Raw genomic sequence first — 52,740 nt, 5'->3', positions numbered from 1 at the left:
AAACTGACATGATATGACAGAAATATTACTTTTCAGCTTATCAATTATAAATGTTATGAAATTACATAACACTAATTGTACAATTGAAGTATAGGTTCTATGATATATAACTGTTTTATGTGGCAATTGTACATATGTATATTATATTTTGTGAAAACAGTCTTGAAAATTTTATGAGGGCACAAACAATTCAAAACAATGATGTTTTTCCTTCATTCAATCGGTATCGCAATTCCTCGGCTTTTATTTGCCACATTGAATTTGATAGTAAGACAAAAACTGCTCACGTCAGAAAAAAAAAGAAAAAGGATAGAAACAAACAAAGAACAATGCATATCACTGGCACTTCATTTACTTTCGATAAACACTGAACGGTATCTATTGACTATATCAATTTATTTGCTGACTTCACTTGTCAGTGAGGTGTGGTATATTGGTTCCGAGCGTGCACGTATATATAAAATATGTATACGTGTTATAAAAGCATATTAATTAACGGAAAAATTATTTTTATTTGAACTAAAAATAATTATATCATTTATATTTTACACTGATTTATGTGAACTATTCATTATTGCCAACGTAAACACGGTCATTAATCATTTTATATTTACTTAGTTTCCACTTTCTGTTTATTATTTGCTTGCACACATGTTAAAGAATTATTTTATGATTACTTAGACTATATATCATAAACATACAAATCGTACAGAAGGCAAATCCCTATTCAGTTTAAGTCACCCTTCCCTTTTCCACTACTATCATAAAAATAAATGTCTTTCGAACTTATAGTCGTATTTCTGGCGAAATACGAACTTGAAATGCGCTAAAATAAGGGAAATATGCGACGAGCCAAGGGATCTGACATAAACTCATAGGTCCGTCTGATTTACTACTACTCGGCAGATGATGATTTCCAAGTACGAAATAATATTTCGTGAAAACGAATTAATTTTTTATAGGGTTTCAATCCTGTACGTTTCTTAGAAAGGGCGACAACCAAGATTTGCGGCGATGTCTTAACGCCGTATTTACGTAAAAACTTGGTTGTTGCTCGCCATTATGGACTCGGCCCGGTGAATTTGCGTACTATTTGTTCTATAGTAAATCAGTCACATTTGAGGCTTAATTCTGGATTTCACTGTTCTTGATGAATTATATACTGTCTTCAACTTTAAACATTGACACTATCTAAGTCCAATGAGGCCCAAAATATTATAGGTTAGCCATCTACTTTTTTCAGAAATCTTCATTCTGTTGTAACACTGTTTAAATTCACCACTTTAAAAACTCCTGACAGCTGGTGGGTAGTACATGTTTAATTTTCACGCCAACAAATGAGTTCCTGGGGAATACACAAAAAAACAACTTTTAAAGTCATCATATAACACACAAAAACTACACACATGCAATAAATACACTTTAATTATGACCAATCTTACTAGAGATGACTTAAATACGGCCACTTCAAAATTTTAAAGAACTACTTTCTACAACGGGTTGGGTCTAATTCCGTACCGGGTTGAGACCTTATGCGATAATGGCCCTCGAGTTTATAATGTCCATCGGGCCTGCGAGCCATTATGCACATATTCGGGCCATTATCGCATAATGGCGAGCAAAACCAAGTATTAACCTCTAAAAAAATTGAGACCCATTCGACTTATAATCGCAAGGTTGTTCCACGCTTGTAAATTACCCCTTTGTGAGATAAGAAGGATTTATGGCAAACTCACAATGACAATAAATAAGATTTCGTAAAAACGAATTAATATTTCGTAATTACGAATCAATATTTCGTAAAAACGAATAATTTATTCGTATAAAACGAAGTAATATTTCGTAATTGCGAATTAATATTTTGTAATTACGAAATAATTTTTCGTAATTACGAATTAATATTTCGTAAAAACGAATTAATAATTTAACAGAGCATTTGACATACACTCGCAGATTTCCAAGTCATTTTTGTTACTGTATGGCAAATGTATCCGGAATTCCCACGTACATATTGTTTTATTTAAAACACTATTATTTTAGCCTACCTATCTTTTTTATAAGGTTCTCTTGAAACACATTCTGGGCTGGAGGTGCTTTACTTTTAAAGGTGACCTATAGGTATCCCTCATGTAACGACTCAATCAAACCGAGTCTGCAATTCTTATGTTATTTTGTTGTGATTGATGCTTCCGAGGGATCACTTTGTTTCCAGAATTATTGTACTTCACAACAGCAGGTGTCAAGTGCCGTGTGGCAGCCGTAAACAGTTGCCCCGTACTTCACTTCAGTGTTGTTATATTTTCTGGTCCTTCGGGATCATTGATGCCAACACTATAAAGTGTTGAGAATTGAGTACCGCTCAAGCCGGTGCTAGGGGGCGTGAGGGATGTTGCACTTATTCATTATCCCTCATGTACAGACTCAATCAAACCGAGTCTGCAATTCTTATGTTATTTTGTTGTGATTGATTATTTTAAAGTTATTTCCCCTGCTAAGATGATTTGATGAATAGGCTACGTCATTTTGTTTTAGCTTTAAAATGTGTGTTATTGGAGTTATGCAACATTATTTAGTTGTGTGTAATTATCAAAATAAATGCGCTGAATGAGTCCAGTAAGTACATTCTATATAGGTTCATCATATAAAGGAAAGTTATAACAACAACCTGATCCTTAACGCCAGTGACGTGTCCCTCAATCCATGGATGATGACAATGACGTCATATCATAGATGTTTTAGGTGACGTCGTATATTTATTACATTTCTTGCCAGTGGTAACATTTTGTATCTATTCAGAGTGTTAAAAATTCTGTATTGTTCTAAAAAGTAGCCATGCTGCTTCTTGGTTGATGTTATTTCAAGCAAAACATCGATATTTGGTTCTTTTTAGAATGAATATGCTATATAAATTACACCGAGAAGCTTTGTGCAAGCACGCTGTGAAAATATGACGCATTTAGATGTGATCTATTGAAATGTTCTCTTATCTATTGATTGCTTTATAAAAAAATAACGATTTTTGCAACTGTTATCACCGAAACGCAGGAATAATATGCAATTAAAAACAAAATGAATTACTTCAGACGCTTTACAACTTCAAGAAGGTTGCCCGAATAATAACTGAGTTAAGATGTAACCGTTTACATGAATAATTATGTAAGCATTTTATTACCAGAAATATGTCACGGAGAACATAACCGCAAAAATTAGTCTTAACTTAAATCTATTCAAAGATATACTATGCTCAAGTTTGATATTAGAAAATATTGGTATTTACAACGCAGTCTCTTTTTATAAATGTAAAATAAACATGTTTTGACTTCACATACAGAAGATATGTTATGTTTAAAACTCTACACATTATGACGATCGCAATATAAAAATACAGTGTCATTAAAAAACAAGCATTTTTTTTTTAAGAAAAACACCAACTTTACTTGACCAGTAATAGGGAACGCAGCTTTCCATACATAATTTATTCTTTCTTTTTTATTCAAATTAGAAATATTCAGTAAGAATTTCATAGATTTAAATAAATTTCCGTGATTAGAATATTCTATTCAAGGATGAGCATAGTATATCCAAACTAACAGTAGCATAAAATATGTTATTTTTTCTGAATATATTTCTTCATCACTATGAGTATATCCGTTGCCAACAGAGCTAAAGGAGCAAACGACAGTTCCTGTGTTTGGCAAATTAGTATTGTTTTGGAACTTAAACAATATACAAAAAAAAAAGTGTTTGAGAAGTAAAAATGATAGCATTTCTGAGGCATAACGAGCATTTATTTGCAATTATAAATAATCTACGTAAGGAATTCAAATTTCTTGTTTTTAAGCTTCTTTAACTTTGTGGAGTTCATTTTATGGTGTATTTAACAATTATGATAAATATGATTGAATAATACATAATTAATTGTAGTGTACATTACGAAAATTCGTGATTTAGAAATACTGCCTGAAATGATATAAAAGATCCTGTATGATTTAAATTACCATATCATGACCAAAATATATGTATGGAGTCCTATTGTCGCCTCCATATTATGGTATTTTATATAGTTCATGTCATCTTCCCAAATGTATCGTGTGAAGATTTAATCTGGTATTAATTAAAATAAACATCAGAGAAATTGAAAATTTTAATGCACATTGTCTGTTATTTGTACGGGCTAGGGACGGCACGTGCCTGTCATTAAGACCTTCCTATCATTTCTGTAGCAAAAAAAAATACATTAAAAATAATTGAAAATAGTTGCAAATGTTGTTATTAATAATTCATATTTCAATATGGTACCAGCTAAAGGCAATTAAATTTATCAAAAGAATATTCACAACACTTCTTTTACGTCACATGTTTTACGACATCAATTTAAAACAGTGTAAATATTAATACACATATTTATTTCAGTAAAAATAACCCGTTTTTGATGACTTGGAATGTCAATATAAATAATTCAAGTTTAAATGTATTTTATTTTCGTACCAGATAATTAATTAGATATCAAAGCATATCTTGGTACGCATTATTTTGCCAATTACGTCGGAAGGCTAAAAGCGTCCATTGGAAACGTTATAAAAATTAAAAATTAATATTATACTTTACAATAAATATACATTTATTTTAATTGAAATGTTTTACCGTAAAAATTGAAACCTTTTTGAGGGTAGGAAGCTAAATGATATACTTTATCATCAAGAAAAAAAGTTTGTTTTGTTTTGTTGGAGTTCAAAGCCGACTGACACTGTCATTCCTGGAATCACGGGTTTTCCTTTGTGCATTATTTAAACACTTGTGGACTAGCTGAGTTAAGCCATCAACTTTCAATCAGCTTGCTAAAGAGCTCCTGCGCATGAAAAAAAAACAACATCAAAACTCCCTGGCGGGCAATAACTGAAAAATAATGCAGGGTAGGTTATCATTCTTGTTAGCATTAAGATCTATCCACCTATGAAGTTTCAAGTTGATACCTCAAATACTTTTGAGATAAGCTCCGGACAAAATAGTATGAAAAATAACAAAGGGCAATAACTCAAAAAATAAATAAAGAAGAGTTATAATTCTTGCGCACAGCATTCCTCCTTAACAAGATCTATCCACCTATGACGTTTCATGTTGACCTTTCAAACACTTTTTGAGTTATGCTCCACTCAGGGGAAAAATTAAGTATGAAAAATAACAAGGGGCAATAACTTTAAAAAATATGAAAGGTAGAGTTATCATTCCTGAGCACTACACACCTCCTGAGTGAGATCTATCCACCTATGAAGTTTCATGTTGATTTTTCTAAGGCTTCTTGAGTTATGCTCTGGACAAAAATTATTTTTGAAAAATAACAAAGGGCAATAACTCAAAAATTATGCAGGATAGAGTTATCATTCTTGTGCACTTGACTACTCCTCAAAAAGATCTGTCCACCTAAGAAGTTTCAAGTTGATACCTCAAATACTTTTGCGATATGCTCCGGACAAAAATGTCGGAAGGATGGACGGACAGACGGACGGACGGAAGGACGGACGAAGACTTCTTCTATATCCCCCGCCGCCTTTGGGCGGGGGATAATAAAGGGTTTAGAGCATTAAAAATGCTTCAAAGCTGACAAAAGTAGCGCTGAAAATGCACATGTCCCAGAATTACGTGGACTTTTGCTGTAACTCAAAAACTACTGAAAATATAAACAAACAAAATTAACATGAACAAAATGCAACTTTATTGCATTAGTACAAAAAATTTCAAAGTTGTCCGGCAACTGGATCAGTGTCTGTGGACAGGGTAATGAGACAAGGGGTAGCGGGTGCGGGGCAGTCCATTCCGACGTTACGACGTCATTCCGGTGGCGTCGCTAGTTGTTAATAAATGCGTGGCATCGAATGTCAGTTTTTCTCAACATAGTCGCCGCCTAACTCAATACACCTATGGTGTCGATATATCCACTGGTCGTTCACCGCCCTGTACCACTCCTGGTCGAAATCAGCCACCACTTTCTGCGTTGCGAACGAGAGTTCCTGGAAGGAATCGAACTTCCGTCCCTTAAGTAAGCGATATTGTACATATACTTAATCCGCAAATAATAATAATAATAATAATAATTAAAAAAAGCATACTATTAACTTTTGTTACGATAATAGTGTTAAAGACGACGGTGATAATGTTGACGCCGTATTATTATCATTATTATTATTATTATTGTGGAGTTTATTTTGTACGCAAAGACAATGTGCGTTAACAAGGGAAATACCCTATCATGCGCACTATCATCTATGACGTCCTTGACTTCCTTAATAGACGCCACAGTCAACGTTGACTTTCTTCCACGACCCTTGTCGTCTTCAATGTCCTCCCGGCCGTACAAGATACAAGATACAAGAAACTTTATTTTAAGTCGGTTTACATATTACAAGAAACATTTGCTAATAAGCTATTTACCGACAATAACAAAGGCATAAAACATATTTACTAACATATAAAAGTTCTGAAAATAAAAACATATAAAACTATTAGCAGCTTTAAGCATGAAATAAGAGTATCAAGGTTAAGAAGAACTTTACAATAAGATGGTAAATTAAGGCATAGATTGATGACATGCACAGTACATATTGTATTAAAGGTAATAACAGTTTCTAAAAGTAATAAATGACTGTAATCTAGAAATTTAAGTATGATACATATAGCAATGTGAAATAAATAAAAATAATAATAAAATATAAAAAATTAATAAAATAGTAATAGTTATAAGTTAACATCTACAATTTATAAATACGTAATTGAAGGTTTCCTAAAAATATATAAATAAATAAATAAATAGATAAATTAAACTTACTTATAAAAGCGCATAAAATTTATGATAGAACCAGTTAATAAGTATTTTACTTTTATTTTCTAATGTGTTTTTCAATATGTCTATTTTAGAGTTGGAGAAGGCTAGAGTATTGTCATCTGCATAATTGTAGAGGATGGATTTATCTATAAAGTAAAAAGTATCATTCATGAAGATGTTGAAGATTATAGGTCCAAGAATAGAGCCTTGTGGCACCCCCTTAATTGTTTCAAGCCAAGTGCTATGATACTCTCCTATTTTAACTGTTTGTTTCCTGTTTGAAAGATAGTTTAAGACTAGAGAACATGCATTTTCAGACAACCCATATGCCTCTAGCTTTTGGACTGTAAGATCATGCGGTAGACAGTCAAAAGCCTTGGACAGGTCCATTAGGATTGCTGCCACATGCTCATTTCTGTCTAACGCCATCTTCCAGTCCTCAACTAGACGCAAAAGAGTTGTCTGACATCCGTAGCCTGGTCTGAAAGCGGCTAGATAATTATGAAATATATTTTCAAAATGGTTGCTTAATTGTTCATTTATAATTTTCTCAAATACTTTTGACATTGATGGTAATATACTAACAGGCCTATAATTTTTCATAATAAAAGGATCATCTTTCTTAAAAACTGGAGTGACTTGAGCCATTTTTAAACTGTTTGGAAATAAATTTGTGTTGATCATATTATTTACTATCTTGGATATAGGTTTACAAATTATATTTGCTGAGCATTTCAGTATTTTGGTTGTTATATTGTCATATCCTGTTGCTTTCTTTGGGTTTACTGATTTAAGATGTTTTTCAATTGTCTCTGATGTTACAGTAGAAAAATTGAACATTTGTACATTGTTATTGTTTTGTTTAATTAATTTAATACTAGGATGTTCATTTTGAGTAATAGTCTGATTATCTATCCCAATATTTTTGGCTATATTTAAATGAAAGTCATTTAACATATCACACACTTTAGTTTGATCGGCTATCAGTGACTCATTTTCCTTAAGAATAAATATTTACATAAAAGTCATTTAACATATCACACACTTTAGTTTGATCGGCTATCAGTGACTCATTTTCCTTAAGAATAATGTTACTTCAATTTTTCAAAATGGATTTTTGACTTAAAAAAGGGTTTGATTGTGGGCCAGAAATCTTTAGACTTTGGGCCCCCGCTACATCTTTCCATGAAATAGGTGGTAATAGATTCACGTTTTATTTTTGTTTTGAAGTTTCTGAGTTTTCTATACTTTTCCCAATTATTTTTTGTTTTATATTTCAGATATGTGTTATGTGCCTGTCTTGTTTGGTAGATTATTTTTCTGTATTTAGAGTTCATATAAAGTGGTGAAGACTTTTTAGGATATTTTTGTTTTATAGGTGCATGTTCGTCTCTTCATTAAAAGTTTTAAAAAGTCTCGAAAACGCTTATGCCACTTGAAAACGAGTGATCTAAAATTTTTCTGCGTCTGTGTTGGCGTCTTCCCAAGATTAACACAAAACTTGATGATAGTCCGATGTTCCGCGTAATCCGTGGACGTCATTTTTTGTTAAATATCCATGAGCAACGGTTGTCAGTTGTCCGCTGGTAAACAATAACGGAAACAGCTATGACGTCAAAATTTCAAACGAACGTCCATATGACGTCACTGCATATGCTTACGACGTCGCGCCATAAATGATATTTATTAATTATATTTTAAAAGTCATAACTTATTAATAAGTATTTTCACTTCATTTTTAATATTTATAGTTACGTAGTTATTTCCACTTGTGTGCTAGACAGACATTGCTCCTTTGGAACTGTGGGTGTCCGTCAGTGCCATTATTAATACCCAAAGGGGCACTAGTAAAACTAGAAAAACATGATAGATTTAAGCAACGGGAACTTAATTTTCAATTAAACATGAACGTGATATCGAAATATAGTTTAACGACATGGAGCTTTTAAAACATCAATAACTTTTAATTTAGGAAATGCAGGTCATTTTTGGTTAGGTTTCACGTCGTACCAAAACTGTCATGGTCATATATTGACTTTCCAGTTTTATAAGTAAGAATGTGCTCAGTATCCCTACCTTAAGTATATGGGTTCCGTATCCCTTTTAAAAGCACTGTGTTCCGTAGCATTTCAACTTGATGAATTAATGTTTAAGTGCATTAATGTAAAACAGTAGCAAGAGTAAATCATAAAAAGATATATTTATCTATAAAACAGTGAGAAAAACAGGTCCAAGTGTTCTCGAATAAATAAATAAAATACATAAATTTGAAGAAGAAAAAACACTTGAATTATAAGTTATAGCAAATTTGTATGATTCTTTTTTCAGATCTCATTCAAAATGACAGAAAATTTGTGTGTACCGTATCCTTTAAGTAACATTGTGTTCCGTACCATTTTAGCATAACTTTATGCAAATATGCGAAACATCACTGCATTCACTAGATACACTGGATTTGGTAAATCTATAAGAAATTAGCATTCATTTTTTTTCTACAAAACAGTCAAGAAAAAGCAGACGACTAACTAGAAGTCGCTTGTTGTGATATGTCCCTTCGAACCGGCTATGAAAGAAAACTGAACTCGAATGCTCTCAAAAACCATTCAGGGTTTTTCAGAATTTTGATTTACCGTGGCAATCTGATATAATTACGAGTACTCTGTGCCTTATCTGATCAAAATCGATTGAGTACCGTAAAGTTGCTAGTAAAAAATCTGCATGTACCGTTCCCGAAAAGTCGCGTGGAATGGCCAAATTGAAAATATGTTTTGACTTCACACACAGTAGATATGTAATATTTAAAACTATTCACACTATGATGATCGCTATATAAAAATACAGTGTCATTAAAAAACAAGCAGTTTTTTTTTTAAAGAAAAACACCAACTTTACTTGACCAGTAATAGGGAACGCAGCTTTCCATACATAATTTATTCTTTCTTTTTTATTCAAATTAGAAATATTCAGTAAGAATTTCAGAGATTTCAATAAATTTCCGTGATTAGAATATTCTATTCAAGGATGAACATAGTATATCCGAACTAACAGTAGCATAAAATATGTTTTTTTTTCTGAATATATTTCTTCATCACTATGAGTATATCCGTTGCCAACAGAGCTAAAGGAGCAAACGACAGTTCCTGTGTTTGGCAAATTAGTATTGTTTTGAAACTTAAACAATATACCAAAAAGAAGTGTTTGAGAAGTAAAAATGATAGCATTTCTGAGGCATAACGAGCATTTATTTGCAATTATAAATAATCTACGTAAGAAATTATTCAAATTTCATGTTTTTCAGCTTCTTTAACTTTGTGGAGTTCATTTTATGGTGTATTTAACGATTATGATAAATATGATTGAATAATACATAATTAATTGTAGTGTACATTACGAAAATTCGTGATTTAGAAATACTGCCTGAAATGATATAAAAGATCCTGTATGATTTAAATTACCATATCATGACCAAAATATATGTATGGAGTCTTTGTGTTGCCTCCATATTATTTTATTTTATATAGTTCATTGTATCGTGTGAAGATTTCATCTGGTATTAATTAAAATAAGCATCAGAGAAATAGAAAATTTCAATGCACTTTGTTTGTTATTTGTACGGGCTAGAAACGGCACGTGCCTGCCATTAAGACCTTCCTATCATTTCTGTAGCAAAAAAAAAAAAACATTAAAAATAATTGAAAATAGTTGCAAATGTTGTTATTAATAATTCATATTTCAATATGGTACCAGCTAAAGGCAATTAAATTTATCAAAAGAATATTCACAACACTTCTTTTACGTCACATGTTTTACGACATCAATTTAAAACAGTGTAAATATTAATACACATATCCATTTTAGTAAAAGATAACCCGTTTTTGATGTTTTAGAATGTCAATATAAATAATTCAAGTTTAAATGTATTTCATTTTCGTACCAGATAATTAATTAGATATCAAAGCATATCATGGTACGCATTATTTTGCCAATTACGTCGGAAGGGTAATAACGTCCATTATAAACGTTATTAAAATTAAAAATTAATATTATACTTTACAATGAATATACATTTATTTTAATTGAAATGTTTTTATGTAAAAGTTAAAACCATTTTGAGTGTAGGAAGCTGAATGATATATTTTATCATCATCAAGAAATAAAAAAATGTTTTGTTTTGTTAGAGTTCAAAGCCATCATTCTGCCACCTGTCAAATAGCGTCATTCCTGGAATCTCAGGTACTCTTTTGTGCTTTATTTCAAGCACTTGTGGGCTGGCTGAGTTAAGTCATCAACTTTCAATAATCTTGCTAAATAGCTTACTTGCATGAAAAAAATATCAAATTTCCCTGGCGGGATTCAAACCTACAACGATACAGGACACGTGATTTGAAGTAGGCCATGGAAAACTCATCTAGAAAAATATTGTGACAAAATGTGTGTGAAAACAAAATCGAAGACTACTTTCATTATTTTCACTAAACTGAAAGCGAGCACAGTGTACAACACGGAAGTTTCACGTGTTCTTTAAAGTATTAACTCATAACGTAACATTGTTATTGTAACTGTGCAGGCATGCTTTATGTAATAGTTATAGTATATGAAACTCGTTACTTACATTTTTTGTAATAGAAATCAGAAAAGAAATAAACAAACGCACACGCACACGCACGCACACGCACACGCACGCGCACACGCACACGCACACACACACACACACGCACGCACACGCGCACACACACACACACACAAACACACACACACACACATAGAAAGGGGAAAAACAACAACAAAAAACGTGCATTTCTCTCTCTTGTGCCCTTTCACTTTTTCACCTTCTCACTCCCAGATAATGTAAACCAATACCAGCTAATGATGTCGTAAGCTACTTTACAGCTATATATAATATTTAAAACACTGTCCAAAAATTGAGACGGACTGTAAACTGAAAAAAAAATATTCGGATTCAAGATTTCAGAGCTTTTTCAGTGGAAATAATTCATTCAGCGGATGTACTTTATGATTTCAGCAGTTGCATAATTATCAATATTATATATCAATACAGTTTTCAAAAGCTCATTGAAAGTGTACTGAGTATAATGGGATAGTTTAACACAGAAAAAGTTCCAAACTATGCGATAACAAATAAATGTTGTCGAATCTTTCTTTTACATCTTTCGACAGATATTCCATTTCACATATTTTTTCTTATGCCACGTATCCATTGTTATACATGTATACTAAAAGTGATATACGTAACAATAAAAATCTTAAAAGGTGTTGCTTACTCAACAACGTACGGACATGATGTGAAAAGTACTTAACCTACGGAAATTAACCGTAACGAAATATATTAACGGAAACATACTAAAATACAAAAAAAAATGACTAGATGCATATTAAGCTTTAAAAATCTTTATTTACCTTTTAATTCTTTTGAGAGGCCAAACATATGTTGAATAATGTTTTAATTAAGGGTTTAGTTTGAACAATATTTTATTTATTATTCACACATTTACATAATAAAGTGCATAAAAAAAAATTTACGGATTGAGTAAACTCTTCTAAATTTAATGTTTGTTTTTATATGAAAACTTTTAGGCATTTAACCATAAAGTATGTAGAACGTATACACATGAAATTTTGTAAAAGAATTTTAAATGTTAGACAAAATAAACTTCTTCTTTACGCTGATGATATTGTCTTTACGGCACAAAATAGTGACGACTTGCAAACTATGTTAAATACTTTACACTCTTGGTGTAAAAAGTGGAGGGTACTTATCAACTCGTCGAAATCTAAATGTATTCATTTTCGTAAAGGTAGACGTACAAGGTCAGATTTTAGTTTCCATATAGGCAATAACACCTTGGAAACTGTTAGTGAATATAAATACCTAGGTGTAATCTTTAGTGAAAATACAGACTATATCGCACACAGTCAAACACTGAGTAAGGCGGCAGGCAGGGCTTTAGGGAGAGTTATTAACAAAATACATTCGAAAGGTATTGGTTTTAAATCATTCGAAAAATTGTTCTACAATTGTGTGGTGCCAGTGCTAGATTATTGTTCAAGTGTATGGGGATACAAAGAATATCAAACATTAGACAGTGTGCAAAATAGAGCTGTAAGATACTTTTTAGGATTACACAGATTCGCACCCGTAGCGGCCATTACAGGGGATATCGGGTGGTTACCAAGCAAATTCAGAAGGTGGATAAATATGCTACGCTATTGGAATAAATTAATGAACATGGACGACCAAAGACTACCTAAAAAAGTTTTCACTGCAGACTATAATATATGCCAAAGTAATTGGTCTAACGATATTAAACAAATAATGGTATCGCTGGGTCTTAGTACCTATTTTACAGAAAAGAGACCAGTTGATTTAAACTAGCAAATGAAAAAATATTAAGTCTGTTTAACGAACAATGGTATACCTCTGTACAAAATAGCCCAAAACTACGAACATATAAATTATTTAAAACAAATTTTAAAACCGAACAATACATAGTATTAAATTTAGAGAAGAATGAGCGCTCGATGTTAGCACAGTTTCGGTGTGGGATTTTACCCTTAAGAGTAGAAACAGGACGTTTTATTGGTGAAAATGTAAACCAGAGAATATGTACATTCTGTGACCAAGAACAAATAGAAAATGAAACTCATTTTCTCGTAGAATGCACAAAATATGATAATATAAGACAGCAAGTGTTCGAAGATTTATTGTCAGATCCATCCTATATTAATAAAAATAAAGAAGATAGACTGACCTTTTTAGTAAATGAAAATGCTAGAAAAACAGCAAAATATATTGTGAAAGCTTTTATGTTTAGACGAAGCCTTATATACTCATAGCGATTTGCACAGAACATATATATGTGTATCACTTATATTTAATTCCATCAATTACTCATATATCTACAGTTAAACTTCGTTCGCTCGAACTCGGATCGCTCGAATACCTCCCTTCGCTCGAACTCATCGCCCAGTCCCGGCAAAATTCCTATATAATATATATTGTTCTACCTCGGATCGCTCGAACACCCATCGCTCGAACTCTCGAACCTGATCTCTGGTCCCTTCGGAAGAAATATAGTGTAAATCACACCTTTTTGGTTGAACACAAAAAGACTAACAAAAGTTGCGGGTCGACATGTTCTAAATAATTGACAGCCGGCAACACATGTTTTTAACACCTCATGATGGTGACAAGGGCAATTAAGGTTAATTGATACAAATTAAAAGGTGTTGAAACCGATTTGTTTGTTATGATAAAATTGTATATTTGCCGTCTGTATTAATAATAAAAAGAAAATAACCCCTGAAATGCGCAAAAGTCAATAAATAAATGACCTTTACCTGGACGGCTTTAATTACAACCATGGTTCATGTAATATGAATTGTAACAGTGTAATCTATTTATAGAATGATACTTGTACGTGTGTTTATTTTAGTAAATGACTACAAAAATATGCTGCTGTAAAATGTTCTTTTGTTAATATTTCATTAATGCATTGTTTAAAATAAAATTCATCCCATAATAAACATATAAATATATTTTGAACATTGTTCACAGTTTGGATAATGATCGCCCAATCGAACCCAACCAATTACAATATGCATGACAGTGACCGTTAAACCTGTTTTCAATAGGATAATAATTCTTACTAGGATGTATTCAACAAATGAATGTACTAGCAAACAATTATATTGACGTATTTATCATTTGACCGATGTAAGTTTGAAAACCTTGAGGCCTTTGTTCTATGTAATAATAGTTCAACCTCGGTTGGCTCGAACTACCGATCTCTCGAACAAATTTGTACAGGCCCTCCGAATTCGAGCGAACGAAGTTCGACTGTAGTTGCTTAATTTACTTGATAATTATGAAAGTGAAAATATACTATTCTATGTACATCGTCCATATATTTGAAATTGAACTTGTACTATTATGTTTAATATTTGAGAACTATACATAGATACTGTATTAAATGTCAACAGTGACTAATAGGCCCATGAGGCCGGGCGTTTTAAATACCTTTATTAAAATATTTGTATATGATTATATTGTAAATAACACATGTCACTTTAATAAACAATTTACTTACTTACTTATATGTAACGCAAGCGTATACGGAGATTTAGGTAGATATCCGCTTTTCATTAATAGATATGTTAGAATTATAAAATTTTGGTGTAAATTATTAGTTACAGATATTATCTTGCAGAAGGTTTATGAACAAAGTTTATACGATTGTCATAAAGGTTGTAATAATTGGGTTACTGATGTTAAGAATATGCTTGATATGTATGGGTTTTCCGATTATTTTGTTAATATTAATAAAGTTGATTGTTAAATTTTTCCAAGATTGTTTAAACAAAGACTGTTGGATAATTATAGACAAGAATGGAATACAGCGATTGAAAACAGTTTAGTATTGGATCTTTATAAAAGTTGTAAAACAACACTATTATATGAAAATTATTTAGATATTTTACCAAAACACTATAGATTTTTTATTACAAGAATGAGAATGTCATCTCATTCACTGAGAATTCAAACTGGAAGGTATGGTCAAAATAGATTGCCACGTAATGAAAGATATTGTCTTTGCTGTAACAATGTTGAAATAGAGGACGAATACCATTTCATATTGATATGCCCATGTTTCTTAGAAATTACAAAAAAGTTTATTAAAAAATACTACTATAAAAGGCCTTCCATGATAAAGTTTATTGAACTACTATGTAGCAATCGAAAGAATATATTATATAATCTGGCAAAATATATAAAAGAGTCTTTAAATTACAGAAATACTATTGTTAATTCTGTCAGATAAATTTGATTTATGAATATATATATATGTCTTTATTAAAGAATATATAAATTCCATTCAACATTTTTATGTATAGAATTTTTCTGAAGATATGTCTGCTATGTAAACATATATATTTAATTATGTTTAAAACAGTTTATCCTCAACACTATAATATTAATTTTTGTTAATTTGAAATAACATTCTAAAATAATAACTAAAGTAACGTGACATTGTCTTTAAAGTTTGTTTTAATGCATTGGAAATTAGTATTGAAAATGTATTGTAATGTATAATAATGTATATATTATTATGGTCACGTGATGTAGTGGCAAGACATGAAATTTGAACTCTCCATATTTCGGAGTAAAAACTGGAAATTTCGCAAAAAGTGGATTAATTTTTTCATTAATTTGTTGGTGAAAAGATACTAATACTTTATCTACATGCCTGCTAAGAATAATTTGTCACAAAAAGACTCAACAAAGAAAAATAAACGTGGTAAACGAAAGGTTATCTCGCCACTTTACACGGATACGAACACGGACAATACACGGGATATTGATCAACACGCACAAAGTGGACAAACAGGTTATTGTGTCGGACAGTCATGTGTATCTGATGTGAGTATTCAAAACAAACGTTTGCATACTTCTTCTCCTGAACATTTCATATTTGATATCAACAAAATGCAAAATGAAAATTTTACTGGACAAAATGTGGCTACAAATGTTGCGACATTTACCAATCCACAATACGGAAGTCAATTTTCGCCATCTCCAACTTATAGTTACACTCAGTTACAGCCGATGCAGCAGCAGTTTTCCCCAACACCGCCGACATGGGCCACTGAACTCATTGAGAACATAAAAGTAATAAATACGGACATAAAAATGATCAAAAAATCCGTAGAAAAGATCGATGGAATTGAAAAAACAGTAAATAGAATTTGCCTGAAAGTAGATGAACTCGAAAACAAATATAGAACTATGGACATTCGTGTAAATGAAACAGAATCAGCAGCCGCATTTCTCAGTAACGAGTTTGAAGAAACAAAGAAAAAATTAGCCAATTCAAAATCTGACATTAAAAAATTCGGAGACATGTGCATATCATTTGAGAAACAAGTTAGCTCTCTAGAAACGGACAATATGCAACTGAACAACAAAGTCAATGACTTGGAAGCCCGTAGTTTAAGGGACAATCTGTTGTTTCATGGATTTAACGAATCACCAGACGAAAACTGCGAAGCACTCATACAAAATTTCATTAAACATGACCTAGGCATCGACCAAAAGGAAATAAATATTGAAAGAGCCCATCGAATCGGTACCAACAAAGGTAAAGGAATACGACCTGTTGTCGTTAAATTTTTGGAATGGAAAGATAGAGAATTGGTACGTAAAACTGCAAATGACAAGTTCGCGGAATTAAAAATGAAAAAGAAAGGCGTCGGCGTTCAACAAACTAGAGCTGTGCTGGCCAAAAGAAAAGAACTCTATTCCATTATGGATCGTGAAAAGAAAAATGGCAGATTCGTCAAATGGGCTGGAGCAAAACTTTTAGTCAGTGATCATGCCGAGGGACCATTCCACGAGATTACAAGCTAGGAAGAGCAAGAGGAACTACGAATTCTTGTGTGGAATTTAAACGGGTTATCAAGAAAATTAAATGATGAGGAATTTTTAGACTATATAAGCAGCTACGATATCTTGTTATTTTGTGAGACTTGGATTAGTGAAAAATACATGTTTAATTTAGAAATAAACGGTTATCAAAGTTTTCATTTATATGGAAATAAATCAAGTGGCACCAAGAAAGGACGCTATAGCGGAGGAATATCTGTTTATTTTAAAGATGAATTTAGTTCAAATATTTCTATTGTAGAGACTCACAAGTATGGTATTATTTGGCTAAAAATTAACAAAGATTTACTCGACCTTGAAGAAAATGTATACATATGTAATGCTTATATTCCACCACCTGGTTCTAAATTTTTGTATGATAAAGATTTTGATTTTTTTGACGAAATAGAAAAGGGAATAGAAAAATATAATAATTTAGGTAAAACCTTCATTACTGGAGATCTTAATTCTAGGACTGGGAACTTATCTGATATTTTAGAATATGATAAATATCTTGACGATGAAGATAATATTTTTTTAATGATCAATGTATTATTTATGACCGCACCAATAGCGATCACCATATTGATTCTTATGGGCGGAGATTAACCTTACTATGTAAATCAACTAATCATGTCATAGCCAATGGCCGAATGCACAGCGACCGTGGATTAGGCAATTTTACCTTTAGCTCCTCACGTGGTTTAAGCGTAACAGATTATTTTATTGTTGATAAAAATGCATTTAACATTGTTTTGAATTTTATTATCAAAGAATGGACAGTCTTTTCTGATCATGCAGGTTTATATTTTTCTCTAAAATTGAAAAATCATAGATTTTATAACATAAATGAAGGAAACAGTTCAAAGTGTGATAATGCAACAAAAATAGTGTGGGATGAAAGTAAAGTTGATTTATTTCGTTCATCTATTTTAAATGATATTTGTAAAACGTATTCAGGAAATTATTGTGATTTATCTATTGACAATCAAGTTACAAGTTTAACAGAATTATTGCACACAAATGCATTATCGACGTTTGGCAAACATTCTCGTCACAATGGAAAACACACACAAAATCATGCACGTCCAAAATGGTTTAATGAAAATTGCTATATAATGCAAAAAAGATTTTAAAAAAGCAAGAAATGCATTTTTAAAGAATAATACTTTAGAAAATAGAATGAACTTCAATAAATTCCGTAATAAATATAATAAGGTCAAGCAAAAAACAAAATATCGCTTTAAATTACAAGAAGGGCAAAAATTAGAAAGCATAGCCTTAAAGGAACCCAGAAAATTCTGGAAATCTATAAAACAGTCCAATAAAAAGTCAAATTCTAATAATGCTGAAATAAGTATTGAAGAATTACATGACCATTTCAACAATCTTTTAGGTGAAAATACAACACAAAACATAATAGATGAAGATCTATATACAGAAAATGTCGAAGATGAAGAGTTAAATTTACCAATTACTGAATCGGAGATAAAAAAGGCTGTATTTAAACAAAATAGTTTTAAATCACCCGGTCCGGATAATATTTCAGCAGAAATTATTAAAACGTCATACGATATTATTTCACAATACCTGGTTGTTCTTTTCAATAAAATATTTGACACAGCAGAATATCCTGAATCATGGGGGTTAGGTTATATTGTGCCTATATTTAAAGGTGGGGATCAGAAGGAAGCGAAGAATTATCGAGGTATTACACTAAATAACATCTTGTCAAAAATCTACTCGCAAATACTCCTAAATAGATTAACCGCATGGAGTGAAAAGTATGAAAAATTATCAAATTGTCAATTTGGTTTTCAAAAGGGAAAAAGTACGGTAGACTGTATATTTATTTTACATTCTATCATATCAAAAGTATTAAATAGCGGTAAAAAACTTTATACAATATTTATTGATTACGAAAAATGTTTCGATAAGATTAACCGATCTATACTATGGCAAAAATTGATAAATCAAAACATAAGTACAAAAATGATTAATGCTATAAAATCTATGTATTCTGTTGTTCGCTCTGCATTGAAACATAATGGAAAAATCCATTCCAGTTTCATCAACTCACATCAAGGGGTCAAACAGGGAGACCCGAGTTCTTCTCTTATGTTCATGATGTTCGTGAATGACATAATGGAACATATAAATACGGACATTGACGGTATATTTTCATTTAACGAACTTAAATTTTTCTTAATATTATATGCTGATGACCAAGTATTATTTACTACCACACCTGAATCTTTACAGTATTTATTAAACGATGTAGAAAATTATTGCAATACATTTTGTTTAAAAATAAACACAAGTAAAACGAAAGTCATGATTTTTGAAAAAGGGAGACCGACAAATCACGATTTCTATCTTTATGGCGAAAAACTAGAGGTGGTTTCATCCTTTAAATACTTGGGTGTTTATTTTTTTAAAAACGGTAATTGGTATAGAACGCAAAAATGTATTGCAGAGCATGCGTCAAAAGCTTTATATCGTTTATTTTCTGTGTTTAATCAATTCGAATTTAAGGTTTCTGAAAAATGTAAATTATTTGATACAATGATTTCATCTATATTAAACTACTGCTCGGAAATATGGGGTGGAAACGAAGGTAAAGATATTGAGCTGATTCACACTAAATTCTGTCGAAAAATACTTGTCGTAAATAATTCTACAAACTTAATCGGACTATATGGTGAACTCGGTAGATTTCCAATGAAAATAGTAAGAAAGGTTAATATGATTACAGTAGGTATTGGTGTAGAATACAAAACTTGAATGGCAATTCTGCTGTTAAACACATGTATAACATGATAGTTAGTGATTTAGATAGAAATATTACATATAACGGTTCTAATTGGGCATTTCAAATAAAAACAATGTTAGATAATTTAGGGATGTCAGATATATGGCGAAATCAAGGAAATCAGGAATATATATATTAAATGCTATTAAACAAAGAATTTTTGATCAATACACCCAGTTTTGGTACAGTGAAATTAATAACTCACAGAGACTTCTAACTTATAGTAGATTTAAACATTCATTTGAACTTGAATCATATCTTGATAATTATTCGATAGACAAAAAATTCAAAATAGCACTAACTAGGTTTCGTCTGTCATCACATAACCTAGAAATTGAACGAGGAAGGTATAATAATGTAATAAGAAGTGAAAGAATATGTCAATTTTGTAATCTAAATGTGGTTGAAAACGAATATCACTTCCTATTAACTTGTCCATTATACTCAAATATTAGAAAGAAATATCTGCGACGTAATTATTATACATGGCCATCTTTAAATAAATTTGATCATTTGATGATGACAAAAAATAAAAAAGAAATAGCAAATCTCTCGAAATACTTATACTTTGCAAATAAACTTCGAAAAGAACTTGAATAACTAATTATCAGCTTTCATCTAGTTTTTATTGAAAAAATAAAATTATTTCATATATTTTATTTTTCCTTTTTTACATTTTGTACTTAATAATTTATTCCAATTCTGACTAAACAAAACAGTTTCTCTCTTAAATTACTGTTCTTGTTTATTTGTGACTTTTCTCTTGTCTTATGGTAGTGTTTATATTTCATGTGTAACTACTACAGATGTTAATATGTAGGCTAGAAGTGATGTTAGATATCGCTTTATGCTGAATAAATGTTGTTGTTGTTGTTGTTGTTGTTGTATTGCAATGTATTATCACACTATGTATGATTATGATTATGTACTATGTACAAGTCGAAATAAAATAATGTTCTGTTCTGTTCTGTTCTGTTCTGTTCTATGTTTCATTTTGCCGCGTGTCAGATGTTATGTTGAAAAAGATTTAACCAACCGAAAATTGTTAATCCGTAGCAAAAGGAATTCAGTTGTTTGAAATCAGTAAAATAATTGTGCACCTTCTGTGGAAAGCATGAAACTTGACATGGTGGTAGGTAACAGTATTTCAATTCATTTCAGCCTGTGATCCACTTTTTAAAAATCCAAGATGGCCGCCAAAATGTACAATGGACATGGGACATGTCAAAATGGAGTTATTTATGAAATCAAAATGGTATAAATTGGCATTGTAGGTTACAAAATAGAAATTTCTTGCAAAAATGCTTAAGTAGCATCGGTAGACAATTTAATATGGCTTCAAAATTCAAGATGGTCGCCATTAAATGATGATTTTTGGACAAAATTCCATGATAAAGATAATTCATATGATTAACAATATAAAACTGGCATTCTTGCATAAACTCGGTCAAAAAGGTCACTGTTAAAAGGTAAATAACTTTATCATGGATTTTGACAGAATTATGGCCCTTTTAAGTATAGAGAATTCTTCATTATCTAGGTTCTTCTTTAGCACTGAGCACTGAGAACAGTCGGGTACTTTTGATATCCTACCGAAAGTTCTTGTTAATGTGTGTGATTCTGACACCATGCAAAAAGGCTAATTGCAATAACGGCCCAAGTTACCTTTTTATCAAAACATAACACATAAGCAAGGTAAAATCAATACGAAACCGGATTCTATAAGCGGAAAACAACATATCGTAGAATCACCAAATTAGTCATATACTTTTAAATAAGAATGAATCTAATACACGATTTTTGTGCATCAACATTTACAGAAGTTAAATCCTGAGTCTGTAAGAGATGGGCTTTAAATGCGTCCTCGTGCTTATGTAGATGTTAATGCACAAAAGGTATAGAAGATCACACAATTTCTTAGCTTATCTTAACCTAATGTTCAGTATGAATTATACAAGTATTTGTTATGCGAAGTAAGGGTACTTTGAAATCCTGTCTCTCATTTTTTTTTTAATTAATTTATTTTGTAGCATCCTTGTGATCGTCTTACCACAGCTGCAAGCTCTTTATGCATACGTTATTTAGGCAGCATATTTTGTGTCAAAGATAACGGAATAAGGCTCGGTATGTCATTATTTTGGCAAGGTCTTGTGAATAAATTAGAAAATCTGAAAAAATATTGAACAAAAAGAATATCTTGCCTTTAACATAAGTCAATCGTGACTTATTGTGAGATCAAATTTAGACTTTACAGCTCTTTATATTTGATAATTAGATTTTGATATGAAATTCCGACTGTAAGATTGAACTACTGACTTACTAACTTTCCGACTACTGCGAATTTCGGGGCTACGTTCCATTTTCCGATGGTTGTACGGAAGCCTGGGAGTATCATTTATTACTTATTAATAATAAATAATATTTATTAATTACATTTTAAAAGTTATAACTTATTAATTAGTACTTTAACTTCATTTTTAATATTTATAGTTACGTAGTTATTTCCAGTTGTGTGCTAGACAGACATTGCTCCTTTGGAACTGTGGGTGTCCGTCAGTGCCATTATTAATACCCAAAGGGGCACTAGTAAAACTAGAAAAACATGATAGATTTAAGCAACGGGAACTTAATTTTCAATTAAACATGAACGTGATATTGAAATATAGTTTAACGACATGGAGCTTTTAAAACATCAATAACTTTTAATTTAGGAATTGCAGGTCATTTTTGGTTAGGTTTCACGTCGTACCAAAACTGTCATGGTCATATAGTGACTTTCCAGTTTTATAAGTAAGAATGTGCTCAGTATCCCTACCTTAAGTATATGGGTTCCGTATCCCTTTTAAAAGCACTGTGTTCCGTAGCATTTCAACTTGATGAATTAATGTTTAAGTGCATTAATGTAAAACAGTAGCAAGAGTAAATCATAAAAAGATATATTTATCTATAAAACAGTGAGAAAAACAGGTCCAAGTGTTCTCGAATAAATAAATAAAATACATAAATTTGAAGAAGAAAAAAACACTTGAATTATAAGTTATAGCAAATTTGTATGATTCTTTTTTCAGATCTCATTCAAAATGACAGAAAATTTGTGTGTACCGTATCCTTTAAGTAACATTGTGTTCCGTACCATTTTAGCATAACTTTATGCAAATATGCTAAACATCACTGCATTCACTAGATACACTGGACTTGGTAAATCTATAAGAAATTAGCATTCTTTTTTTTTTTTCTACAAAACAGTCAAGAAAAAGCAGACGACTAACTAGAAGTCGCTTGTTGTGATATGTCCCTTCGAACCGGCTATGAAAGAAAACTGAACTCGAATGCTCTCAAAAACCATTCAGGGTTTTTCAGAATTTTGATTTACCGTGGCAATCTGATATAATTACGAGTACTCTGTGCCTTATCTGATCAAAATCGATTGAGTAAAGTTGTTAGTAAAAAATCTGCATGTACCGTTCCCGAAAAGTCGCGTGGAATGGCCAAATTGAAAATAGTCGAATTTAGCGTTTAGCTTTCTAGCTTTTAATATTTACACTGTTTCATGAATCAAACCTTATCAAGCAAGATTAATGCAAATAGCTTTTAAATTAAATATGGATCCAGTTTAAAACATGACTGACTGACTGTAATAATTAAGTGCCAATGGTGTAAATAAGGGTACTAATAAACATATATATATATAGGAAATTGATATTTCGACTTTGGTATTTACTGTATGGTAACAGTACCAACAACCCCTGTCTGAATTCATGGAAAACAAAGATCCTAAATACACCATTTTCACACTAATGCTATTTTGTAAGGTCTATATTTTCACAAATCATGAATTTTTTAAACATAACAATGATTTTACCATTAAATGGTCTTAACTTTTCATGGAGATTTGCTCATAAAACAAAAGGATGAAACAAAAAAGTTTCTTACGAGATAATTATTTTAGCTTTAGCTGAAACAAAGTAAGATTTATAAATAAATTAGAAATACTTCAAAATAACATTCAACATATAAAGCACTAAACCAAGAGGTTCATAATGCCCTTGATACGCTCACCTAAGTTAACATGGAAGTTTGATTTCAACAATTTCATAGACAATCATAAGTCGATGCTTCATGCAAAATATCTAAGCTCTAGTCCTTTTGGTCTCAGAGAAGAATTTGTTTAACATTTCTATATAAAATATTAGACCCCTTGGGTGGGGCCAATTTCGACCCAGGCACATAATTTGAAAATTTTCATAGACTACCATGACATGATCCTTAATGCAAAATATCAAAGCCCTTGGCCTCTTGATTTCAAAGAAGAATAGTTTTAAAGTTTTCACTATACAGTCTATATACTTAGAATAAGACAACCCTAGGGCTGGTCAAATTTTGACCCCAGGGACACAAAGTGAACAATCTTTACATAAAAATACCATATGACGATGCTAAATGCAGAATATCTATGTTCTTTCTTTTGTGGTTTCAGAGAAGAAAATTTTCAAAAATATTTCTTTTGGTTGCCATGGTTACAAGCTATAAATCAAAATCAATATGTGCGTAATACATGGTTAAAAATAAGTAATAAATATTTATGAAAAAGTTATAACTTATAAATTATAATTAATTAATACTAAGTTTTAATTAATAAATGATACTCCCAGGCTTCCGTATGGTTGTTCAAATTCAATTTAGACATAAGATAAAACATGAGAGTAAAAGCTAGTGTTGCGTAAATGGTGAGGCCGAATGAGTGAAGTTTTAAGTTCGTAGAGTCTCTAGTATTGTGTCCGCTGATGGATCTTAATAAATATGGTCATGATAGTGAAATGTAAAATAAAAGCTGTCAAAGAGCTTGTCTTGAGCCCTTGCCTTATTCATATTATCGATTTATGTTCAAGTAATTGCTGAAGTTGCATTTCATCAATTCTTATAAATGTTTGTTTGTTTTTGTTATAATTGTCGTCGTCGTCGCCGCCATCGTTTGTGTTGTTTTTGTCGTCGTCGTCACTGTTGTTGTTGTGTATTTATCATAGATAGCTCTAGATTCAAATTTAACAATAAGGCATGCATTCTGTTGAGCAATCTTAAGATATTTTTGCCCGATTTATTTTTTAAAACAAATTCTTAAATGACATCTCGTTAACGTACCTAATAGCTACCATGGTGGGGTCATTCATTGTGTGGGGAGGTCATACTATTTTAAAATGTTAGTCAACGGGGATTCAATATTGTTTTAAATGTAATGAGCGATTGTCATAATTTGGCGTCACACAACTTCGTTACACCGGTTTTTAGTTTTTATTCACATCCATATATCAATGCATCAAGATAGATTAGTTTGCGAAAGTTCCGAGTATGTAAACCAAACAAAATACTTAGTTGTTATGCATTTGCAGAATTAGAGACAGACAAAACACGTGACTGTTTTCTAATTGGACGATTCACCAAAGATCAATAACAAGGGCATGTTTTATACATTTGCTGTTAACCAGCTTTACTCGTATATAGAGCACACATGTACCATACCATAGAGACGGGACATATATGTGTTTAAGGTACGGTCGTTGTTTGATTTCATTTTATGTAGCTGTGGCAAATAACAAAAAATATTTTACTTTAAAAACAATGGCTTTGACTGCTGGAATTATGATAATTAACGCTGTCCTATTTGGAACAGTTAACTCAAACAAATGTAGTTCATTTGAAGCAAGCAAGGACAATCTTAATAAAGCCTTGATCGGTCATTCCGTGTTAGAAGTTAATGATAAAAACCATCACGATTGTGCGCGAACCTGTATATCAATGTCCGTCTGTAAATCGTTCGACTTTGACAGAAACGAGCATGTGTGTAAATTAAATGATGTTGACAAGTCGTCCGTTGATCCATCAGAGTTTAAAACAAAAAGAGGCGCTATTTTCTCTGATATCAGCGAATGGCCTAGCGTAAGTATCTCAATTTATTCACTGGTATAATACATGTATGTGAAACTTTTGGAGACAGAAATGAAAAAAAAAATAATTAGAGGGAAATAGTTATTCTTACATTTGAATTTTATTTGAAAAATATCGTTATCGTAACATATGAATATTATTTACAGGTTTTCATGTCCAACATTTTATTGTGCAAAGAATATTATTTCGAAAAATTATCTTAGAAGTTTCTCTTTCACTCATTGCCAATAATATAAAATCATAGCGCTTACAGAAGTGTGTTTCTTTTAGAAAATATGCATTTTAATAGTTCTTGTAATTAAACAAAGCAATTTATTAATGTTACTTATATTTTTTATATTGTTTCTTCTGTTTACAGGCAATGGTTGGAAGTTGTAGCTCAAGGCCGTGTAAAGCGAACCAAAGATGTTTCCAAAATGGTGTTTCACATGTGTGCAAAGACATAAGTATGTAAAAACTTCTATTTTAACATTATTTTTACACTTTTAATTGTTATTGAATTTAATGTTGAATAATATTTCAAGAAATATTTTTTTAAATCCGACTTACTTATACGTTTGCGTATTGTAGGAACTGTACTGATGTCCAAAAGTCTAAAAACACCATAAAATTTGAATTTCTTATGCAGATCAACCAGAAAGACATACAAATGATAGTTAACAAATTAAAATCAGAAATTAAGTCATTCGTATTTTTGTGCTATTCTTAGCCTTATTTGAGTGAAAAGCATTGCAACGCTTTTCAGTTTTGGGTCGTTTTCGCAATTGCAATAATCATTTTAGAAAATTGAAGTAAGCGAATGTTCTGAAATTTTGCACACAAGTTATAAATCTAGACCTAGATCAAACAGAAAATTAATCTCGAAAAAATATTATCAGTCCGGTTATGTCATTAAACTTCAGTGAAGTCTCTTTAATATAACTAATAAGATAAAAAACGAAGCAATTACAAAATAATAGAAAAAATAAAAAGCATTATTCACTTAGCATAGGATACTTTATCACAATTTGCACGTGAATCGATGATCATTCAGAAATGGGTCTTTTTTATTTGTAAAGTATTAACTATTGTTTAGACAATACATTATTATCATTATTGTTATTATTATTATTATTATTATTATTTTGTTTCCAGCCTGTGCTTTTGATCAGAAAATTGAAAATGGTAAAGTACAGATTAGTGCGCCTGGCGAAAACAAGTTCCTCGACGTAGCTCTAGTAAAATGTGATACTGGTTATGTTCCTAGTCAACAAGAGGTGAAATGTGAGGCTTCGGAAAAATGGCAGCCTGCAACGTGTAAATGTGACGTATTTAAATATTACTTTTTTTCTTGTCTTAATACCTCATCTAAATGTAGCCATGATGGTAGTATAGAAATTGCTATACTGGCGAGATGGTGCTTCAGAACATTTACTTTGGCACGTAAAATGCTTATGCAAATAAATGCACTTTTTATTATCTTAATGTTATTGTATATAGACAGAAAAATAGAGGATATAGTGGATGATGTCTTTTAGACGATATACATTTTTGTATATTTATCAAGCTATTAATTTTTTTTTCAATAGTTGATAATGAATGATGATATTTCAAAACAGCAGGTATATTTGCACTATAATTGGTTTAGAATTAATACAGTAACTTTCAAATGGCATATTATTTTATTTTAAATATTATTATTATTTTATTAACATAAAATAAAATTATAAGATGATAAATGTCTTTACGTTTTGCATATTTATGTATGTATTTTTATGAGCATTGTATTTCATACAATAATACATGTAAAAAATTAAATAATAGTCTTTGAAGACATTTTTCTTGTCGGTTCTCTTCATTCAGTGGTCAGTTAAGGAAAATGTTTAACAAGACCTTCAGTACTACAAAGGAAGAAGACGAAGTTTTGCCCACTACTCCATTACCTTACCTTTACAATACATCTTTTTTATGATTTACATTGATTTACATGTATGTATATTTTAAGAGCAAAATTGCACAATGCGTTGCACATTTACTAAATACTCAAAGTGCATTTGGTTAATATTCTTGAAAGGAAAATGTCATGAAAAATAAGGAAGTTTATGCGCTATATTACGTCATAAAATACCTTAGACATGGAAAGATTTACCAACTATGTATAAACATTTTGACAAAAGTATATAATAGATAAACGTCTCTTTTGTCCTTGTTATTTACACAATTTATGCAGTGAGTTGGTGAAAACACATCGTTTGACACAAATACTTTTTTGTTCTTTGCGTAGTACCAAGTGATTGTAAAGAACTCCTTGATAAGGTTCCTGAGGCGAAAAGTGGACAATATGAGATAAAACTTTGGACATCTGGGAAGATTCTGACTGTGAACTGTGACATGCAAACAGATGGCGGTGGTTGGACGGTATGTATAGATTCTTTTATTCCAATGTTTGATAAGCAAATTGTTCTTTCCGGTTCACATACTCACGTGATAAAATTGTTGAAATATATTTACTTTAAAGACATCTCCATTTTTACATTTATTTAAATCATGATGTGCTGTTCTTTGTTCAGTACGAACAACCAGTCAAATGGTAGCAAATAGACGCCAATATTGAATTTCATTTTATTCCAATTTTCAGGCATACTTTCGATGTGAAATTACACAGAGTAAATTTTGCTTGTTTTAATCCTTACGACAGAGTATATTTCGGCCTATATTTCCAATAACGTATGATAGGATCTACATTCTTTTCATTCGCATACAAATATAGTCCGGTGTCGGGTAAATTATATTTTATCATCTCATTGCGGAATTGTCAAAATATGATTTCACTGTCTACATTAAAGCGTGTAATAAAGTGTACAGTCAATGAGACAATTGTAATTGGTCAGGTAAATGAAAAGAAATACATAAGGTATGTTCCTAACAGCAAATTAAAGACTTAGGACTTTTGTCCACCTTTCCATTTAAAGTGACATATAACCCTTAGCTATATAAAACTGACGTTAAACAGACACACAGTATAATTTTCAAGTAATTATTAGATACATACGTAAGCGCTCAACCTGTTTACTTTTCTTCTAGATATTTCATAGGCGAATGGACGGGTCAGTGGACTTTTATCGCAACTATGCAGAATATGAGAATGGCTTTGGGAACGTTGATGGAGAGTTGTGGCTAGGTATGAAATTCCTTGTAGCATTGGCATTTTAAAACATATATAGTACAGTTATTGCGTAGTCACCTAAGGTAAACATCACCGCAATGAATTAAAACACCTTTTGTTGCAAGTGTAACATGAAGGTAGATTTTTTTAACATGGAACAAATAGTTTGCTTACAGTAAACAAATAGTTTAATAAGATGATACACTAAGAATATTTCTTGTTGACCGTAATGCATTGCTTATATAAATTGTTGAAGTGTATTGATAAACATAAGTTGTTGAAGTGTATTAATACACAAATTAAGTTGTTAAAGTGTATTGATATTTTAGGTTGTTAAAGTGTATTGATATTTTAACAATAAGTTGTTAAAGTGCTTTGATATTTTAAAACATAAGTTGCAGTGTATTGATTAACATATTAAGTTGTTGAAGTATGTCGATAAGCATAAGTTGTTGAAGTGTATTAATACACATATTTAGTTGTTGAAGTGTATTGATGTTTTAAAACATTAGTTGTTGTAGTGTATTAATACACATATTAAGTTGTTAAAGTGTATTGATATTTAAAAACATAAGTTGTTACAGTGTTTTGATATTTTAAAACATAAGTTGTTGAAGTGTATTGATAAACATATTAAGTTGTTGAAGTGTATCATTGATAAACATATAAAGTTGTTAAAGTGTATGTCGATAAGCATAAGTTGTTGAAGTGTATTAATACACATATTAAGTTGTTGAAGTGTATTGATAAACATATTAAGTTGTTAAAGTGTTTTATGGATAAACATATTAAGTTGTTAAAGTGTCGTATCATTGACAAACATATTAAGTTTTTAAAAGTATTTATAAAAAACATTAAGTTGTTGTATTGATAAGCATAAGTTGTTGAAGTATATTGATAAACATAAACTGTTGAAGTTTAATGCATAAGGCAACCCAGCGGGTTTAAATGTCTATAAATAGAACCCAATGTTATTATGATTGTTACGGTTTGTAATTTTGTGGTATGAAGTGTTGAATGAATATCTTGGTATATTTCTAAAATTTATATTTTACATTATATATATTTTCGCAGGATTACAGTATATACAAGAGCTAGCTGGACAAGGTTCTACAGAGATTCGTCTTGACATGACAAGAAATGATAGTACAACAGGACATGAAATTTGCCCAGACTTTAAGTTGACAGAAGGAACAAAATATAAACTAAACATTGGGTCATGCACACGTGTTGACTTGCTCAGTAATTTATGCCGACAGTTTTTGCATTCTTTTCTTTTATATTTTGTTCATTTACTTTTTATTTACTTATCTAAATGAAAGCACATCAGCTTTAAAACCAATAAAAAGTAAGCAACTGACACCAGTTACAGTATGAGGCAAAAACAAATCCAATTTTTCACAGAAAAATTTAGACTAGTAACAGAATTTCTAACGACTTTTTGATTTGAGATCTTATATAGATTACACAGTTATAAAGGCACATTTTGCCCCAAAAAGGTTTTTATTTTTATTTCTCAAAAGCGTTTTTATTTTTGTTTCTAAGACACGAGTCATTGGCTGAAAACCTGAACCCTCTGTTTCATCTGTTGGTTTTGGTAATTAGTAAAGATATATTGGTTTATTAATTTTTATTGAAACCAGAATACTACATTGTTTTCATTTTGCGTCTACTTTTATGACAAAAATAATTTCACATTGATCGCTACTTTCTTCAAGTCACAATCATCTATCATGCTTTAAAACCATCATTTTAAACGTTATAAAATTCTTATTTATCTTTTTAATTTTATTCGTATCTTAAGCATACTTTGCCTGTAAAAGGATACATGTACATGTTTTGAACAAATAAAAGAAATGTTATTTATGTTCTATATCACAATAACAAACGAATAGTATAATAAATCATTTTTTTCTTAAATACAGTAGATCCAATTCATGGCTGAAATTTAATGTTGTTATATTTTGTCTGTTATAAAATATTATGTTTTGCTATCGTCTGATTAGAGATCGTCTTTGAGTGTTTGTTTATACATATATAAAACGTTCAATGCATTTATGAAGAAAGCAGTAAATATGCACAATTTAATACTCATTCAGTCTTATAAACGTTCAATGCATTTATGAAGAAAGCAGTAAATATGCACAATTTAATACTCATTCAGTCGCCGACAAATTATCCTGGTCTCTTAGGGAGCAAAAATTTACCCCCTTAAAAAACTTACACGCTAAATGTCAATACTTGTGGTTCTCATGACGTTATTGGACCTGTTTTGCCATTAACACGAATTATTATAATTGTTAAGTATCCATGATAAATAGGATGAGGTGCACTGTATCATAATAGAGACAGTACGTTGTTAATGAAATTTGGGCTCGTCAACATGTAAACTATCATGACGTAATATAATAATGACAGTGTCAAAACTAATTAATATTGTCTTTTTATTACTATGCAGGTATTGGATTTGATCACAACAATCAAATGCCTTTTTCAACTTACGACCGTGATCTTGACACGAGCTCAATTAACTGCGCAGTATTTTTACGTGGGGCCTGGTGGTATAGCAAGTGTGCTCGTGTCAATCTAAATGGATTATATGTGACGCCAGGCACCTCTACAAAGACCGGACACTGGCATTATGGGTTTGATTACCATAATTCATTGAGAGCGTCATCAGTGATGATAAGAAGGAAATAATATCAGTAATCGAGGGAAGATTAATTTTCATAAATTCAGAGAATAGCATGATCGTACTCAAAAGAACATTTTCATAATTATCAGTTATAGTTTTGTATCAGACATGGTTTAAAAGTCTTATTTATGATTGACTTATGCTGTAGGACATTGACATTTTCACTTATCGGATTGGTGACAGCATATTATCACGTGACAGTATATTATCACGTGACAGCATATTATCACGTTTCAACATTAAACCACGTCACGGAATATAACTATGTTACATCATAAAATAACGTGACATCATATAATCTGGTGAAATATGATTATCACCAGACAATATTTAACTCTTTGTCAGCAAATAATCACGTGGCAACACGAAAATGAAAAAATGACGTTTAATTGTTTTATTATTTTTCCAACTTTTTTGTTTTTTGTCTAAATGTATGTCTCGAGCTGTAAGAATGTGTTTAAGTCGAAATTATATCCAATAAAAAATAGGAGGCATTGTCATATTTTATATTTAATACCATTTTGTCATTGTGTTTTCCAAACTAAATGTGTTTCATTAATAAATAAGATATAAGCTCTTGTACGTGTAAAGAGGTTTTGAAAAAGAAAAGACAATTAAATAGTAAATTGTTCTGTAGGGAAATCTGATATGTCTGTTTTCATGAGGGTAATCACTACTTACCATAAGTCCTTCCTTAATCTTTAAACATTAGATTGGATAAGTAAGTGAATATGTACAGAAAATACTATTAAAACCTTTATTTTTTACTTTGTATTTTAAAGTATTTTACATACTTTGTAATATATAATTTATATCAGTCTATATGGTGCAGCCGGAACTGTGAAGATTCTTTATAAGATTTCCTTTTGATATATTAAGTTCGAGTCATACGATATAGCGTAACATGATTGTTTCCAATAGAATTTTTAACAAAAATGCTCTGTGTCAGCTATAAATTTACCATTATAATAAAAGTAAGTGAATCAAATAATTCTTATATTGTAAGTGTTGTCATCCTAATAAACCTGCATATTACTAAAGATACCTTTAATTATTTCCAGTGAAAAGTATGCCTAACAAGCCTTGTATCTAAGCTGCACGTGTCGCGATTGTATTATGAATAAAGTTCAAACAACGTAATACGTGTACCCTTCTATAGTGGAAATTAATTAACTGATCAATTGACCAAAAAGTGTTTAACCAAACACGATTATATTTTTTTCAGTCTAAGGCCCATTATAAAGCAAGTGTCGGACAGTAGAAAAAATGTTTGGTAGCCTAAGGGAAACCTGGAATGGAAGAAAAAAAGTAAGCTAATCCTTCCTCCAGATTTTATAATATATTTCATTTGAAATTAAAAATTTGATAAATAGTTGTCCAATCACTGATACAAGCAGTTTTAAAAAATATGAATTATTATTCATCAGTCCATTACACGTATTTTGTTGCATATTTTCACACATTTTTATTGTATTTTGTATGGTAATATTGTTTATATTTTATATATATTTTCATCGTTTATGATTGATTTGTGCAAATTGTAAAAACAATTGTATATTGTATGGTTCTACGTTAATCGCCTAGACAATTACATGAGTGACTGGTTGTTGTGTAAAAAATTGCAAAAGAATTGTATTATGAATCGTTCTGCATCTGATGTGCTGACAAATATAAAACTTCATCGTTCATCATGTATAAGTATTGTGTAAAACAAACTGTAAAACAATTGTAACTATATTTTATGCTTCTACATTAAATGCCTGGATAAATACTAACTTGCATGGTGAACAATTGTATATGATATGCTTCTACATTATTTGCATAGAAAAATATATACTTTCATAGTATATGGTTAGTATGTAAAACAATAGTATTTTTTGTATGGTTCTATATCAAATATATTGACAAATACATGCTTTCGTCGTTCATGTTGTACAATTACTGTGTGAAAACTGTAAATATATTGTATATTATATGCTTCTTCATTAAACATACAGAAAAATATATACTGTTGGTGTATGTGTATGATTGTTGTGCGGTAACTAATAACGACTATGATCTATGACTTCTAGAAAAAAAGCTGTTGAAAAGGCATTGTCTGAGTATACGTATTGCCAAATGTTATTTGTCGAACTTGGGATAGCAATATCCCGTTAATTTAGATGCGGTAAATATTAACTTACCGCATATAGCACCTTTTCATCTGCAAAAGACAACGGAATGTTTTGTATACTAGTGTATTAAGATGAGATAACAAGATTTAAGTTAAGCACTGAAATTTCTTCCCCAGACGTCAAGCTTCCACTGGACAGATAACAGGCGAAGAAATGCAGTTAATGATTTTACATATTCTATATTCATGTATATTCATCGTAAGGTATCAATCGATCTAATAAAAAAATCTGGAAACAAAGTGATCCCTCGGAAGCATTAATCACAACAAAATTACATGAAAATTGCAGACTCGGTTTGATTCAGTCTGTACATAAAGGATAATGAATGAATGAATGAATGCATCATCCCTTACGCCCCCTAGCATAATGTCTTTAAATTAATTAAACTGATCTAATAAAGACTGTGATATCAACTTGAAATACCAACCGATTTTATAAAAACTGTGATATCGTACTTGATTATATTACGAGGCTTGTCCAATATATTAGTGCACTGGTGGAATATGTTATATGTAGGTTGCATAAGAAAATAAAAACTACAAAATACTTTGCATCAATCATTACTCTATTGACAGTAAAAAAATTTTGACAAAAAGTGCCAGTTTATAAGCAATAATAAAAAACACTTATGCAATCACAGCTGCAAGGGTGCACGGTAAACGTTTTCACAACTTTTCGGAGTATTCCCCATTACATTCGATGCATCGCCTGTGGCGGTCAACCAACTTCCTAAAAGTGGCCCTGTTAAAGTCGAATGATTCTGAACACTGCATTCTGAAGATCATGAAGTGTTTCGAACTTTCGTCCCTTCAACCATCTTATTTTATACTGTAATATTGTATTTGAATAGTAATCGATCCAATTAAGACCGTGATATAATATATAAATATCAAACAATCTTACATAAACTGCGATATTATCTTTAAGTATCAGACAATTTATTGGTAAATCGTACTTTCTTTAAATATAAAGTTATTACTAAAAGACATATGTCAATAAATAAAGGATGTCCTTGCAAAAACTTCACTCAAACATAGGAGACTATATACTTAAATATTATACCCACAAAATATTAAAAGACATATGTCAATAAATGAAGGATGTTCATGCAAAAATAAAAAGTATGTACACTTTGTGTTCGTGTTTGCTATAAAATCGTTAGATAACTCAAAATTACTTTCTTGTTATTCCATAATTGTATTTTATAAATTAAATGTAAATTTGTATGTATATCGATTTTAATTAACCATAATGGTCGCTTATATTTTCTTCGGATTCAAAAATTTTCGTATCGTAGTAATATACATTGTCAGATATACTATATTTATAATAAAGTACATGACGTTAAATCATTACACATGGGGCAACATGTCCGGATGATATGACGCCATACGGCCATTAAATCATTCAACGATATATGTGTTGGTTGCACAAGCCGCGAACTATACAACAAAGACCAGAAAGTAAACCACGGTGTACAAAACTGCTCTAACAAAATCCAAGAAAGGATAACTATTAATAACTTAATAATTTTATAACTTTAAGAAGCTCGTTTAATATGACCTGACTTTTGAGAAAGAGTTACAACGCTCGGGAAAAAATCAAACAAAGCAGAAAAAAAACACACCAACATAATTATAGAATTTAAATGCAATTTTTCTCAAAAGATGCTTTAGTTGGAATATTAATATAAGGTATGTCACAAATCCATAATACATTCATAAGAACATTATACATCCAAATGTCCAATATACTGACTAGAAAATTAAACACCATACAATATTGAAGAGAAAATAAATATAATTTATTACATTAATTAAATTCTTTGTCTACATCGAACCACTCATTTTTTTGGTATTATCAAATTACTATCATGATTACGTCTTCAATCACATATCAAACCTTGTGACAAGAGGTAACTTTTACAAATAAAACAGGAATATTATGATCACTTAAAACCCGTGCATCCAACTTGAATCTCATTCCATGCTATCACATTTTCATTTAAAATACGATAAAAATTACCATAACAGTTTGAAACACAGCGAAAACAATGATAACAATTCTTTGTTGCATGGTCAAATGACATTGAATTAAAGGCATTACTAACATTTTCTTGGTATAAAAAGATAAAAACGTTTATTTTCTATAAAGAAATTTTAGTCTTGCAATTGCTTTTTTATTGTGACTGATGTTACCATAGTGTCAAAGCTCAAACTTTTGTCTTTGGTGTCTCCTTAATATTTGACCGACTCAGTCCACAAATGTATTTAAAAGAGGTACCATTACAAACATTATAATAAAATACAGATATTAAGATTTGATTCTATTTTCGACCTGATTTTAGACCCAAATAGAATTGATTTTGTTGTCCCTTGATGTAATGAAAATTTGTTATTATACATTATTGTGGTTTGCAATCATGTAGAAAACGAACTCAGGAAACCAGATGAAACTCATATAATAAAGCTCGTTTGCTTAAATAATTCTCAAGTTCATCATATACAATTCTTTAAAAAAAATGAAACAGGCCCGTAATTTCCTCCTTCTGTTGTAATTATCACACGCGTGGATAATAAACAGAACAGAAATTTTATTTCTGATTTGTACAAAGTACATCATCATATACATAATTATATTATTCAAGTAACATATACTTTTCAGTGTAATCAAAATAAAGAAATCAATAATATTTATAATATAAAGAGTTTAATAATTGCAATGAAACTTCAGATATTTGTTATTTAGCCTCAGTTAGGTGAGGATGAACATATTTAAGAAAAAAAAAATCAATTTCAAAACTAAATTTTAATCTATCATTAAACATTATTTAATAAATTAAATTTTAAACTATCATTGGACAGTTTTTAATAATTTAGTTCTAACTGTCATAGCATTTTTGATATATTATGCTAGTTTACATAGCTAATTTCTATTATAACTTTGCAGCAATACAATAAATTTGTACATACTTGGGTATCTTACGAATATTTATATAGCATGGACATATAAGAACAAATTGACTAAGTCTCTTAAAGAACAGCATTGACAGTCGAGTTCATTTCTTTGAACTCTATTTGGATGGATGGATGGATGGATGGATGGATGGATGGATGGATGGATGGATGGATGGATGGATGGATGGATGGATGGATGGATGGATGGATGGATGGATGGATGGATGGATGGATGGATGGATGGATGGATGGATGGATGGATGGATGGATGGATGGATGGATGGATGGATGGATTGGATGGATGGATGGATGGATGGATGGATGGATGGATGGATGGATGGATGGATGGATGGATGGATGGATGGATGGATGGATGGATGGATGGATGGATGGATGGATGGATGGGATGGATGGATGGATGGATGGATGGATGGATGGATGGATGGATGGATGGATGGATGGATGGATGGATGGATGGATGGATGGATGGATGGATGGATGGATGATGGATGGATAGATAGATAGATAGATAGATAGATAGATAGATAGATAGATAGATAGATAGATAGATAGATAGATAGATAGATAGATAGATAGATAGATAGATAGATAGATAGATAGATAGATAGATAGATAGATAGATAGATAGATAGATAGATAGATAGATAGATAGATAGATAGATAGTGTCCTCTTCTGGTATTGTTGATGATCAAGCTAAACAGAACACAACAAATCACCGGATAATGAATGCAAAATGTGCAAGTATATATTTTCGGATAATAGTTTTAACACAGCAGTACAAAGTTCCGATCGAAGAATTTAAGGTAGATATTGATTCTCACATAGTGAAAGAAGGTAAGCATGGCTGACAGATCGTTAACGAAATGAGAAAAAAACACTAATTCGTTTGTTTACAGCATTTCTGATACTCATTGTCAGTTTAAAACAGTTGTCTTTCAACAAAGATGTACATGATTGTACTTTGAAATTTGGGAACAAAACTTTCTTTGAATTTTTTTTTATATTTATTGAACAGCTTACAGCGGATAAGTTTTTATATACAAGAGAGAAAGAAAAAACTCGCAAAATTAAAACAAAATCATTTACTTTAACGTTAACTAGTGATTGTGTTAGTTTTTCATACCTATAATAATTATATAATGTTTTATTACGATGTAAGGAAGACCATTGATGCTCTATTGTGTTTTATTTCAAGAAAGAAAATACCTTCAAGGATAGACCTAACATATAGAACCATTCAAACATCGAAATTTTAAGTTATGCTTATCTTATTCAAGCAATTTTTATCATAAACTAAAACCATTTCAATTCCCAATAGAAAATACGTACACGTAACGTAACGTAAGCTGTGGATAAAAGTTCTCGCGAAGTAAATCATATTAGAAGTAAACTAGTTTTATGATTCATCTAATATTGTAAAAATGATGTTATCAAGCAGCATTTGACTTTGTGAATTTATTATATGTTTTAAAAATGGCAATTCTATTTTGGTTCCGCATTTGTATTACAATAATGTTTTATCTATATAGGTCTAAATTGTCGTAATTGAACATTTTTGAAGGCATAGCAAATTATAGATGCAGCGGTTATACAATAAAAATAATATGATAAATGGTAAATTTACAAGGAAAATGAGAGCTTTTATTTAAATGTGAAGGGTCAAAGGGAAGCAGTGGAGAGGAGGTGGGGTGACTGAAACTGTATTAATATAAAATAACATAAATATGTTATCACAAATAGAGTAAAATTAATTGTTCAGATCACAAAGGAACAAAGGTAGATTTTTTTAAACTTATTTTAAGGATACCCTACTGTAAAATGAGCTGACTGTAAAATTCTAAATTGCTTATTTCTTAATGAAACGGAATCTATGGAGGCTGAAACTGTAGATTAGGAGACAAAGCCGTAATCCATTACTATAGCCACCACGAACTCTACAAACTACATCTTTATTACTGTACAATTTTGTTTACTGCTGCACGTCCGTAATGTCGTCAGGATATTGTCAATTAACTTCAAATGCCACTTAACATGTATACTATAATACGTTATTGTTGGGAGAAAGCTCCAATATTCGCTTAAATAGGTCACTGCTTGGTGCAAACACGTACATGTATGTTATCCAACTAAAACTGCCTTACAAATGATAAGATAGTCACGCGGGGCAATTGACCTATTGTGTAGTCCTTATCGCAAATGCGTAGACAATTTAGCACCACATTCCCTTGAGACATCTAACCAGAGATGAATTTGAAATGTAACCTTTTTTAATTTTTTAGCTTTTGGCAAAACAGATGACGATTGATTAGGTAATTATAATGGAACATTATATTGGATTGCTAGTAATATTTTCTACGATAAAACTCAAAGTTATAAACACAATTGTATCAAAAATGATATCATTTTTTGAATGATAGTTCAAATATGTTGTTCATGCCATTATACGATGGAATCCATTGACAAGAGAACACGCTGATGTGATAAAATTAAGAGTTCATGGTTAGCATGAAATTCTGCGTTTCTTAACAAAGGTTGGTATTTTGAAGGACTAGGTATATATAATGTTTTATACCTTTATAATCTTAGCTGATGCAATTATTAAAAAAGTATTTAAAGCTGCATTTTATAATTTCATGAAAACAGAAATAGCTGCATTGGTTTAAAAATTGGTGTTCACATCGGCTCTTGTTTTTATTTTGGTCTCCAGACGACCAAAATGAGCTTTGTAAGCTTTAAAGTCAACAACCTCATTTTGGCGAAATCGAGTATAATACATGTTAAACTCTGCCTCTGTGTCACCAGAACATCAACAGTAATTAAAAAACATGGCATTAAGTAGAAGTCCGAATATAACGGTATATTTCCGAATGATATAACGGATGTTTTCATAATTTCATTGGTTGATAACTCGTTTATTACCATTAGGTCTAGCGGTACGCCAAGCCTAAACGGTAAAAGTTGATTACATGGGAAAATCCTATATTTGCGTTTCGAACTAATTACAGTCTTCATTTGCATGTCAAAATTCGTGTACGTACTTTAGTGTTGCTTTAAAAACATAATTTCTGAACATTATTTTATTACATTTGCATCTGAAAACAACTACATAATGTTTGCATAACTGCTTCCAGAAATAGAAAAGAAAGTTACCATATATAACTTCTGGTGTATTGTTTATTTCAGGTATAATTGCATTCGTTATAGCAGTCACATTTCCGGGATTTATAGGTATATTTTCTTACCGATTTATTTTCATAATTTTTGATTTATATTTATTAAAGAAAACTCACAGTGCGCAAGAAACATGCCTACAATCCTTTTGTTTCCCCTTGGCCGACCCATGTCCAGCCCAATTAATTGGGCAGGTACTAGTTGGCAGGTAAAATATCTTTTAAGCTACAGTCTCACTTACATCCCGGCAGAGCCCCGGCAGAGCCCCGGTAGACGTCCGGGGTGATCCGGGAACGACCGGGGTACGACCGGGAACAACCGGGGTACATCCGTAACTCTGCCGGCAACGTCCTGGATGATCCGGGATGATCCGGGAACATCCGGCATTCAACCCCGGATGGAATAAAATATTTAATATCAACGGGGTGGTCCGGGATGATCCGGGAAGGTATAGCTTTGCCGGCATCATCCTTAGCTCTGCCGGGAACGACCGGGGTGATACCGGGAAAGCACCGTAGCTCTGCTGGCACAAACCGGGGATGATCCGGGGTATGATATAGCCGGTAGAGCTACGGTAGAGCTACGGTAGAGCCCCGGTATATGCCGGCAGAGCCCCGGTAACTACAGGCAGAGCCCCGGAGGATAAAGGTAGAGCTACGGTTGATCCCGGTAGAGCCCCGGTAGAGCCCCGGCAAAGCCCGGATCATTTAAAAAAAAATAAGGACAATTTGTGATGATTGAACTTGTTTGTATTAAAAGCCTTCCCATTTCCCTTCTATCCAGTATTGCATAAGGATTTTTCAGAAAATCATCATGAATTACTATTCTGGAACAAAAGATATTAAATTAAATAAAAATTATTTATCAAAGTTATCATTTTCGGGCGTTTTCAATCCACCGGGGTTCTACCGGGGCTCTGCCTTGATCGTCCTGGGCTCTGCCGGGGCTCTGCCTGGATCGACCGGGGCTCTGCCTGGGTCAACCGGGGCTCTTCCGGCGTCATCCGGGAACGACCGGGGAAGCACCGGCATGAACCGTAGCTTCACCTGGGCTCTGCCTGGATGATCCGGAGCGCATCCTGGGTGGTTAGTAGGGAACTACCGTAGTGCTGCCGGGGTAAGTGTGACTGCAACAATAATTTCATCCCGGATCGTCCCGGATCATCCCGGTAACTTACCGGGATGGTCCTGGGCTCTGCCGGGAGTAAGTGAGACCGAGGCTTTAAATTTAACATATTTGTATTGAGCATACAATTCATATCTGAAAGAAAGACATTGTGAATGTTGCTTAGCATCTGTCAAAAGTTTCAAACTTGAATAAACATCTAAAACTGCAAACATTTGGTATATGAAATTGATATAAAGATGCAATACACTACTTCCATGTTTAGTTGTTTTGCAATAAAAAGAATTTTAGATAGCAATGATTTTTGTGCAAATATGTTTGTTATTCATCACCCATCATTTCAATTAAACTTAATACAAAAGGATATTTTAAAGTTAAGAAAGTTTTGCTAAATATACAGATTAACAAAATTTATACTACATGTAATTGGTATATATCTCATAATTATGGTAAACCATCTCTGTTTTAAAAACGAATAATGAGAAACTCTAATGTACAACCAGTACTTTGTGTAGTAATAAAAGTAATATAAGATGTCAAGTTAACAAAATACCCAAATACATAATATACAGGCTGCTATATACAACAACAAAACATTTAAGCCGTGCCATGACAAAACCAACATAATGGGTTTGCGACCAGCATGGATCCAGACCAGCCATGATCCATGATGGTCGCAAATTCGTTATGTTGGTATTGTCGTGACACGGCTCATTTATTATATTTCAGTTTGTTTAGAGTGTTTCAGTTGCTCTGATGTGACTGATTTGAACAGCTGTGTCAACATTGCTCAATGCAGTCAAGGACAGGTTAGAAAAATATCATAACATGAATCCAAAACTAATTAATTAGAATTAGTAAAACGAATGTATATTCCATAGCAGGAATATTGTGCCATTGTTAAATCTCATCATATTTAATAGACTACTGATTTTATAAACACAATTAATAATACTTTCAGTACAGTACTAAAAAAATTTGTGAACTATACATTACTTAAAATTTCACCTTCACAAAACCAGGACTGGTGTTACTTGTAGCGACGACACTGATGAAAGTATAAATATCTCGTGTCCTGTGTCGATATTCGATTTTTACCTTGAAACGGATTCATAAATCATTTTAATTATACAATCATTTCTTGAACTCTTCAGTCATGTTCTTTGGAAATGAATGTTTCTGGACAAACTACAAGCTACACACTAGGTTGTAAAGACAATCAGGTAATGTCTTCACGGTAATATTCCCATAAATGTGTTAACTCATCTGTTAAAAAATCTTACACAGTTCTAGTTATGTCTCGCATAATCTTGCATTTTAGTTTGTTCTGAGAAAACACTTTTATCAATCAAGAAATGAAACAAATTATAAATAAGATAATATCGAAATCGGCTTTTTAATTCTTTTCAGAGTTTGACGAAAAATCCAGTGACTTCCTAATTTCTTTATACATTTTATATAATCTACAATAAATCTAGGTAACAACACGTAAATTGATATTTTTTAGAATTGTGGAAGCTCTCCAAATATACATGCAGGCATAATTGGACGTGATATCTCAGCGAGACAATTACACACGTGTCACGAGTGTTGCAGTATTGATAATTGCAATAAACATCTATGCGAACACCCAAAACGTGAGTTAAAATATTTGAGACCTCAGTTATTATTTAAATACTCACCATATGCAAATTGTTAATGTAAACATATTTTTTTAACCTTTAAGATCGAACGTTATTGGCCTTTGCCATCGGTTTTGAACCAGGCCAAGGCAGTACGCTCATGCTATTGACTGTCCGTAGATTAGTTTTTGTATTTATGTGTTGAAAAACCCTATATTTAGAATAATTTGTTCCAACCTTAATAAGCAGTTCAAATTCATATGACAATTTTTTTTTCAGCAGGTTAAGGATTTTTAAGGTGGAAAATGTAATCAAAATTATTTATAACCTCTTATGATTTCATGACTACATGGATCGAAGATTAAACTAGCGATGGTTTATTCTTTTCTTTAAGAAAACAAGTAATTTTCTGATATTGTTATCAATGGGATTAAAAGATCTTGTGTTATACATTTCAGCATCTGCTTGCATTGACGACGCTAAAGCGGACTGTGCCTGGCTAAATACTGTATTCAACATATGTATGGACATTCATCATGCTAAAGCAGAGTGTCCTAAGTTTTGTGGACTTTGTACATTGGGTAAATTAAAACATAAACGGTTTGACTATTCTAATTTCATAAATACATGTATTACTTATAGACCTGTTCTTTGATAACTCCCGATCCTATCATTCAAAACAATCATTATTATAGTATCGTTAGTCCGGCAGAACATCACTGAGAACTTTTTTTTCAGCAATATGTTAGAGACATTCTCTTAAGCATGATGTCTAGTTATAGTTGTAATACCCTCGTCAAACCGACAAGGCGTTATTACAGCCGCCTTAACCGGATTTACCGGAAAACGCCTTAGTCAAAACCCCGATGACATTTTGACAAAATTACAAATTTCTGCTAGCCGTCACACCTTCGTTTTTGTCTTCGTTTTGTGCGTTTATACGGCGTTCATACGGCATGTACGGCGTTCGTATAACATTTTAATGGCGTTAATATGCAACCATACACTCAGCACCCTCCTATGAAGAGTACAACGTCTCTAAGGCGACTTTTGTATTCATGTTGCGTCCTCATGTCGACAGCAAGGACTGAAAACGCCTAAGTGTTTCCATATAGTCGCCAATTACAAATAAAACAATTCATATGCTTTCATACGGCGACTTTGCTGCATGTACAGTACGATCATAGTACGTGCTTTGGGTGTTCTAGGGGTTTATACCGCGACCATGGGATCCTTAGAGCGTTCTAGTCCAGAACGCACTGAGAACGCCAACCCATGACGTTTGCTTTTGTGCATGTTCGAAATAGTTGCCGTGGCTCGGTCGCCCTGTGAACGCAGTTAGGTCGCACGTCTGGTGAGACGGTGGTAGAGCAAACTTTTTCAATTTGACAACACAGCCGCATCAGATACAGTACTATTTAAAAGTAAAATACAGCAGGGCTAATCCAAATAAAAACAATCGTTCACAGTTCAAACTATACACAAACTTACGGCCTCATGGCGTATACATAATCTTGCGCTAACATAATATAGTAAATTACGACTGCATTCTGCTTTTCTGTAGGATATTAATTTCTCTATTTTTTTTGTCACGTAATTATAATAGAGCAGATATTTTTCGAATGCCAAACTTTGAAATTTTAATATCTTCTCTCGCTATGCTCTTAATATTTTCCTCTAAATAAGCAACAAGCATTGAGATAAATTTCTATTGAATAATTATGCTGTATTGTTTGCTCTACGTATTTATACATGTACTGCGTTTGATTGTATAAATGATCTTATAAGCAAGAATAGATAACTTGACCCACTAAAGGGAACGACTAGCCCCAATGTCATGATATAAGTAACGATCTGTCCCACTTTAGTATTTGTTTTTAAAAATTGTATGCCTTAGTTTTATTTTACATATATTTAATACATTAAATTTCATTTTGATTTCACAGACATAATAGAATTACCAGGGATTTCAAACCAACCAAATACAATCCACCCTACAAGAAATTAAAACTTATATTTTTTGTAGTTCCGAACAACATAAGTACCTTAAGCTCTTAATAGAATGTCTTGTCCGTCTATTATGCTCAAAATCAATCATTTAACTATAAGTTATTTATTTAAGTTTAATAAAATGACTGTAACCGTGTAACCATGAAGAGATATTTCACAAATATTTACAACGATTATAGTTTAATTGACTTGCATGTGAAAGATGTGAAAATCACCATGTTATGAATAATAGAAAATTACATATAACATTTGATATTATCTATAGTTGACGGTACCTGGGCTCCATGGTCGGACTGGTCGACATGTGACGTCACTTGTGAGAATGGTACCCGGACAAGAACACGCACATGCACGGATCCAGCACCAGCCGATGGGGGTCTTGATTGTATCGGAGAGATGACAGAAATTAATACATGTTCAAAACAGCTTTGTCCAGGTGATCATATTACCTAATATTAGTTTATATACATTCAATACATCAATATGTAAACTGAAAAAGTATGTAAAATAAAACCTTTTTTCCAATACGCTTATGTTAAAATAAATAAATAAATATTAAAACTTCATACCTACCATCATTTATACATATATAATTGTCCATCTTAAGTAACAAGAAATTTTCTATAATATACGACACCACATTCTCAGTATTTAGTATTGAATATTTAATGATTAATTATTTCATTTTTAATGCTACTTTATTCATCATCAAAATCACATTTTGGTCCTTTCTTCAGAAGAAATTTATTTGTAAAACTGTATTGAAAAAAGATACCTTAATTTTTTTTGCCAATGAAGTACATGGAGGTTGGACAACGTGGTCTAACTGGGAGTCATGTTCAGTGACCTGTGACTCTGGGATACAGAAAAGACATCGGAATTGTTCAAACCCCGTACCTGACCGATTTGGTGATCCTTGTTTTGGGGACACTTTGGATGCCAGACTTTGCATGCCGGGCCCATGTGCCAGTAAGAAACTTTAACAATATTTTCTTGAAGAAAAGGTTTCTTGTTTTTTATGTGTTTAGATAATCCGGACAGTTTGCTATTGCGCATACAGCACGCATAACATACATACAGTTAACATAGTCAAATGGTCAATATACAATAATAAGTGTTACTTGTTTCTCACCATAAAGAGCGCCGACATCAACTTCCACTTCCGGTCGAAAATTACCGTAAAAATTAATTGCGCAGCCATGTTGGTGCTTGACTCACGTGACACAACTCGTTGGAAACCTAAGAACCTATAGAACCTTACCTTGCTTCTTTCCACCACTAAGGGCGCCGACAAAAACTTCAGGTGGAAAAAATATCTGTTATGCTTGAGGAATCGTCGAACATGAGGGAGGTGAATACATGTCAATTTCGATGAATGCTTTACTTTGTACAGCCAACAAAGACAATGTTTACAATGTCTTATGCATTCAGAAATATATAATTCCGTTAAAAGTAATCCTTAAAGCATCCATATATCCATATATCATATATAAAGAAGCACCCCGTCAAAATGGTTTTTATTTGTTTGGGTTGTCAGACCAAGCAAATAATGGTAGCGAAATTTCAGACCCTGATGTGCTTATTTGCAAAATCAGAAGGAAGTCCAAACTCTTTGAAGCGGTTACTACCCTTTATAAGTACATACACACAAACGCCGAAAATTTAAGGGGATATCACTGCGTAAAGATTGTCAAATGACAGGCGCGTTTATTTTCAAGCCTTCTCTTTTCCCGATTGGTCGAAGATTTCTAATATTGTGTTATTCTTTACAGCTAAACATGCTTATATTAAGCTCCATGATTATTCACATCAGTGTTAAACAACAGGTCTACCGTGAACAAAATATATCAAGGTTAATAAGGGTTACACACCCTAATTTAGAATAATCTGGTTTTCTTCAGGCTGTTATGTGATAACTTCCTCGTGGTCGAGGGGTTACACGCTCGTTTAGGAAACGAGGGTTCTGGAGTTCAAATCCCAGTCAATGCAAAATCCGAAGGAAGTCCAAATTCTTTGAAGCGGTTACTACCCTTTATAAGTACACAAACGCCGAAAATTTAATGGGAGATCACTGCGTAAAGATTGTCAAATGACAGGCGCGTTTATTTGCAAGCCTTCTCGGTTCTCGATTGGTCGAATATTTCTAATATTGTGTTATTCTTTACAGATATACATGCTTATATTAAGCTCCATGATTATTCACATCAGTGTTAAACAACAGGTTTATCGTGAACAAAATATATCAAAGTTAATAAGGGTTACAAACCCTAATTTAGAATAATCTGGTTTTCTTCAGGCTGTTATGTGATAATTTCCTCGTGGTCAAGGGGTTACACGTTCGTTTAGGAAACGAGGGTTCTGGAGTTCAAATCCAAGTCAATGCAACTCACGTTTTTTTATTTGTTGTTTTTTTTTTTAATTATTGTTTAAGCCAAATAAACATTGAATTGAATATCAGTGTTGCAATTAGCCTAAGAGCCAATTTACTACAGTTATAACATTGCACTGGAAACAGCATTGGTGGCACTTTACAAAAACAAATTGGTTTATAATCTCACAACCTTCACCTTTCTGACATTCTGAGACCTTAACAAAGTCAGCGCCTTCTTAGCTTTGATTTATTACTGGGAACGAAAGCAGAAAATAAAGATAACAATACTTCATCCATCAGCTGTAAGTGCCCTACTTTTGCACATAATAAAAGTACTTATACTCATTTTGACAAACTATAAAAAAAGCTCTCTAACTCAATTATTGGTAAAATACCATTAATAAATGTTCTTGGTGAAAAGTAACAATAAGTACAAACGTAACTTAGGTAACGAATGAATTGGGTATTAATAATTAACATTAATTCTCGTATATGATTTTGACATAGAGCAGCGGGACACAATTTCTGAAGAGGAGCACCACAGTACCTGAAGCCATTCTCCCTGCAGTCTTGCTTCAAGATGGACTAAGCCGCGCAAGATACAGTAATACCTATACTACTTTATTGCGCTATGTTCCACTATCGCTCAGTTTGTGTGAAGGAACACTTGTGTATTCACCAAGCTGCGAAATATAACTATGTATACCTATACATAAATGTGCCAGGCGTACCGGATATGCCGTGCAAGAGTGACATACAATTTACGATATTAATTATTTTATACTGTGTGTTCAGTCCTTAGATGTGTTATTAATATATTTAGTTTTGTTTGATATAAGAATGATGCAGATATATATTAAGATTTATCAAATAAACCGCGGCGCAGGAGTGTAATAAAGCCATTTAATACAAACGATATTACACTAGACGATATTACACTAGTGTAATAACACTTTGACGTCACGTCATTTGCGCTATAAACATAGCGTTAAAGCGCGCTAATGTTAGTGTTACACTACAGGAGCGTCAAACAAAAATGACCCTTGTTAACAGTTTACCGTTTTTATTTTATATATGTGATAAATAGAATATTATATTCGAGTAGATTCAATACTAAATTTATTGAACTCGTTGAATAAAACAATATTATGCTCGCCAGAGGCTCGCAAAATATGATTTTATTCAACTCGTTCAATAAATTTAGTATTAAACCTACACTCATTCAATATCCTCTACATATTTCACGTATCATAAGTTAACCAGTAAGCATTAAACTACGCACATCAGTGTCGATCATTTTAATATGATTTCGTCTGTATTTGATTTTTATACTAATTATGAATTTTAAGTGTGTATTATAATGGGATTGAAAATTAATTGACTTGAACTCACTGTCTTTATTTGTTCTTACACAATCAATTCTTATATCATTAAAAAACATGACGTCCTTTATTACGTTTAATTCTGTTAATTATTTGTTTTTTTTTTATATAAAAAATATGAAACCTAATAATCAAAGAAAATTGTCCGAATGGTCATTTTTTCATGGCGGCACTAATATGAGAAACTACATAAAACATATATCAATAGTTACATAGTATACAAGGTATCTTTAAACAATAAAAAATATTTATTAGGAATAGTAATATAAAACAAATCTTGATAATATTACTGGTATGTTAATACTTATGACAGTTGGCATCCTGTCAGTATGAGTTTTTAAAAAAAGAGTATTTTTCGTACATATAATGCTTTATAAATATACATATACATTGATAAATTCTAATATGTTTCCTTCATATATTAATGCAATGCATTGCGATATATTTGGTCTTGACTGCTATTGTCTATTGCTTCGCTACGCCTTCAGCTTCGCCCACAATAAATTCCATAAAATGTAATATATAACCAATAACTAATACTTAATTAAGTGATACTTTGAATACTTATATACATTTTTACATACAGGCAGTTTGTATCATTGTAAAATAGGAGCTGCAATGAACCAATATGTAAGTCTGATTAACTTGTGCGTTTTTTTATTATACATGTACCGAACTGGTTATTGTATAGGAACAGAAAAAAAGGCCCTGCTCTAAAAAGCCTCTGTCGTTCACTGAACGCCGCACTTCCTTGTTGATCTTTTTTTCTTCTTTTTTTTTTTTGTGTGCATGCATTGCCAAGTAGATTAATTTTATGCGTCGATATGTCTGTCAAGCATAGCATTTTATTCTTGAAATGTAGCTTGAAAGTTTATTGAACCTTAATGATAGGTGTGAGTTTATCTGAAATTAAGTGTGTCTTAAATTTTAAGGTGTTCATTTTAATAAAAAATGTTATTTCATTTTATTCTTTATTAGACGGAGGTTGGTCAGACTGGGGTGTTTGGGGTACATGTTCAGTGACATGCGGGACTGGTGTGTTGTCGCGATCTAGAACTTGTTCAAATCCTAGACCTTCATCGACCGGAAGTCTGTGTGATGGAAATTCAATTCAAGTGACATCATGTAGCTTATCTCCTTGTAGTAAGATATTGGTTTGGCAGTTGTTAACTTTCGATTTGATCAATTTTTGATTTTATTATTAGATATTTTAAATTTACTGCAGAAATCTTATTGAAACAAAACGTTTTTTTCCCTTATTATTCAAACTACGATCTGACACATTCATATTGGGAATATGCGCGTTGAAATAAAAATAAGTTTAAATAAGTAACAGAAAATTTATTTAAGACTTTTTCAAAGGTTTAGGATGAAAATAGTATTTTATAAGTACTGATTATTTTCTGGAAAAAAAACTTTTATTCATGAAGATTTTTTAAATGTAAATGTACTGCTTATTTTTTTTTTTGTTGATTAATTTTAGAAACACAAATGATTGCGTTTTCAAGTAAAGATGTGGTAGCAACTTCGTACGCAGTCAATCAGACTGTTATATTCCCTACAATATTATTTAATGAGGGCAATGGTTACAACAATACAACAGGCATCTTCACGGCACCAGTACCTGGAACTTACTCGTTTACACTACAACTTAGTGTTAACAGAAATCAGTATTTTCACTTTGCAATCCTTTGTGGAAATAAATACCTCACGCGCGGTTACGTTCATGATCCAGATGACGTTAAATCTTACTCTTTCACTGTCGTTGCTCTATTAAAGAAAGGTGACCATGTGAGAGTTAAAAGTGATAATACTGGTTGTAAACTTTTCAATAGTGCACCTTTTCTTAACTTCTTCTCAGGTGCTCTTGTACAGTTTGAAAAAGAAAAATTACAGCAAAAATGGATAAAACAAAATCAAAGTGTATTGCACTATCTTAATAAAAGTAATCAAAGTTTATTTCCCCGTGGAATTATTATTTAATCAAAACAAACAAGTGTTCTCTGATTTTTAACATTTTTTTAGAATCTTAAGAAGCAATTTTCTGTCGGGTTTGATGTAACATATTTCTAGTTAAAAGTCACGAACACAATTGTGCTCATATCTGCCAACCCTCTGATTGTTCTTAGTGAGTTGGGCTAGTTCCTAAGACAAAATATATATTTATTGGTCTTATTAATGCAATGAAGGGAGATGCGTTCATTAAAATCATCAACACGACTGCACGCCCTAGCAAATCTAATTAATTGAGAAATATACACCCCATATGATGAAGCATGAGGTACATCTCCATCTAAACAAGTCTATTTAAGTAACTGTTAAAAAAAATATGTTTTTCAAAACAATATTAAACTTTTTAAGGTCTTCACGAGAAATATACAAAAAATATAAGTAATAAATAATATTTACAGCAATAAAACACGTTAAAGGTGTAACTATAAATGTGATACAGTTCTACATGTATAAATTACATGTTTATTTACATCGCGAAATTATGTGTCAGATCATAATTGTTGTTGTTGTTCGGAGGAAATTGCACTTCCGTTTCACGGTGGGTAACTTAAAAAACATTGCGCCGGAAGGCGCCTTAAGGAAAACCAAGTTTTGAATAAACTCACAGGCAAGTAAAGCTTTTATTTCTTTCTTAATATTTCGAATTAATAATATGTCATATTGTAGGCCGGTAGAAACTTTTTCTACAAGTATTTTAGAACAAAATACGCTTTGGCGCCTCCAAAACACGACCTAAGCCAATCAGGATTTTTTCCTTCTTTCTTTGATGTATGAATCATTACGATTTGTCAACTGAAAGTCTCGTGAGATCAATTCTTAGAACTCGCCTGTCACGAGATATTGAAAATGGCCGCGCCCATAAAACCTTGAAAACCCGGAAGTGACCCATTTCAACGATTGATTTCTTATCGTTTTAGACACGATTAAATTGTTCAAACATGTAAAGCAAATAGTATTTTATTGAATTATGATTTCGAAACGATTGTGTACGTCATATTGAATATGAAATCCAGCAAATTCATGGTGTTGTATTCCATTACGTCAGAAGGGGGAAACAAAATAGCGAACAATTCTGATATCGCTTTCTTATGGATTTTTTGGATCGATGTTTAAAGGTAAGAATGTTATCGTAATACATTCCGTTGTATCTAGTATCAGGAAATAATCTCGAATCGAAAGAAAAATGGCCGCCATTTACAAATTCTAAGTTTCAGGGACGGAGGAATTCGTTTTCAAGAATTATTTCTTTGAACAAAAATGACTCTTTCTACGAAATTCGCTATCTAAAAGTAGATTATTTTGTAATTTTAACAGTTTGTATGTGTTACAAGATAAACAGAAAAACATGCTACTGTCTTTTGATATCAATTTTATCAGGCTCGGCTGTTAGGTCAGGGAATAGCATTGTAACATGGCCAGCGATTGGCTGAAAAAAAAGTGCAGGGAAAACCGTATGAATCACTTTATACATGAGGTGATTGGATGAGAATGGGGTATTTTTAAGTATAAAAACTAATTTAAAAAGTAACACTACATTGTTTTCTGAAGAAAATGAAATATTTCATGAGTCTCTATGATAATTTTGACTTGGATATTTGCATTTATAAAAAGTGTATGTCAGTCCTGTGATCAGCAGAAAATTTCAATGAAATGGGGGGTAATCCTCTTTGAAGTCATTTTGCAAAAAAATAGGTTGGCTACCACTATATAACAGGAACATTTTTATGTGTCAGGCATTTCATTCTGCTAGAAAAATCACCTCTTTAGCATGAAAACTCAATTTTAAGGTAGGATTAGGGACCATTTCTTATAATGTAAGTCTATGGAAATATCAATGTGAGTGTCTGACCTGTTATTGACAGACCGGGTTCGCCCCTTCTAGCCCATATCAGTCTCGCCTGATAATACTGATATCAAAAGACAGTAGCATTTTATTCTCTATTAAACGCATAACAAACAAAAGTATTAAAGTACTGATAAAAGGCGATTTTGTATTTAAGATTACTTATAGATAACACTAATTTAAGATTTATACTC

The 52,740-nt window shown here is 31.8% G+C and overlaps 3 protein-coding genes across 4 annotated transcripts; all 3 read left to right on the top strand.

The window, feature by feature from the left end:
- Window positions 1-15,956: 15,956 nt before the first annotated feature.
- On the top strand, window positions 15,957-17,784 carry LOC132713969 (uncharacterized). The gene has a single exon (XM_060696708.1). The coding sequence runs from the start codon at window positions 16,083-16,085 to the stop codon at window positions 17,244-17,246; it is 1,164 nt and encodes a 387-aa protein (XP_060552691.1). The 5' UTR covers window positions 15,957-16,082; the 3' UTR covers window positions 17,247-17,784.
- A 7,790-nt stretch (window positions 17,785-25,574) lies between these two features.
- Window positions 25,575-33,862, top strand: LOC132713963 (ficolin-1-like). Of its 2 annotated transcripts, none has more exons than XM_060696701.1 (7): window positions 25,575-26,007; window positions 26,375-26,462; window positions 27,151-27,312; window positions 28,280-28,413; window positions 29,080-29,176; window positions 30,236-30,403; window positions 31,620-33,862. In XM_060696701.1, the coding sequence occupies exons 1-7, from the start codon at window positions 25,609-25,611 to the stop codon at window positions 31,859-31,861; spliced, it is 1,290 nt and encodes a 429-aa protein (XP_060552684.1). In that variant the 5' UTR covers window positions 25,575-25,608; the 3' UTR covers window positions 31,862-33,862. The 2 variants fall into 2 exon arrangements, with proteins under 2 accessions (XP_060552684.1, XP_060552683.1); XM_060696700.1 differs by having other exon boundaries at window positions 27,151-27,318.
- A 5,338-nt stretch (window positions 33,863-39,200) lies between these two features.
- Window positions 39,201-50,745, top strand: LOC132713968 (A disintegrin and metalloproteinase with thrombospondin motifs adt-1-like). The gene is made up of 10 exons (XM_060696707.1): window positions 39,201-39,266; window positions 40,193-40,237; window positions 42,035-42,114; window positions 42,460-42,528; window positions 42,813-42,942; window positions 43,386-43,508; window positions 45,203-45,373; window positions 45,736-45,906; window positions 49,669-49,833; window positions 50,174-50,745. Exons 1-10 carry the CDS (start codon window positions 39,254-39,256, stop codon window positions 50,671-50,673), a joined length of 1,467 nt encoding a protein of 488 aa, XP_060552690.1. The 5' UTR covers window positions 39,201-39,253; the 3' UTR covers window positions 50,674-50,745.
- The last annotated feature ends 1,995 nt before the right edge of the window (window positions 50,746-52,740 follow it).

This window comes from Ruditapes philippinarum, unplaced genomic scaffold (assembly GCF_026571515.1).
Source record: "Ruditapes philippinarum isolate M1 unplaced genomic scaffold, ASM2657151v2 ctg334_1_1_1_1, whole genome shotgun sequence".
NCBI classification, from domain to species: Eukaryota; Metazoa; Mollusca; class Bivalvia; order Venerida; family Veneridae; genus Ruditapes; species Ruditapes philippinarum.
Note: the sequence above shows the minus strand (reverse complement) of the source record. Positions and strands in the feature narration are given on the sequence as shown.

Excerpts from the sequence above, each read along its gene's own strand:
- LOC132713969 (XM_060696708.1), top strand. The coding sequence starts at position 16,083 with ATGCCTGCTAAGAATAATTTGTCACAAAAAGACTCAACAAAGAAAAAT.
- LOC132713963 (XM_060696700.1), top strand. The coding sequence starts at position 25,609 with ATGTGTTTAAGGTACGGTCGTTGTTTGATTTCATTTTATGTAGCTGTG. Across the intron at positions 29,177-30,235 it reads TGATGGAGAGTTGTGGCTAG|GATTACAGTATATACAAGAG; the intron begins GTATGAAATTCC and ends ATATTTTCGCAG. Across the intron at positions 30,404-31,619 it reads CACACGTGTTGACTTGCTCA|GTATTGGATTTGATCACAAC; the intron begins GTAATTTATGCC and ends ATTACTATGCAG.
- LOC132713968 (XM_060696707.1), top strand. Across the intron at positions 45,907-49,668 it reads CATGCCGGGCCCATGTGCCA|ACGGAGGTTGGTCAGACTGG; the intron begins GTAAGAAACTTT and ends ATTCTTTATTAG. Across the intron at positions 49,834-50,173 it reads ATGTAGCTTATCTCCTTGTA|AAACACAAATGATTGCGTTT; the intron begins GTAAGATATTGG and ends GATTAATTTTAG.